Source organism: Onthophagus taurus, chromosome 1 (genome assembly GCF_036711975.1).
Source record: "Onthophagus taurus isolate NC chromosome 1, IU_Otau_3.0, whole genome shotgun sequence".
Taxonomy (NCBI): Eukaryota; Metazoa; Arthropoda; class Insecta; order Coleoptera; family Scarabaeidae; genus Onthophagus; species Onthophagus taurus.
This window is the reverse complement of record NC_091966.1, coordinates 38,502,691-38,574,779: the sequence shown is the minus strand read 5'-3', so window position 1 is coordinate 38,574,779 and position 72,089 is coordinate 38,502,691. Positions and strand designations below refer to the sequence as shown.

Genomic DNA, 72,089 nt, shown 5'->3' with positions numbered 1-72,089 from the left:
TAGTTTGCAACATTTTTAGATAGCTCCTATGACATTTTTCCAGTAATAAGGTTAAATCATGGAGCCTTTTTATATTTATTTCATTATGACTTGTTTTTCTTTCCATTAATTGTGAACAATGAGACAGTTCGATAGGAAATGGTACGTCTAAGGAGCTAGTTATGGCAGTTTTTGCCATGGGATTTTCTTAGTTATTTCTAGTCTAGAAGTTATTCTCATCTCATTGGGGGTGGGGGGGGGGGGGTGTTTTTGTAAGATTTTCTAGGTATTTTTAAATATTTTGGTTCTATTCCTCCTATATTAAGTTCTGGTCGATAGGCTTTTTGCCATCTCTTCCGCCATTGTCATTCTTCGGCAATCTCTTTTTTGACTGATGAAAAAGTCTTTCCCTAGTAGTGTTTCATAGTCCAGAGTTGCATGCCAGGCTGCTTCTATGTGCAGCTCAAATTTTAATGGTTGACCTAGCGAGATTAGTTTATATAATTCTCTGAATGCACCTCAATTGGATTTTTTGATTGTTACCATTGAGTGGTCTAAAGACAAGAAAAAGCAAATTTCTGCTGTACGTTTCTTTACATCGATAACATCTCGGATTTTTTTTGTATGTTGGTTCGCCAGCAGATATTTTCTGCAAGTTGTTTGCTTTCATTGGTTTAACTAATTTGTTGTTGTTAATCTTGAACCCCATTATTATAGCGTAATAATCACTTTCTGCAACAAACTTCTTTCCAATTATGGCAGAATACACGTAGTGTTTATTTTTGTTGTTATATTTCGGTGCACAGTGTATGGCTGACATTGTTATTGGCCCCAGTTATACTTTGCTCTTAAATTATTAATAGATTATTGAGTGCTTGGGCATATGATAAAATGTTCGGTTTAGTTTATATTAAAGTAATATTAAATGGCTTATTATCTTTAATTGTTAATAATAAAACTTACCCCTTCTATTAATGTATTTAAATTATCAACAATTCTTCTTTCAGGCATTCCATTTTCAATCATGGCACAAATTAAATTAGATTTGTCCCTCAAACTTTCGTCAATCCCTTTAAACTTTTCTAACCAATTCCACACAAATTCCATTATTTCATTGTGACACTTCCTCATCGATTTATAATTATCACTAAATTTATGTAGAAAGCCCACATATTTAATCGAATTCATCTTCTTCATTAACAAATCGAAATAATCTTCTTTATTTTTATTATATTTTTGAATATCTTCTTTATTTATTTCAACATTGGGATGATTAAAAGTTTCTACTAATACGTCGATAAATATTTTATGAAATTCCTTTTCTATATAAATAGGCTTTTCTAGATTATTTCTTATAATATCCAATAACTTGTTATATCTTTCGTCATAAATACTTAATTTTTCTCCTATATACTTCATGTTTAATGTTTTTGTTATTATCTGCTTATCTTTCATCCTCTCCTCATCTACAAATTAATCATTTAAGAAAATTAATTAATTAATTTGGTGTAGAATACAATTCCCGTTCAAAGTAATACTCGTTTCTATAAAAGTTACTTCCCCAAAACTAGGTGTTACAAAGTGATCGTTTGCTTTAAAAAGTTTGTTGCAGTACTCCATATCATTAGTAATAATCAAAGGTGGGAATGGTTTCATCCAAACTTTTACAATTGGGCCATAAATCGTTGTTAACGACTGCAAATAGGCGATTATCCCTAAAAATGTCGGAAAATTTTTGATTTAATTAAGTTATAAAACATCAACATACCTTTTGATGACGCATTAAAATATAATTCTTTAATTAATTGAAAAGTAGAGGGGCCGGGAAGTTTGTTGATACCTTCATATTGTTTAATATAATTTTTATAGGTGAATATCACAAAAATTATAATCCCAAAGACAAGAGTTAATGTGATCATTTTCGCATCAAAACCAGTAATAAACAAGGTCAATGAATGCGATTCAAGTTAAAGGTCACATTGTATACGTTGATAATTTGAAATTCCGAGAAGATATTGCGATGTGGAATATTCCCCGGACAGTGTACAATTCAGATACAGGAATACGTTCTCGAAAAATCCCGTTAGGAGCTTTCTTGCGCATACGATCAACCTCCAAGCGAGGTACGAAGAAAAATAGAATAATTCACCGGAAATAAAGGGCATTCCGCGGGTAAAATATATTGTTATGGAGCAGAGCCAGGAGTCGCGAGGACGTTTTATTATGGGTATGTCAAGAGGCGCAATATAACTCGGGAAGCATCTGTCAGGGCAGATTTTATTACAAGTCAACCACTTCACATTTTTATCCTGCACGCCGAACGCATAAATTTATATATAGGGCCAGAAGACAGAAGGAAGTCGAGGGTGTGGACGAAATTTTTACATTACGATTTATAGAAGGCCGACAATTCCCTGTCTTATATCTTTATGTTACACACTTCCACCTGAGTATTAAAATTTATGGGACCCTTTTATTGAGTTTAAAATTTTAATTTGTTTTTAAAAACGTTCATTTAAAACAACATAGTTTTTACTTTTTACTGTTCACCTAACACGTTTTACCTCTTATCTGGCCTTGTCGAGAAATGATGTTGAAAAATCACTCCGGGGTCACAATTCTCGTTTACCAAACTTCGGCCGAGTTCTAAGCTTGGGTTCTCCTGTCGGGAATATTGCACTTAGCGCGGGACATATTTAAAGCTCCAAGCTTTCGACAAGGGGACCGACTTAAACTCGAACTTATCGCACTCGAGCGACTCGATTTTTTTTAACATCCTTTTTGAAGCCGATATTTTAGCAACTGGATACTGTAAATTCCATTACTTTCAACGTCATTTTCACGGTTCTCCCACTGGGATTTTCGTTTATTTACCTCCAGTTCATTTTCAAGATTGGCGAAAGCGTACACAGAGAACGAAAAGAAAAAATAAATGGTACTCGTGTCGTCGGTCGTTGGCTTCTATTTGGCGCCCAACACCTGTTGGTATTTTCTGTAAGAATTTGTTAGTGAATTGCGAAGAGAAAACTTTATTTCCTTCAAATGTTTTATAAAGAATATTATCCGTACATAAATTTAAACTCGTTAAATAGCATTAAAAGATTATCTCAAATTTCGCCTTTCTCTAAAAATTTTCTATACTACGAATTTTGTATGAAGAAGTAATATTACTTATAGTAATGACATAGAAAAGCACTTAGCTCCGGGAGGGTGCACTCATTCACATAGATATAAGTTCTTCCAGAAGGGCCATTTGGAAGACTGCCTCCTGCCGACGGCCAAACCAAAAAGCGAAAGAGACCTTTTTTTGGGAGATTTCCCAAGCGGGGTATTAGGGCAAGACATTACGGCTCGCTTAAGGGGGGCAAATCGACGTCTAAAATTTTATCGACTCGGTCAATGACGGATTAGCGTGCACTCCTGCTTCCGGCGGCGATCAAATCCTCTAATCCGCGGATTGTATTTTTCCTCTAGGTCATCCCATTGAAAGGAAAAAAGATCCCTTCTGGCCTACACAATAAGATAAATTGTTTCGTCTCTAGGGTGATGGAGCGCATCACGATAATTGAAACTCGAAATTGAACGACCGATAATCAAACGAATCTAAATCGACATTCGCTCTTAAGAAAACGAATAACTTTGCGGTTACTTTCTAGTCATTCACCATGTGTTACGAAGTGTATGGCGTTTTAATATTTAATATCTTAGAAATGTTTCACCAAGGAAATAGATAATCGATAGCAATTTACTTGCAACACCGAATGTATATTGGTTAATGTTATCTTACAGCAAGTTGAAGGTAATTATACCAATTAAATGATACCCAACAAATTTATCATGTACACAATCATTCATATCAATTATTATTTAAGATTAATAGATCTAAAAGTGAGAGTAATTGTTGATTTCTCTTATACAAGGTGAAAAAACAATTAAAAGACTATTTTAAATTAAATTAAAATTAGTAATTTAGAAATCCCAAAGCGATGCCCAAAATACGAATTAATTAGTAATTAATGATTGAGGCAAATTTCAAAAAGTAATGTTGAAATTATAAAAATCGCCTATCCTATTTAGGTTATGAAATAACTCTTGCAACATAATAAACATTCTATCAGGAAACATAAAAGTTATTGCTTTGGTGTGGAATAGAATTTGTAAAGACAAGTTAAGTAATAGTGCGTTTTTGATGAGGTTGTGATAGATCACAAAAAATAACGATGAAGTTTAAAAAAACTCTTAAAGAAAATATGTAGCGTTTATAATACGTTAAATCTCTATGAATATAGAGAATAGATTCTGGATCGTGATCATACACTATTACAATTCTGTCCTAGAGCTGCTAGTAGTTTTACTATAGGTATTTGTATCTAGCAAAATGTTTATCTTATGCTCGTTTTCTCTATAACCATGGATAGAAACTACATTACTTTAGTCTGCAGTCAAAAGAATTATATAATTCTTTCTTTTGTGCTACATAGAATTTTTCTGTCACCAGCCATCAAGTTGAACTTTGGTTTAACTAATACTTTGGTAATGTATTAGTGTAGTGCGAGAAATCACGCGTCGGGGAAAAGAAAGTTCAAGGAAATCTTCTCCGTATGAGCTTTAGTGTCGTCCTCCTACAATCAGATGCTGTCAATGTCAATTTCATTTTCTTCAAGATAAGGATTAAAAATTCTTGAACCATAGCGAGATACCGCGCAGAATTAACTGTCACTGCTTGTGTTTTCTCTCATTTTGTAAAAAGTAGGGCCGAATTTTTCTGAGTTTTTAAATTCCACATTACACTATCACTGTTGCGTTGTATAGAGACCGTCGGTATTTCTCGCAGATTATTACCATCTTCATTTCCTAAACTTTACAGCATACGCATAATTAACGTTGCTCACGTTGTTGATAGTCTGTCCTAAGAAGCCTTTGAACCACCATAATTGTGTAAAGATGAAACTTCAGATGTGCTTAAGTACCGCGTTTTTGCAGAATCTGGATGAGTGAGCAAATTATTATATTAAGATCATTCGCTCGCTAATACCGGAAGGATCAACTATACTGATAGAGGTTCTTTACTTATCAAGAACTAAAACTAAATATTTATTTTAATGTTAAAGCGATTACAATATGGCCCGCTGTTTTAATGGTTCATCATCTGTTTGGCGCTGTATGATCGCGGCTTATCGCACTTTTGATACAATTACTTCCCATGCTCTTCTTATCACTAGCATACACCCTTTTACTGCCATGATATCAGACGCATCCGTTGCAACACATTGCCTCCGATTTTTTGCATTTTCCATGTTGATTCGTTTATTTGTATTTTCTGCAATGTATAAGAATAAACATTTCGGAAGTACTTGCAAAAAGCAATCAAGTTTGGATGAACTCCTATTCAGCTTTGCTAATACAATTGTGTTCCTAGCATGAGGCATAGCTCTTCTGGGTTGAAAATTTGCAATTTTGTCGATACCATACCAGTGTACCACACCATCGTTATTCTTGTTATTTGGCCGAATTATTTATCCGAATCGGAAGAAGAATTTGAAGAGCTATTTGATGAACCTTGATTTTCACCATGATCGTTGTTATTTTTTGGCCATTTGGCTGGAATTTCTTCCCCAGAAGGCTCAAAATCTGAATAACTCGGATTCAGATCACTACAATGGGATTTCTTCTTTCTGGGTTAGATATTTTTTAGCCATTCTGCATTAAAGAACAATTTTTGCACTTCTGCACTACTGGGACAGATATGGCCGATGAAAAATACATATGGACATACACGTACCAACAAGCGCGAAAGGGTTAAGAATATGGAGTTGGGATTTGTGGGGCAGTTGTGTCGCGGCCAATTTTGTTAGCCGAACTACTACTTTGTAGGACATGATTGATCCTGCTATTATGGATGTATTTGTAGAGAGTGGTCATCCCGCTCCGTAGCTACTTTCGCATAATTTTACATCTAGGGTTCGTCCTGACTGCGCATGGGCCCATCAAAGACAGAAGAAAGAGGTTGAACTTAATAAGCGACGATCACTGCTCCTCTGGAGAGACATAGTGTCTTATTCACATGATCACGTATGGTTGAAAGCTCCTGGAGTATTACTCATGAATGGACAGACTTTTAGGCGATATCGTCTATGAGAGACTGTAATGGGATGATAGCCACAAGGAGATTCCATTTATTTGTGTAGGTGCAGACATACCTCTGCGTGGTTAGGAATGGAAACCCTTCCCTGGTTGCGAGGATAGAGCTAAATGAATCGCGAGCAAGAAGAGTCATTGTGCGGTTATGGGCAATACTCAGATAACGTTTAAAAGTTTCAAAAAAGTTGCAAGTAGTGGTTGTGGTAGAAATTTTCACCAAACAGTATTCATGTTTAGTCGATTTTAATGAATCTGAGAATGACCTCAAGACATTATCAATTAAAAATTGATCTTAGCATAAAACCAAAGGGTCCAAAACCTCACATCATCACTATTAACGACCATGATTTACTGAAATAACTCTTAGAAGTTGCAATAATTCATACTATTATCGGGGTTATTAATTCGTATATTTTAGCATATAAAAATAGTGCAATTCTTTTTAATATTATGTATCTTAATGCTTTAGTAAAAACGATTCATGTTTATATTCATCCGTGATATAAGATAATTTATACTTTAACATTTTCGGAAATGGATCAAAAGAGATGTAGATGCTCCACCTTTCTAACCTTGCATATAAATCGATGTATTTTAGATCGCTGAATATTTAAAACAAGCATTTTCTCAATAATTTAAGAATACTATAAAAATAGGAATATATTAATTGCATTATACTCGCGTGATCTTTTTTTAAGGAAGCGGAAATTCCTTTTCCTGGAAGTTTCTTCTACAATGAATTATTTTAATACTTTTTACGAGCAACACTTTTATTCTTTAGTATCGAATAAAGTTACATTATACATCATTAGTATGTTGGTACTAAATTTGGAAATAAAGACCGTACAACTGGAGCTTCTTCATTATGCACCTCAATTTTCTTTTTTGCAATGTTGTCTAATTTGGTGTAACAATAACACATTCTCTGGTAGCACATCGGAGATTGATTTACTTCGGCGCATTTTTGTTTGCATTCATCTCCGGGTTCACGTTCTCCAAGACAATAGTGTTTCCCTAAAAGATAAATGTTAATTAAAGAAAATAATTGATTAAGTTGTATTGCTCACCAACAACAGCAAGAGATGTTACGGTATAAATGAGAATACCAACGAGAAATATTACGGATAATTTAGACATTTTCGTAGTTACACAAAAAAAATCAATGAAAGAAATGAGTAGGAACTGAGGAAATGTAAAGTTTAACGCAAAGTCAGGTTCTTTATACAAACCTTTAATTATGTCATAAAATGCGTTAACTCGTATTTTCAAAAGAACGACGTCTATTAAAAACGGTAACAAATGCTTAACACAACCAACTTTAATGGTCGTTTTATTGTCGATAGAAACACGATACATGATACATGAAAGAAAAGTTAATATAGTTGACTTTACATTACCTGGTTTGGGAGTATTTCCTAGTTAGTATTTGTAACCGCTCCGAATCGTTCGTATCTCTAGTTTGCTAACTAGCATATTACCAGGTCAGCAATCGCTGACGTAGACAAGTTTTCTCACAAAGTTACATCCTCAGATACATACATATACACGTACATCGGTGTGGGCCGTACATCGTTAATATTAATACCAACTGCCGCACCACTACATAACCGAGTAATTGCGCAAGATAACTCGGTTACTAATTACTGTAGTTAGGCAACTGCTTTCTGCACGACACCGAAGCTCTAACAATAGAATTTCTACTTAGCTCCCAATTATCATTTTGAATTATAATAACTGGACAATATCACATTTCCTAAACTGCGTCGAAAACTTGAACTAAATCGTATATATCAAAGTTAAAGTAAAAATAAATAGTTAATAAACACTCAATAACACATTGAAGTAGTGAATTGCATGATGAAATTCTATTGATTTCAAATATCAAGTTTTACAAACATAGGAGTATAAAATTTAATCGCATTTTATTACGGTAGTAATTAATTTCTTAAATGTACTTAGATGTATGTAGGTTATAAAAGTTTCACGCGAGTAATTTTTCTTCATAACGTTCAAGGTTCGAAAGTCGCACAAAAGTCATGACTACTAAATTTAACACTGGGATAAAAATATAACTGTAACTGCAATTCGATAAGTACTAAACAAATCGATACCGTAACCCGATTTCCATAAATCCTTTCAACACCGATAAGGTAAATAATAAATTATGAAACAAAATATTGCATAATTTATTTTCATTTCACCTAAAAACGTTTTTAGAGAAAAAAAAGATCTTGCGGTGGTCAATCGTCCGGTAACTAAAGAAAAGCTTTTTTTTCAGGACGCTGTACAATACAGAGAATACAGTGACCCTGCTATTGTGCAATTCCTTTCTCCTCTAGCTCGAAAGTGTCCCGACGAACAACCAGAGATACTAACGGCTTCGCACGTTGGAAGTAGGGGATTGCGGCTTATATATAAAACACCTCCCCCGGTAATTGCAAAAGTTTAGCTTTTGGCGCCGACGTTCGCCCAGTTCGGTTACTCGCTTTTTATCAATAAGACAAACGATGATCTCCAATAATTTATTATCATTGTGTTACCTTACTTTGTTAACCTTAGTTCGACGGTCTGCGGCCGCACCGGTTTCCCAACCTGCCTATCCCACGGGAGACTACGCCGGGATTCAATCGCTACTACCCCAACAAGAACAAAGCCAACCGCTGTATATAAGTATACCTCGTACGCCAACACCGCAACCGGCTGTTTACAATGCAGCAGCCCCTGCTTACACACCACCAACACAACTCGTCCCACAATTGCTGTTACCCACAAACGTTGATAGACAAGTATTATCTTTAACTTTATTACATTATAACCTTTCTGATCTAAATTATATTTAGATTCAACGAGTAGCAAATAAAATTGCGGGACCTGGTTATGCGGACACCCTCTCAGTTCAACAACAACAAGGACTTGCAAATCAAGTACAAGCAACAGCCGAAAGAAGAGCAGCTTGGCAAGCAAGTAGGCAACGACAAGCTATAGTAGCAGCAAACGAAGCAATCGCAAGGGCAACGCAAGAAAGAGAAGGCGGTGGATACGCAGCTGCGCAAACACCGAACCAGTATCAAGTCGAATATCAACCGCAATATGTGTATCAACCTGAACCTCAAGCTCAATATCAAGTTCAAACTTCCGTTAAACCACCCAAACAATATCAACCACAAATTTATCCAGCTCAAGCAAGATCAAATGGTAAACAAACTGAAGAGGAGGAGCAATATGATGATGTATGTTTTAATTTTTTTTGTTTTGCTATTTTAAATTAGCAATAGAAACGTACAAAGCGTGTTTCGCAAACTGGACCGGTGAATAAACTTCTGGAAAACTGTCGTATATCGTAGCGTTCGCCACGTTGCACCAATTGCGCCGGGGGCGGTGTTATTAAAGCCGTATCGCACCGGCGGCGGGCAAATAAACAAACTAAATAGAAATGCCGGCGGCCATTCGGTGAGCAATTATTTCTAATTTCGCGGTACACTTAAACATACTTTTTACTTTTTAATTTGCGAAAGTTTTGTCGCTTTCCACATCAAATCCATTTATCTTTTATAATAATAATAATTAAAACAAAACTGTATTTTCGCATTAATACGCATTAATATAACCTTGATAATTATATTAATGTCGCTTTTATTAGAACGTGATTTGAAAGTACTCGAATAAGGTTGATTTAAATCATTGACTCATCTACATTAATATTTAGACGCTTTAAGCAATCATCGTTGGAATAAATTTCCAAGGCCAAATCTTCGCGAAGGGTATTTATCGGATCGGTATTAGGCAAAACGCATTTCACAACTTTAAGAAATATTGGGTCGCGTTTATCTGCTGCGCCTCCACCGAAGCGCAACATTAATACAAATGAAAGACGTGTCGTGAATTTCAAACAAATGGTTTATCGACCAGAAATGGCCCTCCAAAACGAAATTAAAACGAAAACTCGACATTACAAACGCCGCGCTTCCATTTATCCCAGTAGAATTTCAAATTTCCGGTATTAACTCCATATCGCCAACGGCATCTCAATATTATCAGTAATACAAAGGTTCATTTTGGCGTTATTATTAATTCTCTCTTCATTTCTAATCTTCTTTATTTACGATCTATATATAGCATCAAATTTATTTTACGTTTCGAAGTAACACCTTTTTTTTTCCTGCAATCTCATAAGGTCAACACTGTAATAGAAGTGGCCTTTACCCAAGTTGGCCACTTCGCTACTCCAACCGCACGTTTATTACGTAACGACATCCCGTAACAGCTCTTCACCGTCGCGTTTCTCGAACGTCGATTTCGCCGGGATTGCATCGCGACGTCAATTACTTTCAAGATGCCCTTTTGTCCTTTCCGCAACCAGCTTGGTGGGATTATGATGTTCCCGCAACGCTAAATAGGGATATTTATTGCCTATAGATGTCGAAACTGCGCTCTTCTCCGTCCCTCTATTTTGAGTTAGATAAGGTCTCGGTAGACCATCTCCAAGAACAATGCATTCACGAACAATGCGAGAACCTATAGTTCGTGGTCGATCGAGAACTAATTGAACGTTACTTAACAATGCCGTTAATACGAAACTTGTATGGATGCAGTCTTATATACTCTAAATGCAGCTAATTAATACCAATAATAATTGTTCTGTATAATACAAAACATTAGTAATAATGGGCAACTTTCTGTTTGAATGTGCGTGTAATATGTTTATTAAGACCATTTGGTGATATAATTTTGTTAGCATAGAAACCTTTCGCAATATCTTAATAACCGCTTGTCTTTTTTCTGAAGTGTTTCGTAGATTTCTTACAATTTTTTAGGAAAGAAGACGTGAAAGTCGCCCAGCCAACGGCGACGACGTGGCTCTCCGCAAAAATTTCGTCGCCAAAAAAACTTCCGCTCACTTTCACCCGAGATTCCGCGAGCTCGTTGCCGTACTAAGTGAGTTCGTTAGTGCATGACTCCCAACCATCAATTATTAACCGGCGTTAAATCGAGCGCAGTCCAGAAATAAAACAACAACCTTGTCTAGTGGCGGTTTGCCGGAAATGAGTTTCGGTTTCGCATGAGCACGTTAGGTTTTAGGAGAGATTATCATTATCATGCATAAAATTAATTGCATTCTCTACTTGTTTTCAACAAAATTTATGTTGCACATGTGATTAAACGGAATACACGGTCTTTACCGTCTGGTAAACTGAGAGTTGACTGCTTAACTTTCACTTAATTGCAAACCAGAACGGTAACGCACAATGGTTATGCAATATATAGTAGCTATTGACGTTTAATTTCCGGTAATTTAGATGTATCCAGTTAAATTTTCAAGATATGTGAGTCAGTAATTGCACGTGAAAGTACCGTTTTGAAAGTCATGTGATATTCAGATTACTTTTTAGGTCGATACCGATTACGACACTAAATTCTGAAATTATTGCAATGCGTAAAATTGAATTATACTTATTTAACAAAAACAAACCGTGAAATAAATTGATACTTTTTTAATTCTTTTAGGCGAATTCTTCGTATAAATTTGGCTTTGACGTAACGGATGATGAAAACACTAACTACCATAACAGACAGGAACAACGTGACGGTAAGAAGATTTCGGGCAGTTATTCAGTTGTAGATTCAGACGGGTTCATTAGAACTGTTACTTATACTGCAGATCCGGAGGAAGGATTCAAAGCAGAGGTGGGTAATCGTGTTACAACACGCCTTCTACATTAATTGTATACAATTGAACTTTGCGCGGACCCTAACCGAATTATCAATTTAACCAACACCGACCTCCGGGGCGACACCATCCCAGAATAGTTATTATCCCTTCTCGTTATCACGATTACTAACTGAATTAAACTATTTTAATACAGAAGAAAATCATTTTCTTAGTATGAATAGAAAAGAATTCCTTTAGCATCTATTATGCTTATGTATTCGGATTCTAGGCTTAACAAAGCAATAGTTCTTCCCTGCTTAATTTCTCATAACATAGTGATCGATTATCAATGTATGATAAGATAACTGAAAATTTTTGAATACAAAACTATAAATTTATGATTATGAGACATACTGACATTGTTTCGTGGTTTCCTCACCTATCTCATTCGTCTTATGTGGCCAAACCAAGACAGCTGTCTATCCTTAATCATCCTCTCAACCGGCTGCATATTGAGATCTTTTCGAAAACGGCTGTTCTGTACTCTGTTCTGTCATGACTTTGTCTTGGCCTTTCGGCGTACTTCATCCTTTAGAAGATATTGAAGTGATAGAAGACATCCTTAGATATTGATAGCTATTAACCTGGATGAGAAGTTGACCATCACATTCGATGTGGATAACTTGACTTTTCACCTTGTTCAACATCATGCCCGTCTGCTTTAGAGTTTCTGACCACTCGAGTACAATCTGTTGCAATTTCCTCACCGAGCCTGCGATGAGGACTACATTATCTGCATATATCAGAGTTGTGAGGGAGTCCCTTTCTTCTCTACTACTTTCCAAACCTCTTGCCTTGGCACCACAAACTGCAATTCTTAATTACTAAACTAAAACTAACTACTAAGGTTAAAAAATTCACTTCAAAAATTAGTAAGGCATCATCAGCAATATCTGTAAACATATTCCTCGCTACGAGAAATTGTTGGAAAAAATATATATTTCTAAACAATTATAATTTAATTTTTTTTCATTTGATGGATTTTACAAATTTGTCTGTCATTCATAATGAAATAGTAAATATTAACGATATTATATTGTGTTGAGTTGGCTTGGGTTGAGTTGGCTTGGGTTGAGTTGGCTTGGGTTGAGTTGGCTTGGGTTGGGTTTTATAGGTTGCGGTGATACGGTCGGTGTCCCTGTATGCATCTTCAGCATGGAAGATTTGCTGAAATATAGCAAATAAAAGAAATAGCTAAGAGCGATAGATAAAAAAGTGCTAATTTGTGTCACTTCTGCATACAGAGCAGCAGCAACGTAGGCCGGCTGATCTCTAACCGGGTGTTTCCCATACGGCTTGCTTGCTTTTTCGCAAGTAGCTTGCAGTAATGCATATAGCGATCCCATAATGCTGAAAACCTAGAAGTGAAAGAAAGGGAAGGGGGGAGTTTTAGTGCCGGAACCTTGTCCAATGAAATCTGAGTTAGTGGAGTGCCACACACTCGATATGGTCAGTTTTTGATTTGCCATAAAGCTTTTTCTTCTCCCCAGCAAAAAAACACAAAAAAAAACGAGGTTGGGTTAGGTTGGGTTATATTGGGTTGGGTTTAGTTTGGTTGAGATTAGTTCGGCTGGGTTGAGTTTAGTTCTCTTATGATGGAGTGAGTTATGAAAAAAGAAGAATATTTCGTCGCTGTTATTCAATTTCTTACTTTGTTTTGCTTATCGCTAATTTATGTTTTGCAAAACGTCATCTTCATAGACTTCTTCTTGATAAAGAATTGGTGAAGTTTTCAGGTGCATTAAACAAGCTGTAGTTAACATTAAACACAGTACAAATTTGTAGCATACATTGCAAAATACAATGTGATGTCACTAAAGACTTCGACCTCTGCCCGAAGTTGTAGTACATGATGTCTAAATGGCATGCGTGATTCTTGCCTTCAATCGGATGAAAAACATACAGGTCTAATGCAGTTTTTACGCGCATTGCGTAGCTTAAGCCAACACCGCCAACAATGACAAAAGTAAAAATGTCTTTATTTCATGAAGATCTTACTGTTAATAACGTAGCCACCGAATTAACCTTGGTTATTTGAAATAGAGCATGCTTCTTCTAAACCATTGTGTTCAGCTCATAGGTCGGAACCCTTATTCACAAATTAAGATCAGTTTAAGAATTACCTTACTGATAACCTTTCTATTGCGATTGTGATCTTTGTGGCATTTGTGTTCAACTCATTACAAAAACAATCCACTAAGTATTAGATTAAGTCATAAACATTCGCAGGAATAAAAGAGATTTCTGGAGAAGATTCTGTAAAGTAATGAAAGACACAGTGCAAGACATAGATGGTACCATAAAACATTAAGTAACGAAGACTTTTGCTGATTGCTGTGTTACTAAAGAACTTACTTAAGTTACCATAGAGAAGCTTGAATATACAGGGTGATTCAAAAAACCGCTGACAGATTTCTAGGGCAGGTAATACATCAAAAATTAAGATGAAAAGTCTTAATATACATGAGCTTGCAAATTCTTAACGAGATATAAGTGTGTCAAAGTTTCTTTAAAATTAAACATTATCTGCAATAAAAAACCCTTTTATAAAAATATTTTCAACACCACTGCTAATTTTGTCAAACGGGCAGTGTTTTCGTGTAAAGTGATCAATTATCAATATCAATTGGTCTCTTACAACACTTTGATTAAAGCAACAATTTTTGATTGGATTAACAAATTTTCTACAAACGTGTTTTTTTTAAAACTATTACTTTCATCAAAATTTTGTAATCGACCAATTGATAGTTAATTGATGACTTTACACGAAAATACTGCCCGTTTGACAAAATTAGCAACGACGTTGACAATATTTTTTTTAAAAAAGGCTTTTTATTGCAGAAAATATTTAATTTTAAAGAAACTTTGACCCGCTATATCTTGTTACGGAGGCATTTGCGACCCCATGTATATTAAGACTATTCATCTTAATTTTTCATCTATTATCTAGTCTAGAAGTCTGTCAGCGGTTTTTTTGAATCACCCTGTATAATAATAAGTCGTGGAATCATATTTTTAATTTTGATTCAAGGCTAATTCTATCAACTTATGGAGATACGTTAATTTGAAAATGAATTCAAACATTTCTAAGGAACTCCAATATTATAGAAATGTTATTCATCAGCCACAAGATGTTATGTATGCTTTGATAAACTGTTGGCATCATTATAGTTTTCGGCCTTTCTTGTAAAGGAGGAGAAAGTAATGTGTATTTTGGCCATCTCTAAAGCAATAAAATTCTGTCAGACATCTTAATAAAATGAAGACCTTGTTTTCATAACAATCCGATTCTTCATTGAAATTGAAATTCGTATCTTCACAAATTATATTTATAATTTTTAATGAGACAATTTCCATTCCCTACATAAATATTACATAATTACATAATCATTTTTTTTAATATAATTTTTAATATTTTTTCTTTTAGGTTGTTAGAAAACCAACTGATATTGTGGTAAAAATTCCTAAACCAACACCACCACCAAAAGACCAATACGTTCAGGTTAGTTTAACGAAATTACGCTGAAACACACATTCATAACGTTCATTTTTATTTTAGGTGCCAAAAAATTTGTATCAATACGAATAAAATAGGCAAAAAAAAATGTGTAGGATGTAACAAAAATAGTAAAACGATGTACATCTTTATCAGCGTATGTGTGTTGTGTATTTAAGGATAATTGTTTAATAATTTTATAAAACAAATAATTACGTAGCGTAATTTAGCTGAATAAAAAAAAAAGATTTTCTAAATAGATTAATGGTTGTTATTTTACGCGAAATTCATCACCTCTTGCGGACAACGAAAAATACATTGCAGCAGTTCATAATTTAGCACAAACTGCTGCGTAATTAGCGTTTATTACATACGCTGTGGAACATTCAAATTAAAACCATCTGATAATGGTCGTCTATTGATAAAATAGTTTCCCGCTGGTGGATATTTACGGACAAACATACATTTTTGGACGTTTAGGAACCGGATTCGAAACCACAAATCGCGAGTGTTGACGATTACACGTGTTTGTACATTTACTGATTACATTAAATGTGACATCATTTAATTTGTAATTTAGAAATAACATTGTTTTTTTTTTGATACATTGAAAGCAACAGTTCGATTTTTTTCGTGTTTCTTATTTTTTCTTACACATCCCAATTGATTTCGTACGTGACAGGAATCGAAGTTGAACGTCTATCGGGTCGTTGTTAACCTGCTCGATGAACCGTCTCGAGCAAAATCCGCAGAATCCGGTCTGTGATTTCTTGATTTTTAACTCTTGGTATAGGGAGGTGTATGTGTGTGTGGCACAAAAGGACAGGGAATAGATGGGATGAACTGGCGCGGTAAATATATAATTTATGGGGATGCAGGACCTCACCGTTGCCGCCCCGGAGGGCGCTGACTGAAGTACGGGCGAAGTTCGTGCTTCGGTTATCGGCTCCGGTCCGAATCGGGCTTGTTCCGGTCCGAGTGGAGTCCAGATGGAACGTGCTGATATTCTTTTCGAAGTGCGGAAAGGGAATAATCTATCCGACAGAGGACCAAACGACAAAACCCGTATATAACCGTGAACTAAAATAATTGACTCTTAAAGATAAAAGGTTTTTTAAAACTAAATTTACTATCAATTTAAGGAAAAAATGTTCGCAATATTCGAACGAAGCAATAAACGTTCTCCCTGATTCTATTAGGTTCAAGAAATGTCTTGGCATCCGGTTGTCGACGAAAGCTAGTTACGTAAAACCCTCTACTGAAAGCGTTCTCGAGAGATATGACCATAATTTAATGAGCTCAATATTCGATATATCTAACATCGAGCGTTCGCATGTTTTCAAAGCTTTGTCCCGAGCATGAAATTGATAGGCTCGATTCGATCAGTTTCCCAGACTACGAAGGCCAGCAATCGGAGAAACGTATCCCTTTAATATCTATAAAGATGTATGGAGAAGATACGGTTGAAAATGGCTCGTCCTATACCAATTGGAAAACTCTGACCACGGATTTCCTTTGATGGTACCGGATAATGCGGTTGGCCGTAATTATCTGCGAACCGCTAGCGAAGTCGATTGTCAAGGACTTAATATTTAATCTTGGAATAAAGTTTAATTATAAGTTAAAGACTGGTATAAATCTCTTGGGACGTCGGTTCGGTAAATTATTAACTGGGCCGACGGCAAAACTTTTAATAATCCTGTTAGTCCCATGTAACTGGATTACCTGCTAATTAAAACGTAATTATTTGTATAACTTTTAACAATTTTATAGGGTACCTAAAAAACGCCTGAAATTCTCGTTTATTACATAATATAAATTTAACGTCAAGAAGCGTGGATATAAATTTCGTAAAATTTTATATGTTAATAATATTGTCTAAAATTATACGAGTAATTTGTTAAATGTATTCAAGGCGTCCGCCCATTTAAGAGAACCCAAGAGAATAAGCTGGGGCTTTGTTAATCCAAGCTAATCAGCACTTATCACTTTAACCCTACCTTGGGGACACTTTTGCTTTCGCTATGTGAAGGCTTCCTCACCTTGAAAGGAAGTACTCAACGGAGAGGATTTAAAATTAATTTACATCGTCGGTATATAGCTAATGACTCCTTGATTTGACGAATGTGGGTCTCTTATTACATAATTTTCTATAAATAAGTTCGTCTTATTATGTAATAAAACATTAAATTTATCCCTTAATTAATAATTCATCTAGTAATGAATATGTGAATAAGAATGGATTCTTAAAATAATATGGAACATTTTAAGTTTAAGAATCAGTTTTCCATTTCGTTGTATTTTGAGATATAACATATTTTAATCCCCAAAAACGTCACTTTTTATATATTCTACGATTTTAACTGTACTAAGTAAGACGAATTAAACGCTAGAATGAAATTGCTTATTAAGTATGTTTTTGGGATCATGTAGAATAATTGTAGTATACAAAATTGTTTTCCATATCTATGTCTTACATAGATACATTTCGTTGTTTTGAGACTTCTAAGTAGAATGAATTAAACGATACAATGAAATCGCCCATTGGATATGTTTTAGGCACAATGTAGGAAATTTTAGCACAACAATTTATATTCCATTTTTTCGTATTCTTCAGATATAACCTATTTTAATGATAAAAAACCTCAACTTTAATACATTTTGACTGAAGCAAGTAGGGCAAATTAAACGATCGAATGAAACTGCTTAGTAAATATAATTTTGTGATCATATAGAACATTTTTGGTTTAAAAATTAGGTCCCCATTTCTTTATATTCTTGAGCAATAACCTATTTTAATACTCAAAAGCGTTAATTTTCATATATTTTGCGATTTTGACTGCATTAAGTTAGGTGAATCAAACGTTGGAATGAAATTGCTTATTGAATATGTTTTTGGGGTAATATAGAACATTTTTTTGAATCAAAATTGTTTTTCATCACTTTTTGTTCTTGAGTTATCACCAATTTTAATGTTCAAAGACATATTCATATATTTTGCGATTTTGAAAGTTCTAACAAGGGAAGTGTCACAACTGTGTCTCACCGATTTCGATGCAATTTGGTACAGTCATAGAATGGGCCAAAATAAGGTTCGTACATTTTTTTATACGTGCGGTAAAAGCCCCTGGGGCGAGTTATAGGGGTTGAAAGTTTGGAGAAAAAGTACGTTTTCACTTATATTTTAAAAATGAAAAGTGCTATCAAAATTTGGTAAATTGTAACTGATATTCATTTTAAAAGAGCTTTCTTTTGATGTATCACACATATACCAGAGGGTTAAGAAGGGCGAACTACCCCTATTTTTTTGGAATTATTTAAAAACCACCCTATCGATTTTGGCGGCATTAAGTATACTTCCAGCACGTTCAAAAATATTAGTTAAGGGTTTTTTCCCATTCGCTCTAGATCATCCCCAGCGAAGTTACGGGGGTTAACATGTAACCACTTTTCGTAAGAATGATGTGATAAAATTGTCAGGTATTTTGAAAATACTTTAACAAAACCGTAAATTAGTCGCACAATAAAATGTTTAATGTAAAATAAGGCATAATACACCATTTAGGGGTGGTTGGGGTTAACCACCCCCTTAAAAATTAATTCTATCCCGGGCATTACTTGTTGATTACGGCGAAATTTGGTACTGTGTTTGTTTTATATAGTTTATTAGTTTATTTTTATTCTACATAATGTTGCCAAAAATACACCTACCAAAAAAATTTTGGCACAATATTTGTTTTTTTAGTGCCGCTTGCTAAAGGTCATTTCTCAAAATAGTTTTTTCTAGTATAAAAGAACGTGTGCCCAGTGGGTAGATTTTAGTTTCAGAGCAACTGACAGAAGCAATGGTTACAATAAACCCAATAAACGTTTTAAATTTGCTAATGACAGTTTTTACTGTTATGAATATTCCCCAGACTCCTGTAAATGAAGCAGAAGTTAGTTTAAAAGAAAATATACAGCGTATTTTAATGGAAAGTATGGAAGACTACAATATGCAAATTGAAGACGAAACTGTATTAATTTTCGATTCATCCAATGGCATCAATGACGGTCAGCAAATTATTGAAGACCAGGATACAACTGACAGGTTTGTAGAAGATACTGATGCTCATTGTCCATTGAAGGATGACATCGACTACGAGTACAAATTAGAGGCGGTAAATTACTGGACAAGTGGGAAGAAAGGTTATTTGAAACTAGAAACCGTAAAAAACAAATACCGAAAAGTAACGTCAAAGACCCAATTGCACAGATGGTCTAAATATATTGAAGAAAGAGGGACATACAAAGAAAAATTAGCAGAAATTACCGAATTTGTAATTAATCAAGCGAGAGCCGCCGTAGATAATAAATTGCCACTACATGATATTGATATACGCAGATGGGCTATACAAGCTAGAAATGAAAAGAATTTATCTCCTCAACTGTTCAAAGCATCTCATAGCTGGGTGCAACGTTTTAAGAAAGCAAATCGGTTAGTAAGCCGAAAAATAACAAAATTTCTATCCCAAAAACAAATTGGAAATGTTGATCGAGTAAAAACTTTAGCAAAAGATTTCGTTAAAGAGGCAAAGCTACAAATCCAAATATATGGACCTGAAAACACCTACAATTCGGATCAGAGCGGTTTTAACTTGGAATTCCATTCGGGAAGAACATTAAGCGATTTAGGAGTTAAAACCGTAGAAAGTGTGGTCCAGTCGGTGTCATCTACAACGCACAGTTACACAATTCAACCCGTAATATCTGCTGATGGGAAACTTCTTTCTCCACTTTTTATTGTTTTAAAAGAACCCTCTGGCAGCTTTGGACCGAGGGTAGCAAATACAATGTTTAAAGCAGACAATATATACGTTTTGGCATCAAAATCTGGAAAGTTAACTTCAGAACACATGAAAAATTGGCTCCAAAATGTATATTTTCCAAATACTGGTTCTAAATCATTATTATTATTAGATTCTTGGAGTGGCCATTGTCCTGAAGTTATTAGTGAAATAACTCCATCAGGTACTAATTTTAAACATTTATCTATACCTGCAGGGACAACAGGTCAAATACAGCCCCTAGATGTATTTGGTTTCAGAATATGGAAAAATTTTATTAGAAGATTCTCTGATCAGATTATTCTTTACCAGTATGATGTCAATTTACATCAGAGGGATAACATATTAAAATTGCAATCGTTGACGCATAACCAGTTGGCTTCCCCTCGGTTTATAAATGTTTTTAAATACGCATGGTTTGCAAGTGGCTATATAGAGGAGAGACCAGACCATTTTGAAAATCCCGTGGAAGTTTGCTTTTCGAGTGAGAAGCCAACGTGTGATATCTGTGGGGATATAGCGGTCATAACATGTGCATGGTGTAAAAAATCCTTATGTTTAAAACATTTTTTCCACGACTTTCATTTTTGCCAACACTACGTAGAATAAAAATAAATTTAATATTGAAAATTAATATAATACATAAAAAACGTCAATTAGTAATGTAGAATAAACTTCTTTGGTATATTGAACTATTTTTTTTGTCAGTTGCTTTTTAACTCATAAATAAATAAAATATCTTATTTATCTAGTAGTTTTATATTTATTATTTAAAGAAAATGAGGGTAGTTTACCTCGTGGAACATCGATAGATAGATTTTTAAAAAACAATACCACAGTTACGATGGCAGTTTTCATCTTCGAGGTATAAACAAAAAACTACCCCTAATTTGTAACCCTTATAACCATTTTCAAAAATTTTTACTTCAAATATAAAACAAACACAGTACCAAATTTCGCCGTAATCGACAAATAACGCCCGGGATAGAATTAATTTTTAAGGGGGTGGATAACCCCAACAACCCCTATATGGTGTATTATGCCTTATTTTACACTAAACATTTTATTGTGCGACTAATTTACGGTTTTGTTTAAAGTATTTTCAAAATACCTGACAATTTTATCACATCATTCTTACGAAAAGTGCTTACATGTTAACCCCCGTAACTTCGCTGGGGTTGATCTAGGGCGAATGGGAAAAAACCCTTAACTAATATTTTTGAACGCACTAGAAGTATACTTAATGCCGCCAAAATCGATAGGGTGGTTTTTAAATAATTCCAAAAAAATAGGGGTAGTTCGCCCTTTTTAACCCTCTGCTATATGTGTGACACATCAAAAGAAAGCTCTTTTAAAATGAATATCAGTTACAATTTACCAAATTTTGATAGCACTTTTCGTTTTCAAAATATAAGTGAAAACGTACTTTTTCTCCAAACTTTCAACCCCTATAACTCGCCCCAGGGGCTTTTACCGCACGTATAAAAAAATGTGCGAACCTTATTTTGGCCCATTCTATGACTGTACCAAATTGCATCGAAATCGGTGAGACACAGTTGTGACACTTCCCTTGTAAGTGGGAGGAATTAAAGGATAGAATGAAATCGCTCATAGAATATATTTTCGGGATAATATGGAACATTTTTGATATAAAAATGTGTATTCTGTTACTTCGTATTCTTGAGATATAACCTATTTTAATATCCAAAAACGTCAATTTTCATATATTTTGCGATTTTGATTGCATACGTAAGGCGAATTAAACGCTGGAATAAAATCGCTTATCAAGTATGATTTTGGGATAGTTTACAACATTTTTGGTGTACAAAATTGTATTCCATCTCTTTGTATTCTTGAGATATAATTTATTTTAATACCCAAAAACATCAATTTTCATATATTTCGCGATTTTGAGAGATAAAATGGAATAAAATGGAATAAATAAAATGGAATAAAAACGTTTACAAAAAATTTGCTTGAGTTAATATGGAACAGTTTTGATACAAAAATTAGTTTACAATGTCATGATATTCTTGAGGTGTAACCTAATTTAACCCTTTGAGTCCCGACGGTACTTTAAAGTACCGGTAGTTTTAAACACTCATTTTAAATCATTTTAAAAAGAAAGCATTGAGCTTTAATTTACAATGTCTCATTCCTTAATTTTAATAAATACGGCTTCCAGGAATTTTTAAATTAGCATCTTCTTTGACACTTTTAGGTTATACGGAAATGTAAGTTTTATTTCAAGATTTCTTTTCTCAATATTTTTCCAATCCAACCCGACGATTATTATATATCATCTTAAAGAGAAAGCTTTGAGCTTTAATTTAGAACAAGTCTTATTCCTTAATTTCAATAAATACGGCTTCCAGGAATTTTTAAATTAGCATCTTCTTTGACACTTTTAGGTTATAGGAAAATGTAAGTTTTATTTCAACATTTCTTTTTTCAATATTTTTCCAATCCAACGCGACGATTATTATATATCATCTTAAAGAGAAAGCTTTGAGGTTTAATTTAGAACAAGTCTTATTCCTTAATTTCAATAAATACGGCTTCCAGGAATTTTTAAATTAGCATCTTTTTTGACACTTTTAGGTTACACGAAAATATAAGTTTTTTTTCAACTTTTCTTTTCTCAATATTTTTCCAATCCAACACAACAATTATTATACATCGTTTTAAAAAGAAAGCTTTTAGCTTTAATTTAAAATAAGTCTCATTCCTTAACTTTGATAAACACGTTTTCCAGGAATTTTTAAATTAACTTCTTTTTTGACACTTATAGGTTACGTAGACGAAAATGTAAGTTTTGTTTCAACATTTTTTTTCTTAATATTTTTTCAATCCAACCCAACAATTATTATACATCATTTTAAAGAGAAAGCTTTGAGCTTTAATTTACAATAAGTCTCATTCCTTAATTTCAGTAAATACGGTTTACAGGAACTTTTAAATTAGCATCTTTTTTGACACTTTTAGGTTGTACGAAAATGTAAGTTTTATTTCAACATTTTTTTTCTCAATATTTTGCTAATCCAACCTAACAATTATTATACATCATTTTAAAAAGAAAGCTTTGAGCTTTAACTTAGAATAAGTCTCACTCCTTAATTTCAATAAATACGGCTTCCAGGAATTTTTAAATTAGCGTCTTTTTTGACACTTTTAGGTTATACGAGAATGTAAGTTTTGTTTAAAAATTTTTTTTTCTCAATATTTTAGGCCTTTACTGAGTGTATTTTGATAGCGTTTTAATTCTGTCACATAGTTTCAAAATTTTTGACTTCTTGGGACACAAAGGGTTAATGTCCAAATTAATGTCGAATTTTACATATTATGGGATGTTGAAAGTACTAAGCAGGGTAAATTAGAAGATGAAATAAAATTAATTATAGAATAATATGTATTCTGGATTAATAGGAAACATTTTTGTTACAAGAATTTCTTTTCCATCTCTTTGTGTTCTTGACATATTACCAATTTTATTGCTCAAAACAGCATTTTTCATGTATATCGCGATTTGGAATGTTCTAAATAGAACCAATTAAACGATGGAAGGAAAATCGCTTATTAAATATGTTTTTGGGGTAATCTGGAATGCTTTTGGTACAAACCCTACCCTTTGAGTTTTCAGAGGAAAATTAATTTATTCACCCGCGAAATTCGGTTAAATTGAATTCCAGATAAACACTGCACGCATACGTAATTAATGTTTCTGCAAGTGACTCCATCAAATATACGAGTGAAGTTTGGCGAGTAGACGACCAACGTCTCGGCGAGTAAAGCTTATATATATATATAGATATATATGTTATTATAAAAGTCGCAAAGCTTTCTAAAACAGCCCGGACCGGCGCCGTATTTCTGTCCGCGCAACATGTTTTTGTCCTTGCTTTCTCTATGAATCATGTGACACAGTCCAACGGGAGGGCGTTCCATATTTCACGGAAATACTCGTTCTCAAGGCCTCGACGGTCGTGTCCGTCGCTCTGCACCCCTAAGTTACAACGTCCAACAACCAGCCAAAAGAAAAAGAGGGAAGAAAGTTTGTTAAGAAAATACATAATAAATCTGGCGCGGTCGTCGGTTTTTCCGTTCTCCCGACCGTATGGTAGCATCTCACATTCTTCGACCTCGAGTTATGCTCTCCACGATTTCGCGAAGAGGAATATCGCCTGTCGATTCTTCTGCTTAAATTCATATCTATTCAGCCGTCTATGCTCGTAAAATTCTGGATTGGTCGCCTTATATTTCCGTTTGAGGGGAATGTCCCTTTTATATTTCTGATTTCTATGAACATGTTTTTATGTATTCAGAGATTCACAGCTTTCGTAGATAATATTTATATAATAAATAACAATAATAATATATTATAAAGCTAAAATGACTCTAAAATAAATCTGTAATGTCTCTGAAACCTCGATACATAAACAGCTATTAATGTATGTACTAGGTATATTATAATAATGGTGGATTCACCGCACCAGTTAAATTTTACATCAATACCACAACACTGTGTAAATCATAACTAAACTGTTGGAATAGAAAATAATGACTAAACGTAATCGACGTTAGCGTAATCTATGCCAGTTTTACTGGTAGCGTTATTGTGCACTGTATGATAATAGAAAATTATGCTAGCGCAGTCGCTACAATAACGTGGTAATCCGCTAATCGTTATTTGCTAGTGTATTTACATTTGTACGGCTTTATCATTGGGCTCCTAAACAAAACTATAATTATAATGGGTGTATAATTAATTAAAAATAATTAGTGTGTAGGTATCGGTATTAATTTGTTTTACAATCTAGTAAAAAAACCTTAATAACTAAATCAAGATTTAAGTTGTAGAAGTTGTCTTCTTCTCCTTTACTCAAAAATGAAAAATGTTACGAGAAAATCTTATGGATGAAAATTATTTGTAATGAAATTTATAATTTATTACCAACCTAGCGGACTAGAATTTCCAGATAAATCAAATTTACAGCGTTTAACAACAAAATTGCTTCTAACCCAAAAGTAATTTTAATAAAAATTGTTCCTAATAACCTGCAAAATCGTAATCCATAAACAATTTCTTTCTAACTATTTCGTATTGTTAGTTATAAACCTTCAAATAGTCAAATCTTTAGATTATCGTTTTTCGATAATACTTTTTATTAGAATTCGGAAAACCAAAGATGCTACAAGAAGAATGTTATGGATGAGAATTATTTGGAGTGAATATATAAGAAGAAGCAACAACACGTAATTCTTTCATTTTCATATATCCCAATGGGGCACGATTTTTAATCACAACTCAGTGTAGTTGTTAATGTTAGGTTGGTAAGTATAAAGTTTAAAAAATCATATCTCTTAAACTAAATGAGATAATATCATAAAATAAAAAACATTTTAAAGCAAATTTAATTGATATTTAGTGTGTTGAAAATTATTTCTTTATTCCTGTAAATCTCGACGTTATGATTTTTTTATTTCATCTTATATTTCTATTTCTATTCTTTCATATTTAAAGTACCATATCCTAAGAAGTAATTGAGATATCAAGTTGAAATAAAAAGCATTTTGAAGTAGATTTAATCCAATTTTAACACAAAAATAATAATTCCTTTATTCACATAACTCAAGTAACTTAACTTGTAATATTTAATAACTAAATGATTGTTAACTCAATAATTAAAAACTGTGGATATGAATGACATCAATAAAAATTGTTCATAGTATACCATAATAACAATAATCTATAAACGTTTTCTTTCTAAATATTTCTCATGTTTAGTTATACACCATAAAATCTTCACATTTTTAAATTACCCTTTTTGGATAAGTATTCTTATTATAACTCGATTTCTAAAAATCATAGGAGAAAATTTTATAGATGAAAATTGTTTGTAATAAATTAATAAAACGTTATCCGTAAGCGATTATAATCTAAATACGATTATTACCAACCTAACGGATTTAAATTTCAAAACATTTCAAATTTGACACATTTAACAACAAAATGTTTTATAACTTAAAAAGTAAAAACTATGGATAAGAATGATATATGATATATAAAAATTGATCATAATAAACAATAATAACCGGGAATTTCATATAACTAGCAATATATTAATGCAGTAATCATACACAGGAAAAAATATAGAGTAAAAATCAACTCTAAAACATGGTTCAGATCGGTCCAATTTATTTAGAGTTATTTTTTTGCACTATATAGTGTAGGTGAATAGATTAAAAATTTACACTAAATAATGAGAAGATGGTGTTTACTAAATAGTGTAAAATCGTTACTCTATAACAGTGTATTATATGTAATCTAACTAGATGTTGTCGTCACTCTAATTAGATACATTTCTAATCTAATCAGTGTAAATTATTAAAAATTCGCTCTAATTTTACTCTATTAATTGACGAAATATCACTAAATAGTGTGTATCTTACACTTATTAGTGTTAATTTTTTATAGGAAGTGAAGTATTTTTAGGGAAGTTTTACGTTTGTAATAAAAATCAAAATTATAAAATATTTGTTTTTATTTTTACTTGTAATATATTGTTATAACTTAAATTTAAAAAAATTAAATTCTGTTTATATACATATAACATATATAATACTTAATTCATTTTAAAGTTTCCACCGAGTCACCATCAAAACTGCATCTAATGAGTCTTCTATAAGTTTCCTATTTGTATAGTTGCACCAAGTTGCACATTTTTACCAATCTTCACAAGGAACTTGTATGTAAAATCTTCCGGAAGTTCCACTAATTTCACATCATGAATGTTTTATTTTGGCAAACATAACTAAAATAAAAATCGTTCTTTCTTTCTATATCGCGTAAATCAGGTCTCAAGACGCTATCGAGTTCTGACTCGTTTAGTAGATGACCGTTAAATTTTAGCTGTATCACACCACATGTTGATCACGTGATACCAACGAGTAATCCCGAGCAAAATAGTGCGGTGCCTACGAAGTACCCGAAGGAAAAGTACACGTCTAGTGTAAAATTTTATGTTTTATATATTACATAACTTCACTAACATAAGTAAAAAAGAACTCTCCTTTAGAGAACTGTAAAAACTACTCTATTAAGTGAATAATATATGAACTCTATATTAATATTAAATATAGTGTTCATTAGAGTTATTTTTACCATGTGATATTACAATTTTTACTCTAATTCTTTTTACCAACTACTCTAAAATTTTTACACGACACGATTTTTTCCTGTGTAGTTACGAAACTACTATGCATTTGTACTGTCCCACATAAAATGTAACTAGCTTAATAGTATGCTTGGAAAAAGGTCTAATGTTAAAGGTTTAGTGTTAGTTCTACATTTCGTTGAATAATATAATATACCACAATCTAACGTTGAATAACAATTAAAAGTGGAACTAACACTAGATCTGGAACTAGAAATATTCGGATTTAGCCGCACGTCTTCCAAGACGGCTAAACCCGAATGATTCTAGTTCTAGGTCTTGTGTTAGTTCTAGTGATAGTGCTAGTGCAAAACTAGAACTAACACTAGACCAAGAACTAGAAACATTCGGATTTCGCCACACGTCTCTCAAGACGGCTAAACCCGAATGATTCTAGTTCTTAGTATTGTGTTAGTGCTAGTGTAAAACTAGAACCAACACAAGACCTACAACTAGAAATATTTGGGTTCAGCAAATTTGGGTTCACCAAAAACACGATCCGCATGGGCGGAGTGACCCCAACAAATTAACGCGTACGATACGTGGCTGAAGAAATAGCCGTAGTATGTGTTCATCACAACATTGAACGGGACAAGGTCTCTCAGTCTCCGAATGACGAATACAATGGTATTCAGTTTTTTCGTCAATTGGTCAATGTGGGCCTTCCACGTCAAACCAGAGTCAAGATAGACCCCCAGGAACTTGACCGGCTCCGAACACGACCTGAGACGTTTATTTGAAAAGTTTAAAGTTTGTGTTTTTTCTCTATTCATGCTTAGTCTGTTGGCCTGAATCCAATTTGAGATGCAGGCTTGTGACTCAGATATGCGGTGATGCAAAGCATCGGCATCTGTTGAGGAGACCATTACGGTTGTATCATCAGCAAAAAGGATGAGGTCGGAATCATGGGGAATGTTACTGGGTAGGTCGTTGATAAATATCAAAAACAGGAGTGGCCCCAATACTGAGCCCTGAGATACACCAAACCTAAGTGGAAGACGACCGGACTCTAGACCGTCAAGGGAAACATACTGCGATCTGTTCGTCAAATAAGATTCGAGAAGATTTATGCCGCTGATGTCCATATTGAAGGCACTAAATTTACGAATTAGTAAGTCATGAGAGACGCAGTCGAACGCCTTTGTTAAATCATAAAAAGCAGCTCCCGAATAATTATTGGCTTCGAAGCCATTCTGAACAAATTGTACCAAAGTGCGGATGGCGTCCGATGTCGACCTATTTCTTCTAAAGCCAAACTGTCCGGAAAACAATAGGCTATTAGAATTGAGGTGAGTTGCAAAAGATTCAGTTTCAAAGATTTTCCCGAAAATTGGCAGAATGGATATTGGTCCTTTTTTGTGAATATGAATAACCTTTGCCACTTTCAGGCAGTCCGGAAAAATCGAGTTCAATAAGCACTGGTTTATTAGTTTACATAATGGATAAACAATTATATTTGAGACTGTTTTTATTAACCTACTGTTTAATTGATGCACATCCCTGGACGTCGAATTTTTTAATTTTGAAATTATGTCACGACCTAAAACTAGAAATATTTGGGTTCTAGGGTTGAACCCAAATGTTCAGCCGTACACCCGAAACTTTCCCGAAACCTTCTAGTTCTAGGTCTAGTGTTAGTTCTAGTTTTAATTGTTAATCAACGTTAGATTGTTGAATATTTTTCATTGAACTAAAACTAGAACCAACACAAGACCTACAACAAGAAACATTTGGGTTCAGCCGTACGTCTCTTAAGACGGCTAAACTCAAATGTTTCTAGTTCTAGGTCTAGTGTTAGTTCTTATACTAGTATTAGTTCTAGTTTTAGTTGTTACTCGACGTTAGTTGGTTACTCTGGTAAAGCAATTTGGAGGTAATCCACCTACACATTGCTTTACCAGAATACCAGAATACCAGTTAATAAGAGGAGTCGAAAAAAGTACTAGAGTAAATGCAAATTTTCCACAGGATGAGATAAATAACTTTTTTGTTGATATTCCGTATAAAATCTTAGAATCAATTGAAAAAAATTAAGTAACTACTGAAAGATTCGATAATTATTTAAATAAAATAAACGTCGAGGGATGCAATTTCTCGTTCATGGAAATATCCGTCGTTGAGTTGCGTGATATCATTGATTCCCTTAAATCAAAGTCAACTAGGGATACATACGGTTTTAATGTTAACTTAATAAAGCAAATCAAAAACTTAATTATACTTCCACTATGCAAGTTACTAAATCTTATTACTACTATATTACTATAACTTAGATAAGTTAACTTAATAAGTTAATTTCCAAGAAATTTAAGGATATAATTTGATTTTGTAATTCTTTTTAAGTACTGAAGATGAAACATTTGTTTCGAAACATATCTATTTATTGAAATAAATTAAGTATTTTGTTATTTCTCACAAAAAGTGTTTACTTTTTAAATTTTTATTATTTAGTTCTGAGAAATATGGAGAATTTCATCCCTTTTAGTCTTCAATGACTTATGCATTGTTAGTCTGGGGCTCTGCTGCTGGTTTTGAACGCATATTTAGAATGTAGAGAAGGGCTATACGGCTATTAAGAAATTTAAATTATAGACGATTGTAGAAACTCCTATATTGATTTAGAAATATTAACTCTACCGTCTTGACATGTTACATTTTATGTGGGACAAAGTAAGTAGGTACGCTCTGGTTTCTATGGAAATATATTTTTGTATATTGCATCTTAAGTAAAATTCAATGTATAATCTATAAACGTTTTCTTTCCAAACTATTTCGCATTGTTACTTATTAACAGTATAATTCAAATCTTTAAGAGTTTAATGAATTTAATTAATTTTCTGTGAGTAAATAATAAAAGTTTTGTTAATTTTGTCAGTGGAGTTATAAAATGTGAAAAAGTTGAGTGCCACTTCATTTAATTGTTAGTAGTGTAGTAGCAACCACAATCCAATTTTGAAATGATAAATCGGCCTGAAACTCTCTCCTCCGTAAAATCGAAACAAATGGAAAGAACGCGACACCCTTCGCGATCGGATCTCGCCTTAGTTCGGTCTCGGACTTATCCGTCAGTCGTGAAGTCGTCCTTAATGCGGACCCATTGATAAGGAACGGATCGCCGAAGCGATTCTTCAAGCAGCGGTGGACCCCTTCTTATTTCGTAGGTTCCGGACGAACCCACGAACAATTGAACGATTCTGGAGAAACGGGGCGAAACGAAAGAAATCCTGGATACTGGTTTTTGTCCGGTTTCCGGACGTTACATCTATATAGATAAATGTTTAACACTTTGCCCTTCACTCGTTCAAATCGAGTCCGGATTGAAAGCGGATCGATCTTTGACTGACGTTTTATTTTATTTATTCCGCGCTTTAATATAAGACTTTTAGTAATAGTGTTGAAGCGACAACGGAATCAATCAGAAAATCCAAACTAATGCCAACGTTGAAACGACGCTTTCCGCTACATTTACCAGAAGTCTATAAAGTGACAACGACCTCTTCGCAAGACTGTATAAATTTCTTGGCGGAGAATTGGGAAAGTTCAAAACTGTAATGATGTGTAAAAAAGAGCGATGTCTGTTTACTTAAAACTTTTCAACTCAAACCTTTAGCATATACCTGATCATTCATTCAAGTTAAAGAAAGTTTTAAAATAAACGTTATATTTTTAATAATTTTAACCCTTTGTGTCCCAAGAAGTCAAACATTTTGAAAGTTTGTGACAGAATCAGACAGAATTAAAACGCTATCAAAATACACTCAGTAAAGGCCTTTGGAATAAAATTTTAGCAAAATATGCAATCCCCCTATTTTCGCATAGTCTAAGTGTCAAAAAAGATGCTAATTCAAAAATTCCTGGAAACCGTGTTTATTGAAATTGAGAAATAAAACTTATTTTAAATTGAAGCTTGAAGCTTTCTGTTTAAACCGATGTATAACAATCGATGGGTTGAATTAAAAAAATATTGAGAAAAAGAGTATTGAGTTAAAACTAACATTTTCGTATAACCTAAAAGTGTCAAAAAAGATGCTAATTTAAAAATTCCTGGAAGCCGTATTTATTGAAATTAAAGAATGAGACTTATTCTAAATTAAAGCTCAAAGCTTTCTTTTTAAAATGATGTATAATAATTGTTGGGTTGGATTGGAAAAATATTGACAAAAAACATGTTGAAACAAAACTTACATTTTCGTATAACCTAAGAGTGCCAAAAAAGATGCTAATTTAAAAATTCCTGGAAGCCGTATTTATTGAAATTAAGGAATGAAACTTATTTTAAATTAACGCTCAAAGCTTTCTCTTTAAAATGATGTATAATAATTGTTGGGTTGGATTGGAAAAATATAGAGAAAAAAAATTTTGAAACAAAACTTACATTTTCGAATAACCTAAAAATGTTAAAAAGATGCTAATTTAAAAATTCCTGTAAGCCGTATTTATTGAAATTAAGGAATGAAACTTATTTTAAATTAAAGCTCAAAGCTTTCTCTTTAAAATGATGTACAATAATTGTTGGGTTGGATTGGAAAAATATAGAGAAAAAAAAAGTTGAAATAAAACTTACATTTTCGAATAACCTAAAAATGTTAAAAATATGCTAATTTAAAAATTTGCTGTAAGCCGTATTTATTAAAATTAAGGAATGAAACTTATTTTAAATTAAAGCTCAAAGCTTTCTCTTTAAAATGATGTATAATAATTGTTGGGTTGGATTGGAAAAATATAGAGAAAAAAAATTTTGAAACAAAACTTACATTTTCGAATAACCTAAAAATGTTAAAAAGATGCTAATTTAAAAATTCCTGTAAGCCGTATTTATTGAAATTAAGGAATGAAACTTATTTTAAATTAAAGCACAAAGCTTTCTCTTTAAAATGATGTATAATAATTGTTGGGTTAGATTGGAAAAATATAGAGAAAAAAAATTTTGAAACAAAACTTACATTTTCGAATAACCTAAAAATGTTAAAAAGATGCTAATTTAAAAATTCCTGTAAGCCGTATTTATTGAAATTAAGGAATGAAACTTATTTTAAATTAAAGCTCAAAGCTTTCTCTTTAAAATGATGTATAATAATTGTTGGGTTGGATTGGAAAAATATAGAGAAAAAAAAAGTTGAAATAAAACTTACATTTTCGAATAACCTAAAAATGTTAAAAATATGCTAATTTAAAAATTTGCTGTGAGCCGTATTTATTAAAATTAAGGAATGAAACTTATTTTAAATTAAAGCTCAAAGCTTTCTCTTTAAAATGATGTATAATAATTGTTGGGTTGGATTGGAAAAATATTGACAAAAAACATGTTGAAACAAAACTTACATTTTCGTATAACCTAAGAGTGCCAAAAAAGATGCTAATTTAAAAATTCCTGGAAGCCGTATTTATTGAAATTAAGGAATGAAACTTATTTTAAATTAACGCTCAAAGCTTTCTCTTTAAAATGATGTATAATAATTGTTGGGTTGGATTGGAAAAATATAGAGAAAAAAATTTTTGAAACAAAACTTACATTTTCGAATAACCTAAAAATGTAAAAAGATGCTAATTTAAAAATTCCTGTAAGCCGTATTTATTGAAATTAAGGAATGAAACTTATTTTAAATTAAAGCTCAAAGCTTTCTCTTTAAAATGATGTATAATAATTGTTGGGTTGGATTGGAAAAATATAGAGAAAAAAAAAGTTGAAATAAAACTTACATTTTCGAATAACCTAAAAATGTTAAAAAGATGCTAATTTAAAAATTCCTGTAAGCCGTATTTATTGAAATTAAGAAATGAAACTTATTTTAAATTAAAGCTCAAAGCTTTCTCTTTAAAATGATGTATAGTAATTGTTGGGTTGGATTTGAAAAATATTAAGAAAAAAATGTTGAAACAACACTTACATTTAAAAGAGTCAAAAAAGATGCTAATTTAAAAATTCTTAGAAACCATGTTTATTGAAATTAAGGAATGAGACTTATTTTAAATTTAAGCTCAATGTTTAGTTATTAAAATGATCTGTAATAATCACACCTAATAACCATTTATCAAAGAAATACCTTCTTGAACAACAAAATTCAACAGCACCATTTTTCACTTCTATTCTTTTTCACTCTTTTCTTTCACTTCTTCTCTTTTTTCAACTTCTAACCTCACATCTGGATGAATAAGTTTAAAGTGTACCTAAAAATCCTACAGTGCGGATTGCGACGTTTTTTATACAGATTATTTCTTGTATACACTTGTATAGTAGAAAGTACCGACAGCTCTAAATGCGCCGAATAGATAACTACAGTTTAAAATGAGTGTTTAAAATAAACCGGTACTTTAAAGTACCGTCGGGACACAAAGGGTTAAAGAGACCCCAAATCTTTGTCGAAAGTTTGATGTGTTTGGTCATGTAGCTGATCCCCACATCAATTGTAGGAGATCCCCAACGCGGTGTTATTCAATTAAATTTCCGGAAGAGGGGGGAATGTCGTTGGGGAATCTCGTGAGACAAGGGCCGATTCATTTCTGTTTGAGTTTGACGGAAGGTGAGTGCTGTATTGACTTTGCAACATAACCGAGGGAATACGGACTACATTGTTTCTCGGCTTACAAACGACTACCCTGCGGCAGTAACAGTTAAGTATTCGTTTTATTTAAGTTGCGTCCCCGGTTAAACATTGTTATGGGCAGACTCTGAGTGGCTCCGAGACCGGAGGCGTTTACGTTCGGCCGTCGAGGAATAAAAGTCGAGATGCCCAAGTGGCGGCAGCCTTATCTTTAAAACGCCGGATGTTAAAACGGTATTGTGTTCCTCGAGAAAGACCGCTCGTGGAAGTTTCAGTGGGTAGTTGCTAGTCCGTTGATGCTGCGGATAAACCGTAAAGTCTCCCCTACTGTAAAACAGTCCGCCTTAGTTTCTTCACGAAACGTACCTGCCATAAAATGACTTAATCGCTTTTGTTTCATTGCTTAAAACAAAAGTAGAAAACTCGGAAATGAAGTAGATATAATAAAATTCCTTGCATTAGAATCTTTAACGCGGTCGCTTTAGTTGCTAAATCTCGTTTATCGATCCCTAGACGATGGTCCCAGTGTAACCAAAGCTGTTGGCACAGCCAGGCCACAAATTTAACCACCTACCCCGTTTCTCGAGTTATTGAACTCTTTTTTCTGATTTCCCTCGAGAGATCTGATCCCAAAATTTACACCTGCACTTTTTCACTTAGCTTGAGTTTTCACTTACTTATTCGCGTGAAAATCGTTTTCCAATACAAATAATTATATCTAAGAAAATGAAAGATACCGCATATAATGTGCCGTATCCCTTAAATATCGATTTCCCATTGTTCAACTGATTTTGCTCACTAAAAGCCAGGATATATGGACCGCCTTCAGTTTACCGGGTTGGACCCGAATCTCTCGATAATCGCGAATGTGCGCGGAATAATGTAGGAACCATTAATTCTGCGCGCATCCTCAAATAATAACGTTATACTCACATTCACCGAGGTACCTCCGCAAATAACAGCACTACCGCATCTGGAACTAATGCACTCAAATTATTTCGCTTTCCCGTCGACGTATCGTAATTAACTATTTATCACGATCATTTTGTTTCGACGCCACAGATAGCATAATAAATGGACTCTATTCCCGATTGCGATTTAATTATTATAATGAAACGTTTAATCGGAGAAGTAATATGTCATCAAATATTAATTTTCCAAATTGATGTTTGAATTATTATGATAAATCTCGTAATTCCATACAAAAATTTGGTAATATTTCAGGTTTAGCCATCGTTTTGGCACAGCTGTAACGAACAACATGCGATGCGAAAATAGTTACCGTAAGTACTCGAGAGTGTGCAGCTAATAAATTACTTCAACTTTTCGCTTTGCGGACTTTCCGCCGGGAGAAGACAATGGCTGGTAAAATTGTCTGACACCATGCACAAAGTAAACACACATTTTTCCACCCTGTATTAGGATAAATGGTTTGCTAAGGAAAATTTTAGTTTGCCAACGAAGGTGAGCACCTGGGGTAATCTTTGCGATGGCGCGTTATATTTTGATTATGATTATATTCTGTGGAATAAAAATTGTCTGGCGGGGATTATAATTTAAAATAAACGACACGAGTTACATTAAATTTGTAAATAAACACTCGAAGAGATAATAGTTGTGGTTGAATCAAAACATTTCGTTGTTATCGCGCGATTATAAAGCAAAATATTTATTAATCGGTTGATAACTCTTGGTAACTGTTCTTTTTAGTTCAGTTTATTATCGAATATGAAGCCGTTGTTACTATTCTTTTTATTCTTACTTAGTAATAAAGAAATTCTTGGAAAAGTATTCACCATTAATAGAGATGTGAGTGATTGGTACCCAGCATGGGATAGTCTTGATAAGAGACCATTACCGGATTGGTACGATAAAGCAAAAGTTGGAATTTTTCTCCATTGGGGAGTATACAGTGTTCCTGGATTTGGGTCAGAATGGTTTTGGGCAGATTGGAAATGTAACTATAACACTTTTATTAATTCAAAGTCTGAATTAATTCTTAATTTTAGCCAATTCCCCAGATTATGTTAATTATATCGAAAAGAATTTCCCCCCAGGATTTTCTTATCAAGAATTCGCGAAAGATTTTAAAGCTGAATTTTTCTCACCAGATACGTGGGCAGAACTTTTTGCACAATCAGGTGCAAAATATGTTGTTTTAACTAGTAAACACCACGAAGGTTTTACAATGTGGCCATCATCCTATTCATTCGGTTGGAACGCCATGGATATTGGCCCTCATCGAGATTTATTGGGCGAATTAGCAACAGCCATAAGAAATGTAGGGCTTCGTTTTGGTACATATTATTCTCTTTACGAATGGTTTAACCCACGCTATCTTGCCGATAAAAAGAAAAATTTTACAACGCAAGATTACGTCGATCACAAGATGTTACCGGAGTTAAAAGAACTGATCGAAACTTACAAACCAGAAGTAATTTGGTCTGATGGAGATTGGGAGGCCAAGGATGAGTATTTTAGGTCAAAAGATTTTTTAGCTTGGTTGTATAATGAGAGTCCAGTTAAAGAAAGCGTTGTGGCTAATGATAGATGGGGTTCTGGTATTCCTTGTCATCATGGTGGTTATTACACATGCACAGATAGATATAATCCAGGTATTTTTTTATTAATAACTTAATTAATTTATTATTACATTTTAAATAGGCGTTTTGCAATCTCATAAATGGGAGAATTGCATGACTGTTGACAAAATTTCATGGGGGTACAGGAAAAATGCCAAAATTTCCGATTATTTAACACCAAACGAGCTAATAAAAACTTTGGTTGAAACTGTGAGTTGCGGAGGAAATATTTTGATTAATGTCGGACCAACAAAAGAAGGGACAATTATTCCCGTTTTTCAAGAGCGTCTTCGCCAATTAGGGGAATGGTTAAAAATCAACGGAGAAGGGATTTACGAAACTGTACCTTGGGATGTTCAAAAAGATGATAAAACACCAAACGTTTGGTACACATCTAGTTCAAAAAAAGATATCATATATGCAATCGTATTAGAATGGCCTAATAATGACATCTTGGAACTAGGAAGTGTTGTAAAACTTTTTTATTACAAAAACACCACAGTACAATTAAGATCAAATACTTTAAAGGTAAAAAATAATGTTGTTATACTTATAAATTTATTATTTTTTTAAAATTTCAGTGGATGTACCTAAATGATTACGTTAAAATCTTCATGGTAAAAGAAGGAATTGAAGACGCCCCTTGGGGATGGGTTTTAAAAATAAAAGGATTTAAATAAATTCAAATATATTAATGTATAAATTTTTATTACAATAAATTTGCTTAGAAATTGATTTTAAAAAATCACTTATATTTTGCATTTATTGAAATTATCAGTCGCGCAAGAAAAATCCATCGATCTCAATTCCAGCATATCTGATGCAGGAAAATTACAAAAGGCAAAAGAACCGAGATCGGCATAATCGATTAAACTGTCAGCGAGATGGCGGTGTAAACAGGGCCCCATTCAGGACCCGGACCGCTAATGGCTGTCCCGTTCCAAACTTTTCGTCATTAATTTCCCTTGTTTACAATGCAAATACGAGGACTAAATACTTGTTTATGGATAAATTTTCCTTTGCGGTTTGCTACTTTTCGGATCTTTTAAAGCCGACCTAATGTTTTCTCCTCAAACAATCTCTAAAGTATTCTATTCGACTACTTTATATCCACTTATAAATTTAAAGCCCAAACACTTGTGTTTCAAGTTTTCGTTATTATAAGTTATATTTTGTTTTTATAAATTATATTTAGTACATTTATTTGTTTTAAATTCATTTTTAATTTTTATGTTTATTTTATTTTTATGTTATAGACCCTAAATTTGATTCTGTCGACCAAGATATATTTGATCGTCTCATTCTTTTATCATAAACACGACATAGGGAGCTATTAACAAGCCTAAAGTTACCAAGTTGATTTACCTTATCAACGACCTTCACAGCACATCTGTCCTACCCGAAGGAATATAAAACATTCTCGAATGCCGTGCAGTCTACCTAAACATAGTCAAGTACAGCTGAGAAGTCCAGGTGTCGATTCTATTATTGACAAGATGACATGACAGCAAGTCATGATTCAGTACATAACATATGGAGAAGTCCGTGTACAACTTATCCGCCTCCTTCTGGCCAAAATCTATACAAGTCAATATAAATGAATACACTGCCGGAACAATAGTGTTGCAAATATTGGATATTTGTTCCAATATAAGTGCACAGTAGGCGTTTTTATTATGCTCTGCGTCATAAGAGTGTACGAAAAACTTGTACTTTTGGAACCACTGATATTTGCGTCTAACTAACAGGTATACTGTTAGTTTCGTTTGTAATATGTATGATCAAAACGTCAATGAAGAATTTTTCATAATACTGAAACTCATTCTTGCTCTGATCTACTCAGAACAGCACAGCTCGACGAGATAGCGACAATCTTGACCTAGAGACAATTTTAATCCACATAACTTAAGTCAAACCCTTCATAATGCAAATGTTCACTACTCTTACTTGTTGTTTAATTCAAAGGCATTTTACAACCAAATTAGAAACACCTTTGGTCGCCCGTGTTATCTCAGTGTTTGTCCTATAATATTCGTTCTATCGAAATACCTTACCTGATATTAACGGATCACCATAAGTTGACAGAATCTTCCCTGAGAGTGTATGGTCGTAAGATATGAATTGTAGTCTCGTCAAAAACTATTTAACATACTCCCTAGTGCTATGATAATCCTTTATAAACTTGTAGATCTTGATCCTCTACCATTACCAAGGTAGAAAAGTTGATTCTACGCAAGACCAATATCGTGGTACACACCTATGGATTTTGATTATCAAGGACAAGCAATTTACAAAAATATCTAGCCTTTCAAAAATGATATACCAAGTCTATTCTAAAAGGGAAAATCAACTTATCACCAGCCTAAGGATTGTATCACATGATTACCAAATCAATGGACTTGTGACTTTAAATTGTCACGAATTGTGCACGACTCTCATTCACGCATATCTAGGAAATCACCAAGAACATCAAGAAACGTATCAGTTTCTGCAGTAGACGTATGCTTTCGCTACTACCATATAGAATATATCACTCTATTTGGCAATCTCTCTCTTGAAAAATCCAACTTCACGTATTCGTAATATAGTAATCAAAGCCCTCTTTTGAAAGTTTAGTGTTGCTAAGCTCATAGCCTTAGGCAGAATAGTTCGCATCACATCTTTGACAGGCATTGACACAATTCTCTGTATTCTATTTAGTAAATTCATCACCGCGACAACCATATATTTGAGGATTAAATTTAAAGGAACAAAATTAAATGCAGCTTCGATCACTTTATGCACATTCCAATTTAGTTTGGGCAATCGTTTCTACCATCAGTACAGGATGCCAAAATTCGCTGTCTGCATAGGTTATCTCCGAAACTAAAAGAAATAGAAAAAAGTAGCTTACATGTCTTGATCTAGTAATTATTTCATCCTCTGTCATGATCTCGTCTTCTGTTTTCATTCTATCGGCAAAAACTGAAAAATTTGAAATATCTCACGTATTACCAAAGGTAGAATATTATATTGAGTATATATTTTACCTGTTCTACGCAGATCCAGCAAAATATCAAAGAATGTGTTTTAACATAGTAAGATTAAAAAATGAGCAAAGACTTCCAGAAAAGATAAGTTGAGTTAGGTTAGTTTTGTTTACAAATGCAAATTAACTCTGAAAAAAATATTGGGTAATGTTAGGATAGATCAGTTTTCTTTTGAACCCCAATTACAGCGTGAAGGAATGTCGGTTTTCTTTGTATCCCAATTATAGCGTGAAGAAACTCTAATTACACCGTGAAGGAATGTTAAGACAGGTAGTTTTCTTTTGAAACCTCAATTAAAGCGTGAAGAAATCCCAATTAAAGCGCGAAGGAATGTTAGGATAGGTCAGTTTTCTTTTGAAACCCCATTAAAGCATGAAGGAATGTTAAGTCAGGTAGTTTTCTTTTGCAACCTCAATTAAAGCGTGAAGAAATGCCAATTAAAGCGTGAAGTAATGTTAGCATAGGTCAGTTTCCTTTTGAAATCCCAATTATAGCGTGAAGGAATGTCTATTTTCATTTGTACCCCAATTATAGCATGAAGACACTCCAATTAAAGCGTGAAGGAATGTTAAGACAGGTAGTTTTCTTTTGATTCTCCAATTAAAGCGTGACGTAATGTTATGATAGGTCAGTTTTGTTTGAACCCCAATTATAGCGTGAAGAAATCCAAATTATAGCGTGAAGGAATGTCGGTTTTCTTTTGAAACCTCAATTATAGCGTGAAGGCATGTTAGGATAGGTCAGTTTTGTTTACGGCTGTCAATCACATCGGAAAAGAATGTTTGGCAAGATTAATTTTTCATAATTTTCGAAATTTATTGTAAAATTTTAATCAGTTTTGTTATACTGGTAAAATACTCCATTTTTGGTAATAAGTGAGATATTTGCAAATTTTTCAGGTTTTGCCGATAAGGTGAAAACAAAAGACTTTAAGTATTCGGCATCAGCAGTTTCTATAAAACGAAATCATGAGATGTAAGCTATTTTTTTTTAGTTCTTGTAGCTTCGAAGGCTAGCCTATGCAGACAACGAATTTGGGACACCTCTACATAATTAATATGAAAATAATTGAATATGAGAAATTTCATTCATTTACTCTGGAATGATTGCAAATATAATGATAAAAATCTGTTGTTAAATGGTATTTTTTAAGACATGTAACTCATTTAGAAGATATATCGTCGGTATACAAGAGAATGTGACCAAGTCCAAAATTTTAGATTTTTAGGTTTCAATGCTCATGTACCGGAAATTCAATATTATTTTTCTGGAAAAAATGAACAAGTCCAAAAATGCCATAATAATGCTTATAATTTCAAATTCCATAATGACCAAGTCCATTTTGTAAAAACCTGTACAGGAGAAAATGACTAAGTGGACTTAGTCATGTTTTCTTGTCAATATTTTTATCTCTAGGATTTGACTTAAATTAAGACAGCCATGCATTATGCTTAACGAAAAAAAAAAAACGAGAGAAAAGATACAGAAATATGATGTGACAGACAGGGAAAAGAGAGCGACGTTTGAAGTTTAAACAGTTTATCATAACAATTATTACTTAAATAAAAATAAAATTGTGTTCTATGTTATTAGACTTAATCTTTGGTAACTATCTACACGTATTACAATAATTTTGTTTTTCGGATATTTAGTTTTAAAAAATAATAAGCTAATGCAATAATACCTTATTTTAGTGGCAAAATGAGTTGTTCAAAAAATTATTATAACAACGCACAAGAAATTATTAATGATCTTAGGGATGTTCCGGTAGAATTTGCTACTAATTCTAGTAATACAAGCCCTACGACTTTAATAATAAATGAACCACTAGTTAATCCTACGCAAGTTATAGAGAAACGCAGATGGGTAATAAAAAATCCTCAAGGAACAAAACGTGAGAAAAACAAGTTATTAAAAAAATCGTGTTTAGCGTATATTAATACTAAAGGCAAACAAATGCCTGCAAGGTCCCCTAGAAATGTAAATTGTGACAATTGCAGCTACAAATGTACAGAAGTATTTCCTGCAGATCGTCGACAAGATATCTGTAAACAGTATCACAGTCTATCCTATGACAGACAAAAGGACTTTATAATTAATATCGTTGCAACTTCTGAATGCCGAAGAAAACGAACGAGGGACTCTAGTAGACCTGCAAAAAATGTCTCTAAAATTTATACATTTGTTAAGAACGGAGAAAAGAAAAGAGTTTGTAAAAATTTTTACTTAAAAACCTTGTCGATAAGTCATGGACCGGTTGATTCTGCTATAATGAACATAGACACAAATGGAATAAATCATTCAATTCAAGATCGACGAGGAAAAAGTTTCCCAGGAAACAAGACTAAACCTGTCATTTTGAATGAGGTGAAGAGACATATAGAATCATTTTCTGTGATGGAATCACACTATTGTAGACGTGGAACTACACGGAAGTATCTTGACTCTACCTTATCCATTCTTAAAATGTATGAATTGTACAAAGATTTACAGATCAGCAATCAAAAGGATTTTGTTTCTCCAATAACATATAGGAGGCTGTTTTGTACGCAGTATAACTTATCTTTCTTCAAACCAAAGAAAGATCAATGTTTAAGAAGCTAAATCTATTGAAAAATCAGAAGAATTTCTTTCTCACATAAAGCGAAGGGATGATGCTAATAGAGCAAAAGATTTAGATAAACAAAGAGCAATTCATGACAAAACTTTTGTATCAGTAAGTTTTGACTTACAGAGTGTCCTGCAAATTCCATGCTCCGATGTTTCACCTCTTTACTACAGTCGAAAGCTATGTGCATACAATTTAGCAATTTATGAAGCAGCTCCACCAAATAAGGGATATTGTTACCTTTGGTCCGAAGTTGATGCCAACGAGGAAGTTGTGAAATAGGTACACCTTTATTGAAGTGGTTTAAAACTTTACCTGATACTGTAAAGAAGTGTCACTCTTTAGCGACACATGTGGCGGCCAAAACCGAAATAAATACATTGCGGCTCTTTTGTTGTTTGTAGTCAACCAGTTACCTATAGAGATTATTACACACAACTTTTTAGAAAAAGGTCACTCGCACATGGAGGCCGATTCGATGCATAGTGCAATTGAAAGTGCAAAAAAATACATTCCTGTATTTTGTCTTAATGATTGGAAGACAATTATGACACTAGCAAGATCCAAGAGAGGCAAAAATAAAACTTCTGGTGCCTACATTGTAGAGCAAATGACTTACCGTGACATTATTGACTTGAAAGCACTCAATACATCTATACTACAAAATACAATTCGGGATGAAGGGGGAGAAAAAATAGAATGGTTAAAGATCAAACAATTAAGGTACGAAAAAGAGAAAAAAAAGTTTATAATGTTCCGATACAACTATGATGAAGAGTATAAAATGTTTAACATTAAAGGCAAAGCAAAAGGTAGGCCCAGTAATAATATTCCAAAAGAAACTGAGGTAAAGAAATGTTATACTGAACCCTTGCTTATATCGATCAACAAGAAAAATGATTTAATTCAACTTTGCCGTAAGGGGGTAATTCCGATCGAATACCATGAAAGACAAGTGTCCAGAACCCTCACACAATGAATATAGTGATGAAGACATATGAAGTTGAAACTAGTTACTACTACTTGCTTAATTATAGTCTTTTTTAAGTTTAAATACATATTCTAGAATCTGCATTGTTCATAGAAACCATTACAAACCTATGCAGTTGAACAGAGTTACTGGTTTAGTATTTGCTTAAATTAATTATAGACTTTTTTAATTTAAAATACATATTCTAAAAACTATATTATTTATAAAAATCATTATAAACTAATCTCACGTAAAATAATTGATTTTATAATAAGAAGCAAAAATTAGAATACTAATAACTCAAAACCACTATCTGTGGACTTAGTCACTTTCTCTTGTATACCGACGATAAGTTCTGTTTTTTTATGCAGTATCTGGCCTATAAAGATCGGAACGTTAGTTTATCAAATACTGATCTAAATAAATAAGCCATGATGGTACTTTAAAGAAGTTTTGTGGCACATATTCTGGTACTTTAGTGTAGGTGATGTTAGATTGAAGTCCAGTGATAAAATGTTTACAAATTTTTATTGATTCCTCACTTGGATTTCATGATTGTAAGATGCTTCACGATGAGATTTATAATCCCTGTTTTGATATGAAAGTGGCCTTCGAGTTCTACATGTTTAATATTTATACACAATATTAGAGGGGAAGAGACAAATATGTTACATCTAAGTTGAGGTCTGTATTTGCACAGATAAGTTTTGCAAGACAAGTTAACAACTCATCAGCAGTTCAAGTATATGCTGAAAAAGACTAGTCGAAATACTAAGTATGTAGGGATGTAAATATTCTTGAGAAATACATTCTATAAGCAGTTGGTGAAATAAGATAATGTAACTTGTAAGAAAAACGATCAAAAATTATAGCTGAAAATGTAGGTCACAACAATGAGACGCGCCATTGATTTTATGTTTTTTACTCTGTAGAAACGATCAGTTTTGTATCGGATTTCGGATGTTAATTTCAATAAAACAATAGTGCACAGCGTCCGTGCAACGATTTACCAGTTCCATTAGCGCTCCAATTATGTAAAATGGCTGTAGTCAATAAACGTAAATCTCGTTTTCGGTACGTGCCGACTTCGGATAGCAAGCGAATTTAATTTTTCGAGCGATTTGCATGATTTTTTCCCTCGACGCGACGTCCCCTCTTACCGTTCACTCTCTCGAAGATTGAACGCAAATTGACTCCTGTTCCTAAAACCGGCGCGTTATTTAGTCTCAAATAGCACGCAACCCGTAACACCGTAACTGTCAAATTCTCATATCGAATAGAGTCAGCGTTGAGTTAACTGAAAGAGAACGTCCCATTTTCTCCGAAAATAGAGCACGCCGGTCGTAAATCTTTTATTACGTCGCGGCTTATGTCAATCAGGGCGCAAAACAGTCATTTATACTTGACGTGCCAACGCCGTAATGGCTCAATACCCGCCTAGGGAGGGACGTTTTCGCGAAAGTCTGCCATAAACCGAGAACCCGCGTACGGGACTCGGGCACAAATAGTTACGTTAACATTTCCTTCGTTATTACCACACAAATATCATCACGTTTTCGAAATGGTGGAGTCGTTATTAAATTGAATTACGGGCATACAGAGGGGGTTCTAAATAACGCGATGAAATGTTTAACTGGTATGTCGGTGTGCGTCACGGCGTTTGGATTAAAGTTATTAGCCCCCAGTGGGGACTATCACTGTGGTACACTAGGCTCAAACCATCAAGTCGCCCTCGTATTGACCTATTTCGTTATGAATACATGGTTGCCCACGACTCTGCCACTTTGAATTACGCACGTATGACGGGGTTAGCAATATTGAACTGACATATATCTCTAATCTTCGACAAATATTCACGTCAACTTACTGCTAATGATTACCTTCAAGGAAATATTTAACAGAGCATAAGAACATTTTAGGATGACGAAGTTGGAGAAACTTTTAAAGTCTCCGTTCATTATTACGATAAACCCCTTATCGATAAATACCTTCATAACTAACTACGCAGAACTTCTTCTCCTTTTTTGTCAGTCCTCTTAAAGTCCTTTTTCCTTGCTTTTTCCTCTCTATAAACTTTCGGGAGTCAAAAGATTCAGACAGAAGCCGCCGGCTTGATTCTATCGACGGCCCTTTTTTATTCGAGAATTGTGTTTCCGCTTTGTAAATTTAGTCTCTAAAACCTTTGAGGTAAATTCATCTTGCATTTTTTATAATACACGACATTTGTTATAACATAATTGAAATCTGATTATGATTGATTTTTATATGAACTTTATTACTGGGACTGGGATATTATTGTGTATTTTAATAAGTTAAAAGTGGATGCCAGAAGCTTTTATTCTTTTGTACCCAAGCAAACGTCGACTAATGGTCTGTAGAGAATGGGAACGAATTGCCGAGCGGTTAAATCAACATTCCTTTGTCTCTTCTCTTGCGTTTGTTTTAGCATGCTCGCAAGGGCCATCGTCCACGGAATGTAGTTATAACCAATTTATTTCATGCGCCACTTCTCACAGAGTTCCATTTCCGCGCCACCTAAATTTCTCTTGTATCTTTGAAGGAATATTCTTGTGTTCATTTTAATTTTTTTTTTAACATTTCATTTAACGTTTAATTTAGATTAACAAAATTATATTTGAATATTGGATAGATCATCTGTGAACAACTGAAATGGGGGTATACACCATTTTCTCCAAATAAGTGCCCAACTCGATTACTGCACGGTTGCTCGAACCGAGCTAAACTGAAACTATGTAATCGTGAGAGCGAGCTGGCACAGGTACAGCGCCAAACTTGAAAGCAATTTTCCTATGTTTGCATAGTTAGGATTGGAGGTTTCGGGAACCCAGCCATTTGCTACAAAGCGTTCAAATAGAGAACCTAATTTTGATACAAGTAATATTTGTTGTAATAAACCATGTTTGTGCTGACAATTTTTGCTGTCACTTCATTATGTTTATAGTACACTTCTGAAATGAAATTTCATTGTTCATTTTTAGTATGGTACACTGAAAGTGAGCAAGGGAACGGGTCGAACCCCCCGAACGAGGGCGGCGCACGCGAGCAGCGTTTAATTTACCGATACAGATCAGGGAGGTAAAAGTGCACGTCGCTCGCTGGAATTTAATATAAAGCTGCGGTGCGTCTGTATCGAATGGACGGGAACAACGTTGTCGCGGCCATTGTACGTTCGCATACAATGCCCGAGCGACCGATTCGTTTTATGCAATAAAAGTTTCGGTAACGTTGTTCATAGCAGCAATAGATTTTATTTTCGGAAAAATAACCTCTGCAGCAATTCGATTCACGTTCGCGCCGTCGGCGGCCGTGGCGGCCCTCTTCCACGGATATCGTAAAATGTCAACAATTCAACTTATATTCTGTCAACGGCACTCGCAAGCTTAAAGCACCACCCGTGGTCTCGAATCGCGACCGGAACTGCAGTGAGAGATAACGGAGATCGGATTACTTAATAACGATGCGCAAACGATTTTAAACCGTATGTTTTATATATTTACTTACTTGGCAGTTTATTAATACTGTAAAATCTCGACATAACGAACTAACACGAAGAAGAGAATGTCCGTTATAGCCAAAAGTCCATTATATAAAAAAAATTTCAATTTGCATTTTAAATTAATAAATAACACTAATCGACAAACTTTTTGCCACAAGGATTCTAAATGTTAATACTTTACTACATATCGAGCAACTCAGATTGAACAGCAACTGACGAAGAGCCAAGCTGGACAACAGAAGACATTTTCTTCTTCGCTTCCGCAGAGAAGGTGTCATCCCCAATCACATTAGCAACGGGTCTAAGAACATCATCTCTCTTTTGGATGACTCGAGAAGCAGGATTAATGAAGAGATCCATCGTTTTAACAATAGGTTAGCGAGTAGAATTATTATTCGAAATTAAAATTACCTTCCGTAACTTAAAATTTTACCCCCCGAAATGTTAAGGGAATTTAACAATAGATTGAATAAGAAATTCACTCAAATATTCAATAGAGTGAAGAACGTTAATACTAATAAGTTTAATAGTCTAAAACTCAAATCCCCCATTAATATTTGTAATAATAGTAATAATATAATTGGTTAATATAACCTTACGAAAGTTGAACCTCCTACAAATGTAAAGTTTCTTTCATTGGAACCCAAATTCTGCTTGCCGGGTGATATCGAACATTCAAAAGAAGTCTCTAAGTTCTCCGATTACGATCTAGTAAGAGGAGGCATCACCAATATACTTACTAACTTTGTTAGAGGTGCTACATCCTTTTCTCAAACTGATAAATTTATACTAAATTTAGAAAGGGAGACATCTAGGTTCCTAAAAAATTGTGATCAGATCCACTCATTATTACACCTGCTGCTAAAGGTTAATGCACGGTTGCCATATCCAAATCCATATATACCTTCAAAAAGCCATGGTGCTCCTCTCTGATGATACTACTTATAAGAACCTCCCTAGGGATCCCACAACCACCACCCAAACAAAAAATAACAAATTTATATAGAAGCTGAAGGAATTGCAGTGTATTGACACTAGGACTGCAAAAACTTTAACGTGCCATAATGGTGTTACCCCTAAGTTTTATGGCCTACCAAAGGTCCACAAAGAGGATTGTCCCCTCAGGTCTATCATCTCTTTTGTTGGCTCCCCCACTTATGCCTTGTCTAAACACTTGGCTGACATTCTCTCTATTGCCTTCAGTAACTGGACCAGTCTCAACATACAGGACTCATACACTTTCGTAGAGGAGGTTGCTAAGATTAAGCTCCCGATTGTCCATGTTTTGGTTTCATTGGACGTGATTTCCCTATTTACCAACATTCCTATGGACTTGGTTACTGACATTATAAGCAGAGAATGGGACACACCCCCATGGAAAAAAATCTCTTTATGGAAATTATCCAATTTCTGTTCACTTTCTCATTTTCCTCTCACCAATGGGCAACCCCTATATAGATATTAGCTCAGATTGTAATAGATGATTTGATTATCAACTCCATCTTCAAACTTAACTTTAGATTTCCCTTTATCTACAAATATGTGGACGACATTATCTGCTCCATCCCCTCCGATGCCCTCGATGTGGTATTGGATACCTTTAATATTTACAATGAAAGGCTTCAATTCACTATGGAAACTGAGTCCTCTAAGTCAGTGCCCTTCCTAGACTGTCTGGTCATTCGGGATGATGATAGGTCGATCTGTACTGATTGGTACAGAAAAAAAAAACGCACTGGAAGATATATTAACTTTTATTCTAATCATCCGTTACACCAAAAAATGAATACGGTTGTTGCCATGAGGGATATAATCAAGAAGATTTGTCATTGTGGTTGCTCTCAAATATGTTCTGCAACAATTGCTTTCCCAGACCACTGGTAAATAAGCTTCTGTATACTACCCCCAGGAAACTTGACACATCCCTAATGAGTCCCCCGATAAATGGCGAGAGACCCAACTTCTCACTTCTATCTTTTATTGCTCAACTGATCCCTAGGTTGACCAAATTACTACATACCGACCATGTAAAGATAGCGAAATTTAATTACAGACCTCTGAAGTGCAACTTCTGCAATCTGAAGGATCCCACCACCATGAATCTTAAATCGAATGTTATCTATAGAATCCCCTGTGGTGTTTGCCCTGCTTGCTATGTGGGGACTACTTCACAATACATCAAAAAAAGAGTCCAGCAGCACGAAGCTGACTGTAAAAATCTTTGGGCCAACAAATCGGCGTTGGTCAATCATCATATTGATACAGGCCACAGATTCGATTTCAATGATACGTCCATCCTGTTTCAAGAAAATAACATCAAAAAGCGTCTTTTCCTTGAAATGGTCTCCATAAACCAAGAGGCAATGTTTGTGAACTCAAGAACGGACATCCAAAACCTCAGTATTATATAAATATAATAAACATCTACTATCGATGAGGGATGAAGTGCGTTGTGTTCAGATCTCCGAAACCTTGTTTTAGGGTGCTTATTCGCATATAGTACACTGCATCCTTAACGTTCTGCAAAATTGGTGTATGTTTATAGACTCTTGAAAAACCAATTTACAAGCTGTACTGTTGCATAATGGAAATAGATTTCCTCTGTTCCGGTAGCACATGGTTCCGATATGAACGAAAACGTGAAATTGGTGTAGCAAGAAAGATTAGCCAAAGTATCTCACTACTGGAACAAAAAAAAAAATTCAACCCCAAGTACTCTGGTGGGCTCTTGTCGAGTCTAGCAGAGAGTACTTTGACCACCATTACATATAAAACTAAGTTTGATAAAAAAAATTTGTCAAAGCCATGGAACGCAACCATTCAGGTTTTATGTATGTTGTCTTTTTATCGCCGTTTTTTCAACAAGTTGAACCATACTCCTGCTGATCATCAAATTAGAATCATATGATCTGTTATTCAATATTGAAAACAAAATCGAAGTTATTGCAAGTCTGTGAGAGAAAATATGTGCATCGAAAAAAGTGAGGTTGTGCTATTTTGTTAGGTGTTCGTTTTATGCCAAATATTTTAGTTCTAGCTGGTGAGTTAGTAATGATAAGTGAACATTCTCTCTAGAACGTGAAGAAAGTATTTTCATAAAGGCACAATTATTTGGTTTCACTCTAAATGACGTCAGAACTTTGGCATCAATCAGAACAAGAAAAAATGGTAAATCCTGGTTATATGGTTTGTTGTTGATTTATTTAGAAACGGCAAAACCAATGCGAAACTGTAAAAGAAGAAATCATTAAAAATCTGCTTTGGCAAAAAGTTATCGAAGATCAAACACCATAAGTATCTTGTTTTACCCAACACTTTCCTACTTAAAAGAAAAGTTTCCTAAAGTTAGTGATGCTAAAATAAAGGAAGGAATTTTCTTCGAACCTCAGGATCAGGGAATTGTTCAAAAATAAGAGTTTCGGGTTTAGCCTTGCGTCTCTTAAGACGGCTAAGCCCAAATATTTCTAGTTCCAGGTATTGTGTTAGTTCTAGTTTTAGTCCAATGAAAAATATTCAACGTGAATAACAACTAAAACTAGAACTAATAACTACCATAAGAACTAACACAACACCTAGAACTACTAGAAACATGCGGGTTTAGCCGTCTTAAGAGACGTAGTCGTACGTCTCACGAATAAACACGAATATTTCCGTTATATCGAGATTTTACTGTATTTTTCGTTGAGTGATTGTAATAAAGATTAATTTTTCATTTATGATTAAACGAATTTACGCGTTTGTTAGTTCACTTTACATTTGTACACGCATGTTTATTTTCAAAATAGTAACCACGATGGACACATTTGGTAGGCGATAAATAACAGACCACTGCTATTTTCATTAATTACTTGAATAGGAGCCAAAATTAATAACAATTAGATCCTGTACACCCCCACCCTCCATTTCTGACGCAATGTTAAATTTACCGAATCGCGTTAAAGCACGTGTTGTCCAATTTGCAATATTTGCCCGAGCAGTGTTGTTATTGTTTCCATTTAAAATTGTTGTGTTCTGTTTGATATTCTTCCTATTTTCTGTTTATTTCTACCCTTTTACAGTATATAAGGTAATAATTTAACGTTCGGTTGGTAAACCGCGCTTATTCAGCCCTCTGCAGGCCATAAAGGCGGCATTAAATTTATAAAAGAGCTCGAATCGGGCAATAGCCTTGTATAGGTACCCTGAAAATGTACGCCGCAGGCAATTTCAGATTAATATAAGGAAGGCCGCACCGCGGAACGGTTCGCATTAAACTTAAACCGGGTACGCGAGACGAATTTTAAGTCATTGAATTATATTCGGAACTCATTCTCCCTTTATTCCTTAAAAGGTTACCTGCGAATTCCGTCCGTATTTACCGATAATAGCCAATTCGAGAAGAGGCGTAAACGGGATCGATAGTGCACTTTTATGTTCACGAACATTCCTTATATCTTCTCGGTAATTTCGCGGATAACTTAAACAGTGCGAGAGACGACTGAAGAATCCATATTTTCCGGATTTATCATCTCGGCAATAACCGACTTCTTTTCTCGTTTCTTCTCTTCGACAAGGCGAAAGTGAGCCTCCCCCGACGAGCTGGGAATGATATCGCTTCAATTTCCGAGCCGTTATTTGCTTTTCGAAAACGTATTATATGTTATGTCGCGGCAACACTCAACGGAAGCCAAGTGGATATCCTTTATTTGGATTATTTCACAATCTTCAATTTCAAGGATAACTAAAGTAAATAAAAAAATAATGATTTTTTTAGACTTGGTTATATTTAAATAAAATAGTAGTCGATATTGTACTTGTTACAATTATTGCCAGAAGGTCAGCAGTGACATCTAGGAAAGAAGTCTTTTTTTAAGCACAACTTTTGTTGGTTTAGATTAAGCTCGATTTTATTATGCGACTTGCTCATATCATATTATTATCTCTGCTTATATCATATACATATTTCGTTTAAAATTGATTTTGAAATGAACCCCAAAGTTAGAAGCCGGAAACTTCACAGCACCAATTTAAACTTGTTTAAGAGATGTGATGACGTAGTAACGCAATGATGATCCTTGGCATTATTATCTCCTGCTCCCACATGTAATTTATTGCCATAATTAACCATAAGTTTAGAACGCCTAAAAGATAAAACTCTAGTTGGCCCGAATACAGTTCAAACAATTATACTATCAGCTGTAGAATTTCCGGTTTCATTATCTCTCCGTGATGATTTTTGGTCTAGTAAGATTAACTAGGAGCGTTGTTTTGTATTTATTTTGCTAATCTTTCCGAAGAACGATTTGAATTACTTCTTATGTTTCTACTGCAGGTGATTTACTTGATAAACATTCATCAGCTGGAAGTTTGAAGCTGGAAGTCAGCAAGGAACTCTATAATCGGTACTTTTAACCCTTGATATACGATATAATGTATTTCCAATAGCTCTTTCAACTCCTGTTTTACTTCTAAACCAGAAGCTTCAGTACACGAACCTAAATCATCGTGGTTTAAAAACTGCGTTCCGATTTTTTTACTGCTGTTTAATTACACTTAAGTTGTAATTAAATTTAGGGTTGTAAACAAGAACATTGGAAGGTACAAGATATTCTTAAGAAAACCAATCATTAATACATATTTGAAACGTATTAGAAATTGTACATCGTCATTGAAGTATGATGGAACATTAAAAATTTAAAAGCACAAGAGTTCAGCATAGCTGAAAATAAATATTGAAAAATATCTAGTATGCTAAAAAGATACTTTGGCAGAATGTAAAGTTTGCTGAACAGGAATATTGGCAGAATACAAAGCTTGCTGAAAAGGAATTAGTTTAGGGAATTTGAAAAAAGTTGTTTATTTATATGTTAGAAAAGTGTTCTGGAAATTGAAGAATAGAAGTAAAAGTTGGAGTTCGCTGAATAGCAACAGATGCAAAATGTGGAGAGAACTGTAACAGATACACAATACAAAGCCTGTTAAACAAGGATGAAGATGGAGAATGATTACATGAAACCCATGCCAATGAAAGAAAATTTTCAAGAAATTACAGGTTTTGGATATATGAAGAACAGAACAAAGAAGTACAAAGCAGATCAGTTAAAGAGGAATAAATCCACAATGTAAAATGTATATCTGAGTCCTCGTACTCAAGGATATCTGGTAATTGGTATGATTTTGTAAATTGAGTTGGTATTAGTCAAGTATTTTCATCTTTCTTGGATACTACCTTGACTACCTCGACCGTTCGTCAGCTAAAGATGATATTGTTTCTGTTTGTGGTAAGAAAGGAAAGTAATTTGTAGAAGCCTGGCATAAGCCTCATTCCTTGGTAAAAAAACTTATCAAACAGGATAACAGAAATCAACATTAGGTACTGAATGTATAAAGATGTGACCCAACCCAAATACACTCATCCAAACCAACGATTGATGAGTGAAAGCACTCTGTTGTCTAACTCCACCGTTTCTGATCTCGTATTGTTACATATGCAATATTTGTGGAAATGTCGCCCTTGACACTAAAAGCGGGTGGCGATTGTTTTCCGAAAGTTCTGGCATTTGCAGATTGCTATTTTAGTAGTATCAGATCCCGTCAGTGCTGGCGGCCAGTCTAGGTGGGCATGTGAAGTGCCTCCTGTTTTTTGGTAACATTGAGACATTGTTGGACTCAATTTAACTTACGATTGACTACCGCATACTACTTAAAACTAATTTGGCACTGTAACAAAAATTGCTGTTGCAGCCTCTCTTAATGATAACCAAATTGATTGCAAGTTTATTAGCGTTGATCAAGCAAACTCAATACCTGGTTACTGTACTATATTTAAAACAAAAATATTTGCAACTTATTATAAGTGCTAAGAATCTTCTAAAAGGAGGGTTGAAAAAACTTCCTGAGCGGTGCAAGATTTGAAAACTGTGTCGATTTTGTTTTATAGTTAAAAACACTTGTCGCACTTCGTGATTTAGATGATGTATCCAAGATTTGGATACATAGTATATAATAAAGAATAAACCTTTTGCACAAGGTTTAATCACTTTTTCTGCTATCATATAAGCTTCGCCTTGTTTAGCTACGCGCCAACTAATTAAATATGATGCTTTTAGTACATTTTTATTATCATCACGAACATACCTTCCAAATGTATTTCTTTTCTGATTTAGTTCAATACATTTTCTTTTAAGACATTCGCTTTTACCTTTCAAAGTCGGATGTTTAGTTTCCAAATAAAGCTTTAACTTTGCAGGATTTAAACTGCTGTTGTTCATTAGTTGTTCATATATTACACAAAACCCATTTAGCTCATATTTATCGCCAATCCAAGTAAATCCAATATTCATATAGTCTTCAACATACTTTCGTTTTTTCCAGCTTGTTAATCCGGACTTATTTTCTTCTCCACTGTTATCCGTTGGGTTTAAGGTTGGCGAAAAACTGGTCGAACATGAAACTACGTCAAGAACTGTAGCATTGACTCGTAGAGCCCCTAAACCGTTTGAGTGGAACCCTAGGGTTCCGCGGAACACAGGTTGAAGAACACTGACCTAAGAGAAGTCAAATGGATATTCTTTATATACAGGGTGTTCATTTCAAAACTTTCCACCTCAATTTCTGTAAATCCGGAAGTTTAAAAAGAAAATCGCTGAAATAGGAAAAGAATAAAACCAAGGGGGACAACTTTTTATGCAAAAATTGACTCACTCACTTCAACCCCCCGCCGCCAGAAACCAACCCCTTAAAAATCTTAAATGGAAAGGGGTGTCAAGTGATACCTCATTTTAAAGGACTTTTAAAGTACTACATGTTAGTATTTATTTTTTTTAAATTGATCGATTCGTTTTCGAAATTTTTGCGAAAATCTTTGTTTTGTATTTCCCGCTTTAATTAATATTAAAAACTTTAATCACCTTCTTAAAAGCAAGAATAAGTAATCTTTTATTGTTAATTTATAAAATTAAATTACCATGTTCGTTTTTACAACGACCATTAAACCTTTATTATTTCGGAGCAATCCGAAATATTTAAGACAACTAAACACGTATAATTATGAATTAAACTAAATTTTATTGAAAGTATTTTACATTAAACCTGTATGAAAATTACTCTTGACTCGAATGGCCAAAAAAGGAAAAAAAGAGATGTAATTTTTCTCTTTCTATAAACGAGTTATAGGCAGGCTCACAGTGCGAGAAAAGAATAAAATAAAAGTGCAATTCTAAACATAAGTTTATTTGGTTATTACTTAAACAACTTTGTGTTATCCACTTAACAAAGTTATTTAAATAAAACAGCAATAATGGTTTACAGTTTGCAGGAAAGGATTGAAATTGTATTAATGTATGGATCCCAAAATGAATGTGCTCGACGAACTGCCGCAGTTTTTACTGAAAGGCATCCAGATCATGAAGAAATTCACTCAGACTGGGTCCGTTGCCAACATAAAACATAATGAGTCGAGAGTTTTGAATGAAACCGCTCAAATAGGTATTTCGGTATTGTTTCGTAGCTCAAGTTGGTTAGGTTCTTTTTAAACACTCCCTTTCGTTTCTTTTACTTTATTAATCGTTAACAAAATAAAGATACACTTCTAAAAACACTGCTCAGCTCTACGCTTATTATATACGTCTGCTATATGAACAACACACACACGGAATGTGTATCACGCACGCGTCGCCCAGCGGTACGGTGGGATGCCTAAACGCTCGGCGCTTCCCTCTCCCCAACATACTCCCCCGCCTTGGAATGTTCCATTTCAACACTCTGTTTAGGAAGTGGGCAGACATCAGTTGCTGCTCTGACGTAGGTTTTTCCTTGCACCAGAACGGTCACTACTCTTCTTCGCTTGTCGCTGCCGGGATGAAATTTGAGGATTCGTCCCAGTGGCCAATGTTGAGATGGTGAATTTACTTGCCTTACCAACACGATGTCACCCACATCCAATTGTGCGGTATCCTTGGCCCATTTCCCTCTTTGTTGCAAAGTGGTGAGATAGTCTCGCTGAAACTGCTTCCAAAACAGTTGCTGAAGACGTTTTAATTTTTCATAACTTCGTAATCGGTTTGGCAGTTCGTCTGATATATCCACCTCAGGAATCGCGTTAATTGGGCGACCGATCAAGAAATGACCAGGAGTTAAAGGTTGGAAATCGTTGGGATCGGTTGAAAGCGGATATAAAGGTCTGGAGTTTAGGATACCTTCTATTTGACACAATAATGTCGTAAATTCTTCGATCGTTAATGTAGCTCCGGATGTTACTCTTTTAAAATGCCGTTTAAATGATTTTACCGCTGCTTCATGCAAGCCACCAAAATGTGGAGCACGTGGAGGCATAAATTTCCAAGTTATAGAATGCATAGTCAAGAAGCCATTTATTAAATCATCCCGAAAGAATGTTGTAATGGCTCTGTAAGCTAATTTTAATTCTTTATCAGCAGCCACAAACGTTCTGGCGTTATCTGAATAAAGCTGCTGTGGGAGACCGCGCCTCGCGACGAATCGTTTTAAGGAATTTAAGAATGTCTTACAGGTCAAATCCGAAAGGAGTTCCAAGTGAACAGCCTTTGTTGAGAAGCAAACGAAAACACAAACATACATTTTCAGCATTCGTCTGCCGCGGTATTTAGTTTCTTTAACCTCAAAAGGACCAGCGAAATCCAGTGAAGTGCATTGAAAAGGTAAGGTTATCGCTGTTCTAGTTTCAGGTAAGTTTGCCATTTTTAATTGAACATGTTTCGGCGAGTATTTATAACATACAATGCAACTTTGTAGGACACGTCTAACGGTATTCCTCCCAGATATTGGCCAAAAGGACTGTCGAATAGCAGCCAAAGTGGTTGACGCTCCTGCATGAAAATGCCTATTGTGCTCTTGCCAGACAATTAATCTCGTTAATGGGCAGTCTTTTGGTAAAAGTATTGGATGCTTAAAATCATACGGTATGTCAGCATTTTTTAATCTACCACCAACGCGTAATATGTTATTGGAATCAAGAAAAGGTGACAATGACCTTAATTTACTCGACGTGGACAATCCACCCTTTGTGTTCAGTTCATTTATATCGGAGCTAAACTCACGCTGTGCCAACAATATAATTTTTATAAATGCTTTATTTATTTCATCAGAATCTAGGGGTCCAAATTTTCTAACATTACATGGCTGTGATGCGTTTTGTTTAAATCTCATTACGTATGCCATCACTCTTTTTAATTTGTTGAGTGATGAAAACTTAGTCAACAAATCATCTGTTCGTTCACAAGTAAGTGTAACTGCTTGCCTCCTTTCTTCTTTAGTTTCGGTTGTATCAACATCATAATCTACCTTCCAGGTTTCAGGAGAATCATACAGGAATTTTGGACCACTCCACCATATAGATTCATTTAATTTGCTTATGTCATTAATGCGTGTTGGAATATCGGCAGGATTTTCTCTTCCTGCGACATGGTACCAATCAGTAATCTTGCTGAGGGCTTGTATCTTGGCCACTCTATTCGCAACAAATACCTTCCACCTTGTCGGATTTCCGTTAAGCCAGTTTAGTACTATTGTCGAATCAGTGAAATAAAATAGTTTGGAAATGTTATAGTCTAGATCATTTTTTATACGGTTTACCAATTTGACTAATAGTAATGCACCGCATAATTCCAAACGTGGGATTGAAATTTTTTTCAATGGTGCTACTCTCGTTTTAGAACAGAGTAGAGAAATATTTATGCTACCATCATCCGTAACGCATCTCACATAAACGGCCGCTGCATATGCTTTCTCGCTACTATCGCAAAATGCACAAAGTTGAACATCCACAGGCTTGTTCACAAGTACTCGTCGAGGAATGGAAATTTCCGAGACGGAAAGCAATTGCCCCTTTAAACGGTTCCAAGCATCAACAATAAACTGCGGTAAATCGTCATCCCAGTCCAACCTCATTATCCACAGTTGCTGTACAAATACCTTTGTTTGAGTCGTAATAGGTGTTACCAATCCCAAAGGATCAAATATCTTGGAAACACTTGCTAGAATAGTTCTCTTTGTCACTCTTTCAGTTGGTTTGATACTTGCGTTAATAATAAATCGTAGAGTGTCATCTGATGAAGACCAAATAACACCTAAAGTTTTGTTATCTGTCTCGTCTTTAATTAAATGTTTATCATTAGCATTTGTACTTGTACATTTCTTTAAGATCTCCATACAATTGCTTCCCCATTTTCTTAAATTGAACCCTCCACTGGTTAGTATTTTGGATATTTCTTCTTGAAGCTCTAAACCGTCTTCTAATGTGTCACAACCTGTGATAAGATCATCCACGTACATATCCTTTATTATTGCTCTTGCTGCCAAAGAATGCTTATTCAAGTTTGAGTTAGCCAAGTCTGTCAAACACCTAGTAGTTAAGAATGTTGCTGGTGCAGTTCCGTAAGTAACAGTACATAATTTGTATACTCCAATTTTGTCCGTAGGTTCGTTTCTCCAAAGGATGCGCTGAAAATCGCAATGATTCTCACAAATTCGTACCTGGCGAAACATTTTCTCGATGTCAGCAATCAAAGCTATTTTGTGTTTTCTAAATCGTAACAATATCGAAAATAACTCGCTCTGTATTGTGGGTCCTACCAATAACGTTTCGTTTAATGATAATTTACCTGGAGTTTTTGAAGAGGCGTCGAATACAACTCTAAGTTTAGTTGTGGAGCTGGATGTTTTAAAAACCGGGTGATGGGGAATGTAATACGAATTTTCTCCTTTAAGCTCCTCCAAATTGTCACTATTTAAATCAGTAATTCTACTCATATGCCCCAACCTTTCATATTCTCCCATAAACCGTTTGTATTCTTCCTTCAGAATAGCATTGCGACCCAATCTTTTCTCCAAGCCTTGGAATCTATTTAATGTTTCTGCTAGGTTGTTTCCCAACTGTTCCATCTTTTCGTTAAAGGGCAATCGCACCGTATAACGTCCATTTTCATCTCTTGTGGTAGATTCAACAAATTTTTGTTCGCATTGCTCCTCTTCTAAAGACAGCACTCGTTCAGAAGGACATTCATCTAAACTCCAAAATCGTTGCAACTGATTATGCAAGTCTACCGGGTTACTTACACTTAAATGGCAAGTGTTCATTGTTTCGCGGTCTAGGTGTAATCGGCCAGTTATCAACCACCCAAACCTGGTTTCTCTTAATACAGGACTGTTCCTTCCCAGAGTTATCTTCCCATTAAGAAGTAGCTCATAGAAAATCTCAGCACCAATCAGCAAATCGATATCACCTGGTGTATGCCAATTTCGATCAGCTAATTTCACACCCTTAGGAATTTTTAGATCTTGTTCATTTAGCTTTATGGTAGGAATTTTTTCAGTGATACGATTCAATATCAAAAACTGTAGGTTCACTTGATAACTAGTGTATTTTGCTTGTATGGTCAAGTTTGTTTGTTTGGATACCTGAGAGGTAACTCCATTCACACTGGCTATTGTTATTGGGTCTATGGTTGTCTCAGTGACGTTCAGTTTTCTCGTGAATGCCTTCGTAACATAATTGGTATCGCTTCCGTTGTCAATAAGTGCACGTGCTTCAACCAATTCATTTCCGTTTTTTATGTAGACCGTGGCAGTCGATAAAATGACATAAGTTCCTCTGTTAACAGCATGAGAGGTAACGGCTGTCCTTGGGGCTTCACTGTTCTCATTTTCCAAATGGAGTAAGGTGTGATGTCGCTTACTACATTTGAAGCAATTTCGCTTCGATTTGCATTGCTGTACAGTATGATTTAAGTTTAAACAATTTGTACACAGTTTTAAATCCTTTGCTAATCGTATTCTATCAATAATAGCCCTCTTAAGGAAAATTTCGCATTGAAAAATGCTATGGGAGGCCTTGCATTGAACGCAACTAATTTTCGTAGCTGTGACGTTTGTTATCGCACGTTGTTTGTAGGGTTTGGAATAGTCCTTGTCTAAAGTTTTATTCGACTGAGCAATAGTTTCCAAAATTTGGCATCGATTTTTGATAAAATCCGTAAATTCGTTTAAATTGGGAATATCCTGTGATACTGATTGTTCCCATAAACGACGCGTGTTATTATCGAGTTTTTTCGTTAATAAATAGACCATTGGAACATCCCAATGTTCTACCGGTAATTTTAAAGCTTTTAGCGCTCGAAAATGCTTCAAAAAACCGTCTAAGAATTGTCTCAATGACTTCGGTGCATCTTTTATTACGTTTTCCAACTCGAAAATTCCGCGAACGTGGCTGTTAACAATGATTTTCTTGTTTTCGAATCTTTCGTTTAATAACTCTAAAGCGACAGGATAATTTTCACTTGAAACTTCTAATGATTGTACTACTTCTGCTGCGGCATCTTTCAAAGATGATACAAGATAAATAAATTTTTGCACTTCAGAGAGCTTATTGTTCTCGTGAACCAATGCGTTGAAGGAATCTTTAAATTTGTACCAATCTTCATAGTTACCGTTAAATTCAGGTAAATTTATTGTTGGCAAACGTACGTTATTTGTATCTAAATTACTGGCAAAGTTGTTGTTAAATGTTGACGTGCTCGTATTAGCTGATAATTGTACCGTTTTTTGTAATATTTCCTTAGCTTTGCTGACGTTTTTGTAGTACGCATGCTCAAACTCGACCCGCTCGCGTTCGTTATTAGGTTCATCGACCTTTAATTCCTCGATTTGATCTTGTATTATTTCGTATTCGGAAAGTACCTTTAGGTGGTTTTCCAAACGTATTTCTAACTCCGTAGCACGTGTTTCGTCCGTGCTAGCTATGAAGTTAGCAAATCGTGTTAAGGATGCTTTTAACACAGCACGTTTTCTAACTAGTTGATCCGCCATTACAATGATAACAGTAACATTAATCGTCGAATGAAGGTTTTTATTTTTTATTTAGGATTAGGAAAGTTTAGGAAGATCGGTACTTACTGTGCCGCCCCCGTGGTTCTAGACAGTTGTCGCCTTTTGTTGTCTTCTCTCCGTTCTCGAACGCCTCGCGTTCCGTGTCGTTTGCTGAAGGTAATCTTCAACAATCCTGCTCGAAGGACCAATGTTTCGTAGCTCAAGTTGGTTAGGTTCTTTTTAAACACTCCCTTTCGTTTCTTTTACTTTATTAATCGTTAACAAAATAAAGATACACTTCTAAAAACACTGCTCAGCTCTACGCTTATTATATACGTCTGCTATATGAACAACACACACACGGAATGTGTATCACGCACGCGTCGCCCAGCGGTACGGTGGGATGCCTAAACGCTCGGCGCTTCCCTCTCCCCAACAGGTATCAACCCCAATACTTCATTGCGTCAGGTATCTCGTGCAACTGGTATATCCTTGGGTTCTGTTCATAAAGTAGTAAAACTTCACAAATTCCATCCTTATAAATTGAAAATACATCAAGAGCTAACTGAAGACGATTTTGACAGGAGAATACAGTTTTGTGAAGAAGTGACCACTATTATTAATAATAACAACGTTTTTGTGAAAAATATCTGCTTTAGTGATGAATGCACTTTTTCTTTAAATGGATTTGTAAATAAACATAACTGCAGATATTGGAGTAATGAAAACCCTCATCTGACTGTAGAAGGGCATACACAATATCCTGAAAAAGTTAATGTATGGGCCGGCATTTTGGGAGACCAAGTGATTGGTCCAGTGTTTATCGATGGAAATTTAAACGGCGAAGTGTACTTGGATATGTTAGAAAATACTATCAATCCACTAATTACGAAAGCTCTCGAGAATCAGTTGGATAGAGAAGAAAATGCCTTACTTGATGAGAATGAATTACATTTTCAACAAGACGGAGCTCCTCCTCACTATGTTCTCCCAGTACGACAGTGGTTAGATAATACGTTTCCAAACAGATGGATAGGACGAAGAGGTCCTATAGAATGGCCAGCCAGATCACCAGATTTGACGCCATTAGACTTTTTTTATGGGGTCATTTAAAGTCTGTTGTATTTACCCCTCAACCTCAAAATTTAGAAGAACTTCGTCAGAGAATTACTGCAGCTTGCCGTGGAATTCAAAGGGAAGTTTTTGAAAATGTGCGCCGTAGTTTTGAACAACGGTTGTACCATTGTTTAGCTAATAACGGACAAAAAGTTTTTGTACATAATTAAATAACTGAAAATAAAATAGAACGTTTCAAGCAGTTAAAAGTTGTTTAAGTAATAACCAAATAAACCTAAAAGAAAAGAAAAATGAAACAGAAATCGTTTTTACTATACTCTGTTTTTAAACCAGGAGGAGTATTTTAAATTTGTCACCAGATTGACCTTGCACGTGATTGGTTGAATGCGAGGAAGGTTCACACACAGGCAATTTTGAATTTTGATTTTGAATTTGAAGGTTAGGTAATTGATAATTCGACAGTTTCGTGTCATTATTGTATATTTTGTGTTCTTAAACCCTTTTTTATTATACAGGGTGATTCATAAGTAATGGGCCAAATTGTAAATGTACGTTCAGGAGGCCAAAATAATAATATTTTCATTAACAATAATGGGTCTTAGTCTGCTCCTTACTGAGATACAGGATGTTAAAGCGAAAAAAATAAAATAGATTTTTGTTAATAGATCAGCTACTTTTCTACATAATGACTCATAGTTGACTTATAGTTTTTGTAAGGGTAAACAATAATGTGTGAGAGGATTTGAGTTAACTCGTAGATGTCGCCACATGCGCCATATGTATTATGAAACGTCAATGAGCTTTTACGTTTAATGAATAGTTTAAAACATTTTATTGTTAAGTAAACTGATTCATTCTTGTCCTAACATAAATCAAAATGCCGAGACATAATCACTTTTCAAACGAAGAAATGAGAGACATGTTATGCGTTTACACACAAGAACGTTTTTCTGGGCAAGCAGCATCCAGAAAATATCGTGAAATGTACCCTTACAGAAGGCAGCCAAACCGGAAGATATTTCAAAATATTTATAATCGATTGGGCGAAACAGGTTCATTTCGTCCAAAATATCATACAGGACGTCCTAAGATTATCACTCCGCAGCAAGAAGATGAAATTTTGGTAAGAATTGCGCAAAATTCTGAAATAAGCACTCGTCGATTGTCTGCAGCAACTGGAATAAGCCAACCATCCGTGACTAGAATTTTACACAAGGAAAATTTATATCCCTATCATTTTATACCTGTGCAAAATTTACTTCCAACAGATTATCGAATCAGAGTTCAATTTTGTCAGTGGCTAAAAGGAAAATTGAATAATAATCCAACATTCCTAAATAACATTCTTTTCACGGATGAAGCAACCTTTACCAGACGCGGAGTTTTTAATTGGCGAAATAGTCATGCCTGGGAAACCGAAAACCCTCCTTTAAAAAAAGATAGACATTTCCAGCACGAGTTTAAAATAAATGTGTGGTGCGGTGTAATAGGCAATACATTACTGGGCCCAGTTGAATTACCTCCTAATTTAAATGGAGAGTCATATTTAATTTTTTTAAATAATGACTTAGTCGACCTCTTGGGAGATCTTCCATTACAACTAAGAAGAAATATGTGGTTCATGCAAGACGGTGCTCCTCCACATTTTTCACGTGCTGTGCGCGAACATCTGAATGAAACATTCCCTCACCGTTGGATTGGACGTGGTAGTGAATTTCAGTGGCCACCTCGCAGTCCCGATTTTAATCCACTTGATTTTTATGTGTGGGGTTACATGAAATCAATGGTCTATGCTGAACCTACTATAAATACACGAGACGAGTTATGGAATAGAATTCAAGATGCAGCCAATTCAATCCTGCTACATTTTTTAAAGTCAGACAATCCTTAACCAAACGGTTAAATGCGTGTATAAATGCTGGTGGTGGTCATGTTGAAAACCTTTTGCAGTAGCTCATAATTAAGCTTAAATTTAATTTAACTTCGCACAACATTAACATGTAGGTTTTGATAACAGTTGTCGTAAGTGGTCTTAGTTCAAGTCTGTTCTAATGTTGTATTTCGTTTTATTAACTGGCGTACAATAAATTGTTTTATTACGTAATTTTTTTATGGTTTCAGTTTAATATTGTTATCAATTATCAATTACGGTTAGGTAAATGTCAACATTCCATGCCATGCTTGTGTCTTAACAGATTAATGCTACGTCGACCACCGTGAAATGTAGTGTAGTGAATTAGTAAAATTCAAATATCTCGAAAATCGTTAATATTTTCAAGATCAAAGAAGTATAGCTTTTTTCTACAGAAATGATGGGGCTATCCAAATTAAACAAGTATGTTGTAAAATAATGAGCGATAAAAAATTTGTAGCTGATTTCATCTAATTCATATGGCGCATGTGGCGACATCTACGAGTTAACTCAAATCCTCTCACACATTATTGTTTACCCTTACAAAAACTATAAGTCAACTATGAGTCATTATGTAGAAAAGTAGCTGATCTATTAACAAAAATCTATTTTATTTTTTTCGCTTTAACATCCTGTATCTCAGTAAGGAGCAGACTAAGACCCATTATTGTTAATGAAAATATTATTATTTTGGCCTCCTGAACGTACATTTACAATTTGGCCCATTACTTATGAATCATCCTGTATATTGAAATAAATACACTCATAACTTCAATGTTAATTTGTATGTATAGTGTTGACGATAACAAACGAAAATAAATACAATAATAAGTAAATAAATAAATAATAATTATTAATTTAAATTTACCGCCAAAATGTCTAGTGATATTTTCTGGTGATTTTTTCCAGTGTAAATCTGACTTTCGCGTTTACTCCTCCTGGTTTAAAAACAGAGAATAGTTCTAATGCAAGTGTTAGTTCTAGTTTTAATTGTTATTCAGCGCTAAGTTGTATATTTTTAAGTTTCGGGTTTAGCCCTGTGTCTTCAGACGCTGAATATTAGGTAAGGTTAGTTTTGTTTACAAACATTAATTATACCATGAAGTATTCTTTGGCAATTAGTAATGGCAATTATAGCGTGAAGTTTTCTTTTGTAATGTCAATTATAGCGTGAAGGAATGTGAGGTAAGGTTAGTTTTGTTTACAAACATTAATTATACCTTGAAGTTTTCTTTGGCAATTTGTAATGGCAATTATAGCGTGAAGTTTTCTTTTGTAATGTCAATTATAGCGTGAAGGAATGTGAGGTAAGGTTAGTTTTGTTTACAAACATTAATTATACCTTGAAGTTTTCTTTGGCAATTATACTCTGTTTTTAAACCAGGAGGAGTATTTTAAATTTGTCACCAGATTGTCCTTGCACGTGATTAGTTGAATGCGAGGAAGGTTCACACACGGGCAATTTTGAATTTTGAATTTGAAGGTTAGGTTATTGACAATTCGACAGTTTCGTGTCATTATTGTAAATTTTGTGTTCTTAAACCCTTCTTTATTATATTTTGAAATAAATACACTCATAACTTCAATGTTAATTTGTATGTTTAATGTTGACGATAACAAACGAAAATAAATACAATAATAAGTAAATAAATAAATAATAGTAATTATTAATTTAAATTTACCGCCAAAATATCTAGTGATATTTTCTGGTGATTTTTCCTAGTGTAAATCTGACTTTCGCGTTTACTCCTCCTGGTTTAAAAACAGAGTATAAATATCTTGACAGACGCCAGGCAAGCTAGCCAACGTAGGTATATCATTGTCAAAATAACCTAAATATCAGGGATTTCGGATTGCTCCGAAATAATAAAGGTTTAATGGTCGTTGTAAAAACGAACATGGTAATTTAATTTTATAAATTAATAATAAAACATTACTTATTCTTGCTTTTAAGAAGGTGATTAAAGTTTTTAATATTAATTAAAGCGGAAGGTTTTTGGCAAAAATTTCGAAAACGAATCGATCAATTTAAAAAAAATAAATACTAACATGTAGTACCTTAAAAGACCTTTAAAATGAGGTATCACTTGACACCCCTTTCCATTTAAGATTTTTAAGGGGTTGGTTTCTGGCGGCGGGGGGTTGAAGTGAGTGAGTCAATTTTTGCATAAAAAGTTGTCCCCCTTGATTTTATTCTTTACCTATTTCAGCGATTTTCTTTTTAAACTTCCGGATTTACAGAAATTGAGGTGGAAAGTTTTGAAATGAACACCCTGTAGATTATTTCCCCTTCTTAGAATTTCCAGACAATGCTTAAAGTAAAAAAAAATGATAGAGTGTTTGAACGGGGTTGTAAATAAACAAAACACTAGTGGTCATTGTTTAATCGCACTTTCGTACAGTCTATTTGCATTTTGTAACGCGCAATTAACATTAAATTAAACCGGCTTCCGTTTTAATATTGCTAGCCGCGTTTTGTCCAGTTTATTTACGCGGAATTTTTGTCGGTAACGTTAACGACACTGTTGCCCGAGTGTAATGACGACTGTATAATGGCGAAATATGTAAATGTTTGCCGCGCATTTCGAAACTAATGTTTATACATATTCGTAAGCTGTCAGCCCAGCGTCGAGTGCGCGTAAAATATAGCAGGAGTCGCCGGAAAATTGTCCACGGTGCGAATAAATGTTTAGCAGCACGTTCCGAAGCGTATTTCAATTAAATGACATTTGTTACTTGACAGGCAATAAGTTTTGCGTTTCCCCGACCAACAGGACGCAGCTGCAACACCAATCCATAATCGTATAGAGATGGATAAATAGAAACTTTCCGTTCTGTAAAACGTTAGAAATGCTATTATTTCGAACAAGAAAACATGAATGCCTGATGGAATCCCTAACCGCGTAAGAGCATTTCCTTCGGAAACTGAGTTTCCCATCTTTCGAAACTGTGTTTCGAAATCCATTAGACTACGGGAACCGCAAAGTCACCGAGAGCTTATTCGAGTTGCGAGGAACATACGCGCACTGTAAACAAAATCCGGTTTGCGCCGTCAGGCGTAGCTTCAAATTGCATCCGAATGCGCAGTCCGGTCATAAATCCCTATTCGATACAGTAAAAACCCTACTCGTCCTATATTAACGAGAAAAAACATTTTCCTATCATACCTATGCGCCTATAGGTACTGTGTGAAACGTGAAATATGTTCATCACGGAAAGAAATTGAATCGTAACCGTACCGCGACCGGGTATGAAACTCAAACAAAACGTGTAATAAAATCAATCGATGAATATATGATATCCTCATCTGGTAGGACAAGTGTATTACCATATTTATTAGCTGATCTCAGAAAATCCCGACGGGTTTTCCCTCGATTTTTCGATTTTCTTTTCGACGACCACGACGCGGTTCCGTTTTGTACTGATCCAATAAATTCTCAAAGATCCAAATAATATTCCTCGTAGCGCTTCTTGTACTCTCAAGTTTCTAATTGAAAAACTCAATTTCCGTCAGAAACGTAATCCGAGATGTCCGCCATTTCCTCTTCCGACATCGTCCCAATAACTCGAATGTCCGTAGAAAAGAGCGCAAACAGCCGGGAAATTCAAATCTATCTTTAATTAACTCCTCGGCCCGAGAAGACGACTCTCTCTCCCCCCTTCAATTACTAATCGAGAGATCTTAATTAAACATTATTATGTGTTATTTGATCCGTCCGATTACGGAGGACCTTGTCGCTAAGAAGGCTCGGCTTTTTAATTAGACTATAAGACGTGATCTCAAACGAAAACGGCGGAGATGTCTCTGACGCGCCTCTTTACGGATGCGGTCGACGTGTGCGTTTTAGCCTTCTTTGAGGATTTTAATTAATTTCTCAGAGATGAACCAGCCCGTTTTCCCAAAAGCGCGGGCGCTTTAGAAATTCCTGCATGGATGGCAATAATCTAACTGATTAAATACCTAAATTCTTTATTAACATAGCAATAACGGTACAAAACGATCTCATTTTCTCCTGAATTCTTTTATATTATTTATGTACGAATAACTTAATACCTGACCTAGCAATATTCGAATACAAAGCATAAGACAGGCATCTCCGAAAATACAACCGCAACGGTAATAGGAACGTTATTTCAGACGATATCAAAGGTGTCAGGTATTTATTAGACCCAAGCCGCGTATATCCGTTCCTGCCAGGAATATTGCATTCTTTCCGGTCGGCCCTATTATTCAGATGCACGCGAAGGCGCGATTCTTGAAGGCGAGAACATTATGCGCTTCGGTGTTTAGCATTTCATTCGAAATTCAGGGAAAGAGAAACACCTGCATGAGTAATGGGTATTTTTGTTTAGCGGATGATCTGAATTCAAGTAGACTTTTAATGCTGCATCTCAAAACATTCACCAAGCAAAGGATAATGTTTCACTGAGAGGGTGATGAAGCCTGTGGCAACGCTGATTTGCCACGGAAGATCTAATTTCGCTTTGTAAATTGGTAAAACTCCACGTTGATTGATAATTAGACCGGCGCATACTCTAATTAAGAGGGTGAAGGGTCTTTTAATTGCAACCTCAAAGGTATTACCACGGGAACTTGAACGAATTTTATCACGCTTGATTTATTTAACGATACGATGTATGTATTTCGTTGAGAGTATTAATTTTATATTATCTAGCTTATAGCGTGTAAAGTTTAGTTTAGTAAACCAAAATTTCACATCAATTCCGTCGACACAAAGATGATTGTTGTTGTTCCTAAAATTAATGACAGTTTGCGGTAGTTGACGTGGAGTAGTTAGGACGTGAACCTATCGAATAACTGGACGTTTCCATCTCGCGAGAGTTGCGAAAATTCGTAGGCGAGAAACCGGTGACGGTGGCGCGCCCCCGGTAAATGGGCATTATTAATATACGTTTAATATCAATTTTAGTAAGTACTGCCATCAATCAGACGACAATTTCTGAGATTGCCCGACGTCATTTCGCGAGACCGAAGTGCCCAGCTGCGCGCAAAAGTGACAGATGTAGATGTGACACCGCGCGTTCACGCGAACTTTACATCGTACGTTAGTGTCAGATGAAAGCGTTACATTACTATACCGGATACGAGTTTCCAGATACTTCTGATACTATAGTTCAAATGGATTTGAAATGAAAAATATGTATAGAAAAGAAATTTTTTGTATTTGAAACAAATAAAAAAATCGATTGTTTGACTAAAGTAATAATAATAATAATAATGCCTTTATTAACCCTTACAATTAGTGTACAAGTATAAAAAAAAACAAAATACAAAAACATAATAATAATAAGAAATAAGTATAATGTTACAAAAACAAAATTACAACAAAATTGCAAAGGCTAACAGGTGGCTGGGTCAGACAACACCACAAAGTAGTGAGGTCTGCTCTTCCCCCAGTCCCCATGAACACAACATATTGCTTCTAAGTAAGTAAGTAGTGAAAATGAATACAGCGCACAAGACAAAAAATACAAAAAACAAAAATTGAATGCATGAATAAAGCAAATCGTCGCCGGGCGTGCAATACCTCCAATGTGACGTACCTTCCTAAATCTAGGTTTTGACACTAAAAGACGTATTGGAGATTGCCGCATCTTCTGGCGATATCTCTAATGTTCCGCAGTCCACTAACATGGTATTCAAAACAACTTTTTCAATCGCCAATGTGACGCATGCCCAAATACTATGACAGTAATATACCCAATGTGCAATTAAGCAACATTGGTGTTATTTATGTAGTTAGCTCCGATGGGACGCTTGATAGAGTGAATGATGATATGTCGCAGAAAATTGAAGATGCAGTTCCACAACCACAACCATTGGAATACACCAATCTGATAGAAGAAAAAAAGAAGACAATTCAAATAGAAACGTGTAATGGCATTATTTACGTACAGGAGCCAGGTAATAATGATAGATACCTGCACACGAATGACACGGTCCTGGAAAAATCGAATGAGGTAGAAACTGCAGATAGGCATTCAACGTTTGGTCTGGGTGAAAATCCAAGCATCGGACTTGAAGAACTCGAAGAATTACGAAGAAGTCCACATTTTGTGCTCATTCACGTTCCAGAGGAGATGGAGAACGCAAGAAGAGACACTGATTTTGGATCTGTCGAAGATCCTTGTATCATGGAAAACAACGAAGAAACAGAGGATGAAGTCGGTGAAAAGTTCGAGAACGTCAAAGATGCAGTAGAGGGCAAAGAAGAACAAAAACAATCGGAAGATCCTTATTCTGATTCTAGAGGAGGTACAGAGATGGGTAAAAAATATAAACAAATAAAAAATGCAGAAAACGGTTCTGATTTTGAGCCAGAAAGTAGTGATGAGGAAGGCGAAATCATTTTAAAGAAAAGGACACATTTAAAGCGAGGAGACAAGCTAGAAACAAAATTAGAAAGAGTTCGAGGTACAGGTTATAAAGGTTACAGAAGAAATAAAGAAAAACATATAACACGTACTCCAAGGGAAGCTAGACATCTAAAGGCAAGATGCAATCACAAGACAATAGAAATAGAAAAAATAACAACAAAATCTTTTTGTGCGCTTCACTTACCGATGAGGACAGACAAGATATTTTTCGAAGACTATGGAAGCTAGATACTTGGAATGAAAAAAAAACTATTTATCCGAAATCTCATTGTCACCAGAACAATTCGCAGACGAAGAAAAGACATAAAAAATAAGGATGGTGATTTCAAGAAAAATGAAGGTCATGACTATTTTCTTACGAAGCGAAATAGGGAAAGACTCAAAGTTTGTCACAAGATGTTTTTACGTACTTTAAGTTTGGGTGAAGACTGCTTGAAGAGATGGCTAAAAGAAAGCAGGTCGGTCTCTGAGTCATCTACAGATGATACTATAAGTCACTCGGAAGTTCCGATGAATAATAACAAAAAAGAAACTCGTCAAGGTATACAGCAACAGAAATTAAGCCGCACTGTTGTTGAGTGGCTTAGTTTGATACCAAAAGTACCGTCACACTATTGTAGAGCATCTTCATCTAGACATTATGTTGACAATGCTTTTGTTTCAAAACAAAATATGTATAAAATATACAAGACTTGGTGTACAGAAAATGAAAAAGAAGTAACGCACCTTAAATCATTTAAATGTATTTTAAGGGATGAAAAAATTTCTATCCACAAACCTTGCAAAGATCAATGTGATACTTGTGTTGGTTATAAATGTGGAAATGTTTCTGAAGTCGAATATAATCTTCACCGTGGAAAAGAAAAAGCTGGTAGAGAAGAAAAAGCAGCTCTGAAGGCTAGTGCAAGTGATGAAAATTTTGTTGTCACCATGAACCTTCAGAGTGTTTTGACATGCCCAAAACTCCTAGCTTCAGAAAGCTATTATAAGCTGAAGCTACAACTACACAATTTTACCATTCATTCGTTAAACGACAAAAGGGTTGCGCTATATGTATGGCACGAAGCCAATGGCGGAGTTTCATCGAATGAATTCACGTCCTGTGTTATTGATTACTTGCTATCCAAGCTGGAGGACCAGAACAAAATTAGATCATTTGTTCTGATTTCGGACGGATGCAACTATCAAAACCGCAATAAGGTCTTGGCAAGTGCCCTTAATGACTTTGCCGTTGAAAAAAAAGTAACAATTCACCAGCTTTTCTTAGAAAAGGGACATACCATGATGGAAGCTGATTCTGTCCATTCAGCATTAGAACATTACTTCCATCCTCCTATCAACTCACCAACTGACTACGTGGCAAGAATGCGGCTAGCTCGACCAAGTCTTCCATACGAGATAAAAGTTCTAGATCACACTTTCTTTAAAAAATATGAAATGCCTTCTAATTTTCCGTCCATTAGGCCAGGAAAGCGTGTGGGAGATCCCGTTGTAGTCGATGTTCGTCAAATAAAATATTTACCTGATGGTAAAGTTTTATACACCTTTTTACTACTCTAAAAATTGGCAAGAATTACCTCATCGAAGATGTCCTTAAGAAACTGCTTCTTACACTATGCCGCTTTATAAAACACAAGTGCCAATATCTGACGACAAATACAACCACTTGCAAGACTTAAAGGGAGTTATAGAAAAAGATTATCATCCATTTTACGCATTGCCGCACGAACATAAAAAGAAGAAAACTAAAAACTAAAGTGTTTCTTTCAGTTGAATAATTAAGTTGATTTTCTTTTGAAGCGTTTTGATAAATTTCTATATATAAATAAATAATATAATAATAAATAAATTTCTGAGTAGACAGGGCTTTTATTTGTTTTGCACAAATATATTATCTCTAAATCCTAAAATAGGTACAATGAAACCGTAAAGTGGTAAATACCAACAATGTTATATTTTAAAATGTAGCAATACCCCCAATGTGACTTGTATAAGCGAATTTTTGGAGAAAAAAGGTGTTCCGATTGTTTTTGTGTGATCTGTTACATTCAAAATGTATATAAATCAGCGTCAATACAATTTTTTATGATATTTTTCCGAATCTCCTTCAATTATATAGTTTTTTCGTTCTCCTGTAAAATTTGTAATTATTCACATTAGAGGTATTGCACGCCCGGCGACGAAATAACAAATAAAAATTAAAATTTTACTTTAGAAAACCTAAATTGATTCCATCTGCCGCTCACAGAGATATCGCTTGTATTTATAT

General features: G+C 34.6%; 5 protein-coding genes across 6 annotated transcripts in view; 3 read left to right on the top strand and 2 right to left on the bottom strand.

Annotated features, from left to right (window-relative positions):
- Positions 1 to 2,139, bottom strand: part of LOC111429322 (cytochrome P450 4C1-like) — a 4,577-nt gene extending 2,438 nt beyond the window's left edge. The window contains exons 1-3 of the mRNA XM_023065202.2: positions 1,748 to 2,139; positions 1,497 to 1,694; positions 943 to 1,445 (exon numbers count right to left, since the gene is read on the bottom strand). Coding sequence (XP_022920970.1) covers positions 943 to 1,445; positions 1,497 to 1,694; positions 1,748 to 1,898 — 852 coding nt within the window. The 5' untranslated portion in view covers positions 1,899 to 2,139. The remainder of the gene's footprint in view (positions 1 to 942; positions 1,446 to 1,496; positions 1,695 to 1,747) is intronic.
- A 6,422-nt stretch (positions 2,140 to 8,561) lies between these two features.
- On the top strand, positions 8,562 to 15,587 carry LOC111429317 (uncharacterized). The gene is made up of 5 exons (XM_023065195.2): positions 8,562 to 8,906; positions 8,961 to 9,350; positions 11,626 to 11,805; positions 15,258 to 15,332; positions 15,390 to 15,587. Exons 1-5 carry the CDS (start codon positions 8,628 to 8,630, stop codon positions 15,417 to 15,419), a joined length of 954 nt encoding a protein of 317 aa, XP_022920963.2. The 5' UTR covers positions 8,562 to 8,627; the 3' UTR covers positions 15,420 to 15,587.
- Positions 15,588 to 18,342: 2,755 nt separating this feature from the next.
- On the top strand, positions 18,343 to 21,136 carry LOC139432613 (uncharacterized). Its single transcript, XM_071201290.1, has 2 exons — positions 18,343 to 20,336; positions 20,413 to 21,136. The coding sequence occupies exons 1-2, from the start codon at positions 19,172 to 19,174 to the stop codon at positions 20,499 to 20,501; spliced, it is 1,254 nt and encodes a 417-aa protein (XP_071057391.1). The 5' UTR covers positions 18,343 to 19,171; the 3' UTR covers positions 20,502 to 21,136.
- A 12,737-nt stretch (positions 21,137 to 33,873) lies between these two features.
- Positions 33,874 to 37,222, top strand: LOC111429315 (alpha-L-fucosidase-like). 2 transcript variants are annotated; one of them, XM_023065194.2, is made up of 7 exons: positions 33,874 to 33,974; positions 35,130 to 35,188; positions 35,261 to 35,369; positions 35,616 to 35,862; positions 35,915 to 36,520; positions 36,570 to 37,015; positions 37,069 to 37,222. In XM_023065194.2, the coding sequence occupies exons 4-7, from the start codon at positions 35,634 to 35,636 to the stop codon at positions 37,165 to 37,167; spliced, it is 1,380 nt and encodes a 459-aa protein (XP_022920962.2). In that variant the 5' UTR covers positions 33,874 to 33,974; positions 35,130 to 35,188; positions 35,261 to 35,369; positions 35,616 to 35,633; the 3' UTR covers positions 37,168 to 37,222. The 2 variants fall into 2 exon arrangements, with proteins under 2 accessions (XP_022920962.2, XP_022920961.2); XM_023065193.2 differs by having other exon boundaries at positions 35,130 to 35,369.
- Positions 37,223 to 55,287: 18,065 nt separating this feature from the next.
- Positions 55,288 to 60,432, bottom strand: LOC139429696 (uncharacterized). The gene has a single exon (XM_071195643.1). The coding sequence runs from the start codon at positions 60,430 to 60,432 to the stop codon at positions 55,288 to 55,290; it is 5,145 nt and encodes a 1,714-aa protein (XP_071051744.1).
- Positions 60,433 to 72,089: the final 11,657 nt, after the last annotated feature.

Coding starts and splice junctions, on each gene's coding strand:
- LOC111429317 (XM_023065195.2), top strand. CDS start 8,628: ATGATCTCCAATAATTTATTATCATTGTGTTACCTTACTTTGTTAACC. Junction 9,351..11,625: donor AGGAGGAGCAATATGATGAT/GTATGTTTTAAT, acceptor TAATTCTTTTAG/GCGAATTCTTCGTATAAATT. Junction 11,806..15,257: donor AGGAAGGATTCAAAGCAGAG/GTGGGTAATCGT, acceptor TTTTTCTTTTAG/GTTGTTAGAAAACCAACTGA.
- LOC139429696 (XM_071195643.1), bottom strand. CDS start 60,432: ATGGCGGATCAACTAGTTAGAAAACGTGCTGTGTTAAAAGCATCCTTA.
- LOC139432613 (XM_071201290.1), top strand. CDS start 19,172: ATGGTTACAATAAACCCAATAAACGTTTTAAATTTGCTAATGACAGTT. Junction 20,337..20,412: donor TAGTGAAATAACTCCATCAG/GTACTAATTTTA, acceptor ATTTGGTTTCAG/AATATGGAAAAATTTTATTA.
- LOC111429315 (XM_023065194.2), top strand. CDS start 35,634: ATGAAGCCGTTGTTACTATTCTTTTTATTCTTACTTAGTAATAAAGAA. Junction 35,863..35,914: donor GTTTTGGGCAGATTGGAAAT/GTAACTATAACA, acceptor TCTTAATTTTAG/CCAATTCCCCAGATTATGTT. Junction 36,521..36,569: donor CACAGATAGATATAATCCAG/GTATTTTTTTAT, acceptor CATTTTAAATAG/GCGTTTTGCAATCTCATAAA.